General features: G+C 39.2%; 2 protein-coding genes across 6 annotated transcripts in view; one reads left to right on the top strand and one right to left on the bottom strand.

Annotated features, from left to right (window-relative positions):
- LOC129770374 (protein SERAC1) overlaps positions 1 to 2,465 on the top strand; it is an 8,516-nt gene extending 6,051 nt beyond the window's left edge. For all 4 annotated transcript variants that reach the window (XM_055773163.1, XM_055773164.1, XM_055773161.1 and 1 more), the window contains one exon: positions 1,222 to 2,465. In XM_055773163.1, the coding sequence (XP_055629138.1) occupies positions 1,222 to 2,330 (1,109 nt within the window). In that variant the 3' untranslated portion in view covers positions 2,331 to 2,465. The remainder of the gene's footprint in view (positions 1 to 1,221) is intronic.
- Positions 2,466 to 12,489: 10,024 nt separating this feature from the next.
- LOC129767690 (uncharacterized) lies at positions 12,490 to 71,191 on the bottom strand. Of its 2 annotated transcripts, none has more exons than XM_055768822.1 (7): positions 70,891 to 71,191; positions 43,483 to 44,210; positions 42,988 to 43,196; positions 21,011 to 21,794; positions 20,503 to 20,783; positions 13,120 to 13,266; positions 12,490 to 13,049 (listed from the first exon to the last, which is right to left on the bottom strand). In XM_055768822.1, the coding sequence occupies exons 2-7, from the start codon at positions 43,797 to 43,799 to the stop codon at positions 12,931 to 12,933; spliced, it is 1,857 nt and encodes a 618-aa protein (XP_055624797.1). In that variant the 5' UTR covers positions 43,800 to 44,210; positions 70,891 to 71,191; the 3' UTR covers positions 12,490 to 12,930. The 2 variants fall into 2 exon arrangements, with proteins under 2 accessions (XP_055624797.1, XP_055624796.1); XM_055768821.1 differs by lacking the exon at positions 70,891 to 71,191 and adding an exon at positions 60,436 to 60,747.
- Between the last annotated feature and the right edge of the window lie 898 nt (positions 71,192 to 72,089).

Below are 72,089 nucleotides of genomic sequence, written 5' to 3'. Positions count from 1 at the left end.
TCGAGTTAAATATGGCACCATTGAACAAGTACACCAGAATTGTTAGAATAATTCGTAAAATATACGAAGGCCGCGGATATCGCTCAGCGCTCTGTCTTTATGTCGCATGTTCGGTACAACTGTTTCATTAGAGCGAGAAATTAATGCTGGTGATCCAGGAAAGTAGCCTTGGTCCGCTTATCCTCACAGCTGATTTCTCGACTGTGTAAAACCGACGATTGCTCCACGAGATCTCCAGGAACATACAACGGCAGTGGAAAAATGAGTATAAAAATGGAGAATTAAAGTAAACGAAACAAAATGTGCTCATGTCCAAACTTAATAAGAACACATGTTCACAAACCAAGTCCAAGGGATTTGCAGTGTCCTAATCGAATAAAATTGCACCTTTATCGTCGTCAAACCTGGAAGAGGTATATAAAAGACAAAAAATAGTGCAACTGAAGATGCAAGCAAATCAAATATATGGGGTTGAAACGAAAGCTAGAATTTGACCTACTTCTATACAAATGAATGCTAAAGTCTGTTTAGTATTACGGCTGTCAATTAAGGCATACAGCAAAAGTAACATCGAAATTATCGAAAGAGTACAGAGTAAGCCGCTATGACAAATTACTGGCTCACCTTGGTACATCCGCAATAGTGTCATACATCGAGATGATGGAATGGCGATGGTTAACGAAGAACTGTATAGAACGAGGAGAAAATATGCGGAAATACAGAATAATCATCCAAAACCTCTAGCGAGGCGACCCAGACAAAGCCATCAAATATTATTTTTCATGTCTTTGGAAAGTAATGTAATTTCACCAATGTTTTGCGCCAAATAAACAATTTATTAGCTATCACCATCAAGATCATTAAATTTGGTATGACTTTATTGGGTAATAAATTGGGGTTTGTTGAACGCCATAAACAAAATTATACTGATGGATTTCGTCCGAAAAATACTTTTCACAGCTTGGTCGTTAATGGTTAATTTCACATCACGGAAGATTCAATAGATAACTGTATTGAAAAAACAAAAGCAAGAGTTGGCTCGATCAGTCCGTAGGAGTAAAACGACAGAAAGATTTCCACCTCATCAAAACAGATTAATAACGCTTGGGAATCTCATCGTATCGCCCAGACAACATGCATTACATTAAGACATTCTCTTACCTCAATTAGTATACTTATCAACAAACATGTCTAATGGATGCCCCCATTCTTTCTTTCCAGAGGGTATCACGTCGTACAAGGATGAGCTGCTCCCACTGCAACAGAGCCCGAAAAAGATTCGCCCCTCTATCAGTGACACCGCTACCAAAGAACTCATCCAGGCCCTGCGTGAAGAGGAACCACTCAGTTCGGAGTGGTCCGTTGTGTTCCCCGACTTGCCAATTTTGGCCGAAGAAAAATACACCAGCCCTGCCGTTCGTAACACCGAGGGTCGCTACAGCGTGTCCGGCGAGCAATGGCTCCAGGAACCGCTGGGAGACGAATCCGTTGGGCGGTCATTCTGTTGGCCGATGGAATGGCTGCCGAAAGACTTTCCCAACATTCGCGTAATCGGTTTGAACTACGATTCCTCCCTGTCGCAGTGGTCGGCCAGTGGATGTCCTTGCGAGAAGTACGATGGAAAGTTGGAAAAACGCGCAGCAGAATTTCTGCAGAAACTGGCAAACTCCGAGATTGGCCAAGATCGGCCCGTTGTTTGGGTCGGTCACTCGATGGGAGGATTACTGATCAAAAGTATTATTGTCCAAGCGTCAACCAGTGAAAATCCGGCTGTTCGCCGGATAGCGGAGAATTCACGTGCTATTATGTTCCTTGGAACGCCACATCGCGGCAGTGCCGTAGCGAAGCTGAAACAGCACACTTCCGCGCTGATTTGGCCTTCGGTAGAGGTTCGTGAGCTCGAGGAAAACTCCAAACAATTGCTGCATCTCAATAAAACGTTCCTGAAAACGATCGGTTCACTCAAGAGGAAACCGGAAATCGTTAGCATCTGTGAAGGAGTCCCCACGGCACTTACATCATTCAAGTTTCCCATCCATATAGTCCCGGAAGTGTCCGCTCGTATCGATGAGGGTGATTTCTATATGACTAAAGAGGACCATCTGAACCTAAGCAAACCCATGTGTCGGCAAACATTCCTCTACCAGAGGCTAATAAGCACAATTTTTTGTGCGATGCAATCGGCCAAACACACTGACGAGGGACAGGAAGCGCACGAGAAAGTGTCCAGTGCCAAGGGAACCGATGTTGGGAAGATGCATAGTTCCGTTTTCAGCGACGTTTATCGGCAGTTGCGGCAGTTGGACAGGCTATTCAATATATTTCTCTAAATGAAATTTCCATGCGCTTTCCCACTGTTTGGAGGTGAGAATATATTGTTAAGTTTTATGATCTGAAAAAAACGAAGAAGTATTTTTATTTATTTATTTTATGGAATGTTACCATGAAATGGTACTAAATACATAGAGGAATGTGTTTTTTTTAGATTTTGGATACGTGCCACTGGCTAAAACATTCCGAAATTTCCAGGTTTCATATTAGGAGTCGTGCACAAATTACGTAACACTAAAAATGTCATTTTTAGGCCCCCTCCCCCTTATGTAACAAGAGGTGACGCAAGACAAATCCCCTTCCCCTTATGTCACGTAACGCAAATATTTACACAAGGTCAAAGTCGTTTGAAAATGTTTATGCTTCTTTAAGTAATGAGAATATCAAATTTAAAAAAATAGATATCTGCTCAGGTCGGAATCGAATGTTCTTACGGAAGTTCCTTATATGCAAATAGTGACATCGGAAAAACTTTCGCCAAGTCTATAGAAATTTGAACAAAAAGAGACGGAAAATTAATGCTGACATCAGTTGGGATTGGTGCTTTCAACCCATCTGACGTTTAGCTGAGATGTTGATTTATACTAACTACTCCTCGTTCCAATGCAGCAGTTTCTGTAGTTACATTTCACTACTTGCAAAAGGTCCTGGGATGTCGAGCAAACCACTCGGTTTAATATCGTACTAATTTCGTTTCCAGTTAAGATTCCTCATGATCATGATGAAGTATTAAACCTACTAACTCCCGGGGAAGAGGAGTCATTCGACATTCAACAATTGAAAGCACTGCGTCGTGGAGCATTTGTAGTAACGCTTATTGGACCAAAGTCAATTGATTAAAATGATAAATCGAAAATATCTTTGACCTTTGTAAAACGGGGGTTCTCGTCTGGTCCTTCATCCACAATGATTATGATTATGTACTGGCTTGATTATTCATTAAAGCTGAATAATCTCCCTACTAAAATCGAACCCATGAGAAAATACGTCCGAAGAACAGTGCCTTCCTGAACTGCAACATACATTGGACCACTGTATTAAACTGTTCAGCATGACCAAGGTGCCCAAACATCCTGCGATAACAGACGGAATAAGCTTATGTTTAGCGGCCATAACAAAATCAAGATCTATGTTTTTGGTCTGAATTTTTTTTATCTTAGCTTTTTCTCAAAAAACTGTATTGAAATCTGTATTAGGTTTATAAGTTCATTTTCTAAGTATAATTTTTGCTTTAGTATCATTGCTTGGTATAGAATTGATTAATGGTATCCACGTAATGCCAGGAAACATATACATGGTAGTAAAAAATACATTGCTTCCTTGCGGTGCAATGGTAATTTTGTTCAGTTACCAGGGGATACTTGTTCACATTGGACAACGTAAATATCTTCATTAACATATATTTCAGGCACGCAATTAAAAGTAGCATAATGGGACTGAACTGGAGAAATGCCAATACTTGAGAAAGGCACATAACGTTCTTATATTGCTAATGCTTAGGATATGGACAAGGCAGGAATTTTTCATTCTAAAATTTCTATTGTTTATTCAAACTTTAGTCGTTCAACCATTTGATGGTTCAACAGATGGTACTTAAAACTATTGTTTTGTTCTCGCCCATTTAAGTAGCTTCTATTTCTACATCTTCAACACCTACGTAGATATCTACAGATGATTTTATAAATCTCCAAAATCTATTTTCTAAATTCTCAAAATCTTGGCTTAAAAAAACCTGAAATAACCCTGTTCGGGATGCATCTATCGGTGCTTGCTTACTGGCTGCTGTTAAATCCATTAAAACACGCGCTTTATCATCCTGGCTCAGGACACCTCATTCGGTCCCAGAATCGAAGTTAGCCGATCAAACATATAGGGGCCTGCGAATTTATTTAGGAATAAAAATGGAATTTTGTTTAGTAACGATCACGGCTATCCGCCTATCCTCCCTACTCGCGTTACGTAATTTGTGCACGACGCCTTAGGATGATAGACGCATCCGTTTGGAACATGAAACTTACTGCTGCATAGTTTGGAGCACGCACATCCAACCTTGGCCCATCTTTTAGGCAATACATGGATTTCGCGCTAGTTGTTTTGAAGCGATCCCGTTATCAAGCCAATTTTTTATTTTTTCAGAAATTCCTCATTTTTTGTTTGCATTATAGAGGCTTTAAACCTTGCAGTTCATTCGTCTCTAATAGTTCATAAATCGGAGCTTCTCTTCAGCCGGGCCGACGCAACTGTTCCGATGAAGTATGGGAAGTATGAACTGTTCCGATGAAGTATGAATTATGGGAAGTACATAGCACTACGAAATTATTGTCAGCGAGAACAAACATTAGAGGAATTTAATAATAAAACTCTTTGCTACATTTATTTGATAGCAATGACAAGGGTCGATAAATGAATGCTTTCACTGAGTGATTAGCACTGAAATTGAAATATTGAACTTCTTGAATATATAATATAAGAAGTTTTTCAGTATCTCTTAGCAAAATTACATCTCCAACGCAGAACGAATCATCTCAGAAGACGTAGAACGGCAACAGAAAATCCGATCCGAATCTATTGTGTTGTAGTGGCATTGGAGGCGAAAGCAACAACATCAAAGCAAATTTTCAGCTTCAGTTTATCACCGGAGAGCACAACTCTCAACGCTGAATAATACCATGCGTCGAAAGCAAAAACCTCTACAATCCAAAACAACGTCATTACACCAATAAATCCAAACACACTGCTGAATTCACAGAAGGAAGCTCCCTTCATCAAAAATAAATATAAAATAGATTTTTAGAATGCATCGAAATTTCAAAAATAACTTATTAGTTGTAAGTTTTAGTGGCCCTGAAAAGGACCGATGAGTTTGCGCTGTTTTGTAGACGCAGCTGAAGATAGTTGATCTATGCTTCATTCTTGTTCTCGCGAAAAGAATACACGTGCTCAGAATAATGCACGTAACGCACTCAGTATGCAACGCGACATTCTTCTCGTACTGCACACAATGCGGCTCCAGGCGATAATATATGTGTTACCCCACTACCGCCACTTATCTATTTGAAAACGCAGAAAATCAACAATACTTACAATCTCCATGGTATTTAACCCTTGCGGTCGTTTTAATTTTCGAAATGGTATCGATCTGGTCGGAATTATTTTTCCTTGAAAAACCAGTGATACATGCAAGATTTTGAAAAATATTCTTTTTATGTTTTTTTGTGAACATATACATAGTTGCGCATAAGTCACGCAACCGATTTGCACAAAAAAAAAATCGTATAAAAAAAAGTTTCACGATACAAAATCTTTATTCTCGAATAAAAAACGATACAAAGTCGACAACTGAACCGCTTAGGAACCAACACGCTCGATAGTTGCATCGCAATCGTTATTTTTTTCCTTCACAGAGCGTTGCGTGACTTATGTGCCACCCTGTATATGTATCAACATAACAATGTATTTTAATGTAATGTTTTCATATAAAAAAGATTTTGTCGCTTGAGACGCTTTTGCGATTATGCAAATAACATTAGACATTTATGCAACCAGTAGTTCTGATACTTATGAACAATCTTTTCCATCACACCAAAGTGTTACAATGGCTAAATTCAGCTGTTATGATTTTTGTACCACGTTCCTACGCATTCAACGCACTACTCTTGTGCGGGTGACTACTTTGTTTGACACTGAGTACCGTTATCTATTACTGATAGGAGCACCGTATTGATTCGTGAACAGGTTCACTAGACATCAAGCTTCGTTTAGGAAAAATATAAACTGATACTTTGTTGAGTAAAATATAAAATTAGCATGGTTTTTTGCTGTGGTGGCTGAGAGCAGACCAACGACCAGAACGGTAAAAAAGGTATGGTGGCTGAGAGTAGACAAACGACCACAAAGAGTTAATATTTCTCTTCTGCTCTACACTATGTTTGCTTCTTGCATATTCTGAAGATGCATTCTGTACCGAAAAATATTGTTCAACACAGTATCAAAATAAAACACAATATTTAGAAAATTTTCACTGAAAATCATCGACAAATCTTGACTAGGATGGGCTTTCAAGCAGGTAGTCATGTTTATAGATGTTTGTGATTTCAATAGTTTGTTTTCGAAGCAGTGTTGAGCTTTTGAAACAAGTTTTTGGGTCAATAAAAAGCCAGTATTACTCATACATCTTTTAACTTTCGAATGAAGTGATTGACAGACCACTTTGCACAACTGACTAGAGGTGTGCAAATCAGCTCATCATGATGAACAGCTCTGATCATATCAGCTCATCTAAATGAGCTGTTCTTTATGAACAGCTCTTCAGCTCAGCTCAACCGACCTGGTGGACAATATTTTAAATGCTTTAAATATAAATGACCCTCTTAAAAGCATAGTATTATGTTTGCTCCCGATTGTGAGAACATTTTTGAAAGAAAAATGTGGTTTTTTAGCAGCGTTCATTTCCCTCGATGCCTGATTCAGTGCAAGAGGTCAAGGATTTGACCACTGTAATACAGTGGAATTGCAGAAGCATCATCCCTAAACTAGATCAATTTAAATTTTTAATTCATAGTTCTAACTGTGATGTATTTTCCCTCTGTGAAACATGGCTTTCTTCAGCCGACGAACTGAATTTCCACGATTTCAACATTATTCGCCTCGATCGAAATGACTCGTTTGGTGGCGTACTATTGGGGATCAAAAAATGTCACTCCTTCTATAGAGTCACTCTCCCATCGATGACAGGCATTGAAGTTGTCGCTTGCCAGACACAAATCAATGGCAAAGATATTCCTCCAAGAACTATGGTTGGCCGCCATCAGTTTTTTGATATCATCAAGGCACTGCCGGAGCCGCGGCTAATCTTAGGTGACCTCAACTCCCATGGAACAGCATGGGGTTCACTCTACGATGACAACCGTGCCACTTTGATTTATGATCTGTGCGACAACTTCAAATTGACTGTTTTGAATACTGGGGAAGCAACTAGAATAGCCAACCCTCCTGCACGGGCAAGTATGCTAGACATATCACTTTGCTCTTCTTCGTTATCCCTGGATTGCACGTGGAAGGTAATCCAAGATCCCCACGGTAGTGATCACCTGCCAATAATTTTATCGATCGCCAATGAATCAGGTTCTCGTGAGTCAGTCGATATTGCGTATGACCTCACGAAAAATATTGACTGGAGAAAATTTGCAGAAATAATATCTGAAGCACTTATTTTAATGCATGAACTTCCTCCACTCGAAGAGTATAATTTTATATCGAGTTTGATTTACGAAGGCGCACTTCAAGCTCAAAAGAAACGTGTACCTGCCACCACTTTCCGACGTCGTCCTCCATCACTTTGGTGGGACAAGGAGTGTTCAAAGGTCTACCTTGAAAAATCATCCGCTTTAAAAAAATTCCGGAAAACTGGACTAGTGGAATTGTTTCGAAAGTACCAAGCTCTAGAAGCCAAACTAAAAGGTCTGATTAAAGCAAAAAAGCGTGGATATTGGCGGAAGTTCGTCAATGGTTTGTCAAGGGAGACCGCTATGAGCACTCTTTGGAATACGGCTAGGAAAATGCGTGGCTGGAACCATACAAACGAAAGTGAGGAATACTCTGACCGGATTTGGATTTTTAACTTTGCAAGGAAGGTTTGCCCCGACACCGCTCCTGCACAATACGTCGTACGCGACATTCCACTTCAAAGCGATTATGAGAATTTTTCGATAGTGGAATTCTCAATTGCTCTTCTCTCATGTAACAATTCAGCTCCGGGGTCGGACAAGATTAAATTCAACTTGTTGAAGAATCTTCCCGACTTGGCAAAACAGCGTTTGCTGAACTTGTTCAACAAGTTTCTGGAGCTGAATATTGTCCCGCATGACTGGAGACAAGTGAGAGTGATAGCCATACGGAAACCCAACAAGCCGACTTGCGATCACAACTCGTATAGGCCGATTGCAATGTTATCCTGTATTCGTAAATTGTTAGAGAAAATGATTCTACTTCGTTTGGACAAGTGGGTCGAAACGAACAATTTGCTGTCAAATACGCAGTTTGGCTTCCGCCGAGGTAAAGGGACGAATGATTGTCTCGCGCTGCTATCTTCTGAAATCAAAATCGCATTTGCTCGCAAAGAACAAATGGCTTCCGTTTTTCTCGATATCAAAGGGGCATTTGTGGCATAATCGTGGACTTTCACCAATTCTCAATAATTTCCTGTACAATTTACTGTCAGAAAAGCACATGATTTTCTCTCATGGCAGCTCAAAATCTTCACGTTATAGTTTTATGGGCCTACCACAAGGCTCCTGCCTAAGCCCCCTCTTGTACAGTTTTTACGTCAATGATATGGATGATTGTCTAACTAGAGACTGCACGCTGAGACAACTTGCAGACGATGGAGTTATTTCCATCACGAGTACTAATCCCGTCGTTCTGCAAAAGTCGTTGCAAGATACCCTGAACAATCTGTTCACGTGGCCCCTCAAGCTGGGTATCGAATTCTCTACGGAGAAAACTGAAATGGTCGTTTTTTCTAGGAAGCACGAACCCGCCCAATTCCAGCTTCACCTATCCGGCAAAACGATCCAACACTCTATGTTTTTCAAATACCTGGGTGTATATTTTGATTCTAAGTGTACCTGGGGGAGACACATTGCGTATTTGAAACAGAAATGCCAGCAAAGAATCAATTTTCTCCAAACAATTACCGGAACATGGTGGGGTGCCCATCCAGGAGACCTCATTCAGTTATACAAAACAACGATATTTTTTTTTTTTATTTAAATCGTTTATTTTTACAGGCTTAGTTACATAGGTTTAAAGGAGCCGAACTCCTTACTGTATTGTTACTAGTATATATACATTTTTCCTTAAATCTAATGTTAATAATATAGGAAACCGATTACTCGCGGTCAACTCGAGTTTAGAAGGGTGACATATTTTCTTCAGGAAAAGGAGGGGATATGAGGATATGTTGACAATGATCACACTCACACTCTAAACAACGATATTATCAGTGTTAGAATATGGCAGTTTTTGCTTCCGATCAGCTGCCAGGATTCATATTCTCAAGCTGGAGAGAATACAATATCGTTGCCTGCGTATAGCCATGGGGTGTTTGCATTCGACACATACGATGAGTCTCGAAGTCTTGGCAGGAGTACCCCCGCTTACTCTTCGGTTCACAGAATTATCCTACAGATTTCTCATCCGTTGCACGATCATGAATCCATTGGTGATTGATAACTTCGAAAATCTACTCCAACTGATTCCTCAGTCAGGTTTTATGTCTTTATACCATGAGTACCTTACCCACGACGTGCACCCTTCACCAGGCATCTCCAACCAAGTTTGCTTCCCATACTTTTGCAATTCCTCTGTAATTTTTGATCTGTCCATGCGACAAAAAATCCATGGAATCCCAGATCATCTACGCTCCGATTATATTCCGCCGATATTTTCGGCAGAATATGGGAAAGTTAGATCTGATAAAATGTTCTTTACTGACGGTTCATACATAAACGGGTCCACTGACTTCGGCATCTTCAATGAAAATTCCAGTGCCTCTTTCAAACTCAAAGATCCTTGTTCCGTGTATGTCGCTGAACTGGGTGCGATATATTACGCATTAGGGATCATTGAAACATTGCCCATCGACCACTATTTTATTTTTTCAGACAGTCTCAGCTCAATAGAGGCAATCCGCTCAATGAAGGTTGATAAACGCTCATCTTATTTCCTAACAAGAATAAGACAACTATTGAGTGTTTTGGTCGAAACATTATTCAAGATTACCTTAGCATGGGTTCCCTCTCATTGTTCGATTCCGGGGAATGAGAAAGCGGACTCGCTAGCTAAGGTGGGCGCTTTAGAAGGCACACTTTTTGAAAGGCAAATTGCTTATAATGAATTTTTCCACATTCCTCGTCAGTACACGCTCGTAAGTTGGCAGCGCATGTGGAGTGGAGATGAGTTCGGTCGTTGGTTACACACGATTATCCCTAAGGTCTCGACGAGTGCATGGTTCAAGGGATTGAATGTAGGTCGTGATTTCATTCGCGTGATATCTCGGCTTATGTCCAATCACTACAACCTAAACGCGCATCTCTATCGCATTGGGCTCGCAGCAAACAATCTTTGTGATTGTGGCGATGGCTACCACATCGAGCATGTTGTCTGGTCGTGTATCCGGTTCCATGCTGCTCGCTCTCAGCTCTCTAGAGCACTGAGAGCACAAGGCAGACAATCGGAGATCCCTGTCCGGGATATCTTAGGTAGCCGTGATCCTGATCTTCTGCTTCATCTATACCTGTTCCTCAGGAACGCCGATGTCAACGTTTAATGATGTTTCCTTCGTTGTGTCCCCGTTTCATATCCCTCCTATCCAAACGATAAACTTTTACTTAGTCGCGGCAATACATACACACACTCTTTACAGATACACGGGCCAAAGGTTGTGCAGTCCACTGATCATTCAACAAGAGCCAAAGGTTGAACCGCTCATGACAACTCTACACGAACTGATGATTGCGCCGGTTAGTGACCATTCTATCCTCGATTCCTCGAGTCGAGAAAGACGCACCACGCTAGATATGGGGTACAGACTAGGGGGGCGTTGCTGATTAAGGGTCAGCTGCATCCCAATAGGAAGTATCCCGTGTCGGGCACACGTACGGAGCATTGGAGACAGCAACATCCGAATTACGAAAACACTTGTAATACTAACCTCGAGCCAACCGCGAGTAATCGGTTACATATTACTAACATAGATAATAAGAAAAATTGTCAAAGTATTGAACTCCCGGGCCCGTGAGGCTAACGCCATATGAGCCTTGATAAAAATATATATTTTGGAAAAAAAAACTGACAAAGGTATTAACGCTCGAAACTTTGCACCTCAAACCTGACGCTCCCGTTTCAAAAAATTTAAGCTCACACCCCAGTACAGATTTAAATATGATGTGATGCAAAAATAGAAAGACACACTTCATCAGAATTGATTTGGTGTCCCCCACCGAATAAAATACTGTGCGATATATATCTTTCATTCTTTTTTAAAATCGGGCAAAACCATAGTGTGTTTGTGACCTCAGCATTGAAAAGGACTGCTGTCTGATAATTGGAGCAGGATGATTTAAATTATGATGGTGATGATATTTTGAATGATTGAGGCTTAAAAATTAATCAGTTCATTCGTCTCTACCTCTCTACGGCGGAGCTAAGATTGCAATATTTTCTCTATCCACATTGTCCATAGAACGAAGGCTGCATTTGCATTTCAAGCGACCGATTTACGCTCGTCTGATTAGCATTGATACTTAAATATTGTACCTCGCAGATACATTTCGGCCACTATTTCATATAAAAACGCCTGTTTTCTGATTTGGTTTCATTACTGAAAGACGTAGACATATGTCAAAAAATAGGTAATTCATATTTTTATATCCATATTTTCATTTTTATTCACTAACGTCAACTGGATTAGCCCTGATGATCGGATTAAATGTGTTTAATAGATATTTAATCTAATAATATTACTTAACTAGCAAGTAACTAATTTTTTTTTCCAAAATATATATTTTTATAAAGGCTCATATGGCGTTAGCCTCACGGGGCCGGGAGCAAGTAACTAATGTGTAAACTGGTAATATGAAATAACGTGTAATGTGTCAAACTCCATTATTCTCATCTCATGTTTCCCAAGATGATTTCTTAGTTTTCGTGATTGTTACACATATAAAATGGTAACAGGCCAGACGGGCCAACTGAAAGAGTCCGGTGGACCGCAGGTTGAGTCTTGCTGTTCTAGATCAACCTTGACAGATTCTTGATCATATGGTCTGGCGTTGTCATGCTGTTAAATTATCTTGTCATGTCCATTCTCCCGTTCCGGTCGTTTTCCCTTTAGAGCTCTGTTCGAATGTATTACTTGAAGTCGATACCGTTCATCAGTGATAGTTTCAAATGGTAGATGGTTCCAATTATGTGTCTTGACTTTGGTATCGATTGCTTTCCAGGTTTTTTTTATCACCAAATCAAAATCATTGTCTCTGAACCGTTCAAGCGTTATGTTGAAATCACATCTTATAAATCCAAATCATATTCGTACACTTCATATTTTTGCATTTTTTTTTTCAAAGGATGTGATATAATACAGATAGAAGCACTTGGTTCCGTCTCTACGTTTGATATATTCATTCGAAATACTAATCTCTATGTATCACATTGCTTACGTTTATAGAAAAGTTTATCGCAAAACTATTCCTGCATTCCAGCGGTTGGTTTTCGTAAAATCGACAGTAGATAAAATTTCAAACAGGTTCAACAATGTCCAAGTACTGATCAGGTAGCGATGTTTTTGGTCTTACCACCACTTGTTCTATCTCCTGTTCTTTCCGGTGGTAGCTCGTATATAATAATATTTAAAAACAAAAGTTAATCTGGTTACTGGTATAACGGTAGATTGCAAACAAAACAGTTTAACTGAAAACATCTAAAATTTCCCTCCAGCTAACACAAAGTGTACAATACTAGTAGAAAATATTCTAAAACAAATACATCCATACAAGCTTGCTCTTGCGGTGGTTCTTCGCGATTCTTAGCTTCTCCTCTTTAGCTAACCTTGTTGATCATTTTCACCAGTTCCGTGTAGAGGATGCAGTTACGGCTGCGGGGTTTGCAAATTTCCCTGTGATCAAGTCGAACACCACACACTTCTCCGATGCCGGGATCTGTCGTATCAAATAAAAAAAAATGTTGAAAAGTGGAGATTGCTGGTATGCGGTACGGCGCAAAACCTACCGGCCGAATCGATTCCAACGATGCGCAAGTATAGAACCGACATCAGCGTCAGCGCCGTTTCGACGAAGCTGAAGACGTCGATCTTGAGATGACCCCCTCGGTAGAGTGCCACAAAGCGTCGGTGCAACTCCAGGATGCTGGCACAGTCTGAAAGTATGTTTCAAGGAGACTTTTTAGAATAAACGGATGTATTCAAAAGTGGAGTCTTAATAGATGGAATTTTATACATTCACTCGTCGTCGAAAACTGCGACAAAATCGCTGAATTAGCCGAGAAAGACCGGCATAGTAGCAGCCGTAGCATCGGCCAAGAGCTGGGGATAAGTCATCAAACCGTTATTAACCATTTGAAGAAGCTTGGATTCACAAAGAAGCTCGATGTATGGGTGCCACACATGTTGACGCAAAAAAACATCTTTGACCGTATCGACGCATGTGAATCGCTGATGAATCGCAACAAAATCGACCCGTTTTTGAAGCGGATGGTGACTGGCGATGAAAAGTGGGTCACTTACGACAACGTGAAGCGCAAACGGTCGTGGTCGAAGCCCGCTGAAGCGGCTCAGACGGTGGCCAAGCCCTCATTAACGGCCAGGAAGGTTCTGCTGTGTGTTTGGTGGGATTGTCAAGGAATAATCTATTATGAGCTGCTTCCCTGTGGCTAAACGCTCAATTCGGACCTGTACTGCCAACAACTGGACCGCTTGAAGGTAGCACTCATGAAGAAGAGGCCATTTTTGATAAACAGAGGCCGCATTGCCTTCCATCAGGACAACGGCAGGCCACAATCTTCTTTGGTGACGCGCCAGAAGCTCCGGGAGCTCGAATGGGAGGTTCTTTTGCATCCGCCGTATAGTCCGGACCTTGCACCAAGTGACTACCACCTGTTTTTGTCCATGGCGAACGAGCTAGGTAGTCAGAAGTTAGCCACAAAAGAGGCCTGTGAAAATTGGCTATCCGAGTTTTATGCCAACAAAGGAAGCGAGCTTCTATAACAGGGGTATTATGAAGTTGGCATCTCGTTGGGAACAAGTAATCGAACAAAACGGCGCATATTTGACTTAAAACAGATGATTGTAACTAATTTTATGAAAAATGAAAATTCAAAAAAAATACCGCAGGACTTTTTTGACAGCCTAATATTATGAGCTGCTTCCCTATGGCCAAACGCTCAATTCGGACCTGTACTGCCAATAACTGGACCGCTTGAAGGTAGCACTCATGAAGAAGAGGCCATCTTTGATAAACAGAGGCCGCATTGTCTTCCATCAGGACAACGCCAGGCCACACACTTCTTTGGTGACGCGCCAGAAGCTCCGGGAACTCGGATGGGAGGTTCTTTTGCATCCGCCGTATAGTCTGGACCTTGCACAAAGTGACTACCACCTGTTTTTGTCCTTGGCGAACGAGCTAGGTAGTCAGAAGTTAGCCACAAAAGAGGCCTGTGAAAATTGGCTATCCGAGTTTTTTGCCAATAAGAAAGCGAGCTTCTATAACAGGGGTATTATGAAGTTGGCATCTCGTTGGGAACAAGTAATCGAACAAAACGGCGCATATTTGACTTAAAATAGATGATAGTAACTAATTTTATGAACAAATGAAAATTCAAAAAAAAATACCGCAGGACTTGTTTGACAGCCTAATATATCGATTCAAGACATCTCCTTCATTTTTCCTTCGGAGAGGAAGTAAAAGAAGTTGGCCCGGCTCATGAGTTGTTGAGTCTGATAGGTAGGAACAGGTGGAGTCGCCTCCCTGATGTCGGTGATTGGCACTAAAGTGACGGAAATAGGCCGACGAAAAATAAGCGAAGATAAAAAAAAAAAAATCTCCTTCATTTATTAATTTTCGGGGATATGGGGCAGGATGGTCAACGGAGTTAATTCCTTATTGAAATGTTAGAGGAGGGGTACCCAAAAGCACATTGGTTCCATTGCTGTCAATCAACTAGCTCTTATTTGGAAAACGGTGATTTCACAGCAATAAAAACTGATCCGAATTTTGATACCTTAAATCTCGAGAACTTGATGTTCGAATAAAATATTCTCAACTTCAATAATCTTTCTCTTCGGCATTTTACGTGTTCGTCATTGTCATTCAAAATCTTTAGTACATAATTGAAAATTTTATTATTTGTTTTTTTTTTATCAACGTTATTGCTTCGCTGTATGTCCAAAAACCAGTTATCTACTATATCTAAACCATCATTTGCAGAGGATAGACAAAAACAATAAGCCGAGGCATTGTTTTTTTTTCAATTTCCAAAAATACCTTTTGCATCACTTGTACTTCTTCCTAGTTAGGGGATTTTACTTATCTCTATTGCTTCCCGAAACTGGAAATTGTTACTAGTTTAATGCTATTCGGAGACTCAAGAACCGTTAAGGAACAATCGTGATGACGGCATTTCTATTCTCATACAATGGATACACAAGTGTCCACACAAATTTTCTGAAACTGGTTTCAACCCTTTGCGGTTTTTTTAAATTGGTATATGGACCCGGTGCACTTGATTCCCCTTGAGAGATGTTGATAGTTAAATAAGATAATACAGATGTTAATTTAAAAATTCCGAACAATCCGGAAACAAGCTAAATAAAATAAACAATTGTCTGTCTGATTCTTATGGACTTTTGGGGTCGGTGAAGGTTCTTATGATAGTTCGAGACCCCTCCCCCTCTCTAAGGGATGGTTTTAGGATGTAATGAATATTTCTATGGTAGTTAGACACTCATCCCCCCTCTCTGAGGATGGGGGGGGGGGTGTCCTACCATACAAATCAAACACAAATTTCTGCATTACGTGGGAATCAATCAAGCAAACAAAACCAAAGTTGGCATGTGAAGGTTTTAGGGTGCATAAAATGTTTCTATGGTGGTTAGACACTTCTCCCCCCTCTCTGCCATACAAATGAAACACAAATTTCTGTATAACTTGAAAACTATCAAGTAAATGGAGCCAAATTTGGCATGTGAATGTTTTAAAGGGCACGAAATGTTTCTATGGTGAATAGACACTCCTTCCCTCTCTCTAAGGGGTGGCTACCATACAAATAAAACACAAACTTCTGCATAACTCGAGAAATAATCAAGCAAATTGAGCCAAATTTGGAATATGAGGGTTTTTGGGTACGAGAAATGTTTCTATGATGGTATGACACCCCTCCCTTCTCTGGAATGGAGAGGGTGCCCCATAAAAATAATACACATATTTCAACCAAACATGAAAATTGAAAATTTTCGGAAAACTCCGAAAAAAATGGCAAAGTTCGAAAAGTTCAATTCGCATATGTTCTACTATTACATATTGACAAGCGTTATTAGTAACGAAATTGATCTTCGTTCGAAAGTGTAAAGAAAACGTGGATGTGATAACGAAAAATAATTTTTGGGTAAGACGAAGTTTGCCGGGTCATCTAGTATTGTAATAGAAATGATTTGGTGTCCGTTCCTCACGATTGAACTCGAGAACAGAGCAACTGATTTTAACAGTCAGTATCAGGATAGATGTGTCTCATTCTGCTTCAGGTTTATTTGTAAAAAAAAAATATATATATAAAAAAAAAAAAAAAAAATATATATATATATATATATATATATATATATATATATATATATATATATATAATATATAATTAAAAAAATTGAAATAATAGAAGCGTTGGGATAAAACTGGCACTGGAATACTGTGATGTGTATCTCTTCAAAGCTATGACATTATTCAACTTTTCTGTTATTTCATTGCATTCTAATGCGTCTTCAAAATAAACCGTCAATTACATCATTGTTCATCTGTTCATAAATTATTCGTGGTTATTTCAGAACGATTCATATTTCATATCGAATCGATTATAGCTGCTTTCGGTACACTCGTGGACCATTGGTTTGTTGCTTCCTGAATTGGAAACCTCACTTGTTCCTATCAGTTCGCTAGACCCTTCTCACCAGCTGTTCAATTGAGGTGCACCAATCGATCAATCCCGTACCTATTCGTAAATCGCTTCAGCAATCATGAGCGCTAATTTAACCGGTGACCTGTTCTATTAACCACACGCATTAGAATAATGTATTCTTCACTGTTGATTGAGAAAATAAAGGGTGTGTCACATCAAATTGCATCACGGAAAAAACACTGTAGAAATTTAATTTTTAGGAATTATATTTTCAGCTTTCGCTTATAATCAGATAAAAGTGTATAGATCACGCTGGCCATGCTTCACTGTCAATTTTTCGTAAATTTGGAAAAATGACGTCGAACGAAAAAGAGCGTCGTGAATTAATCCTGTGCACTCATTTCGAGAATCCGGAGTTGTCACATCGGGACATCGGTAAGATGTTGGGAATCGTCCAATCCACGGTCAGCAGAGTACTAAAACGATACTTCGAGAACCTAACCATCGACCGGAAGGTGAAGAACGGCAAAAATGGATGCTCCATCAGTGAAAAAGATCACAAGCGCGTAGTTAAGCAGTTTAGACGTGATCCGAGAAGTTCGGTCCGGGATGTCGCCAATAAGCTGAATTTGTCAAGTTCATTCGTCCAGCGGACCAAGCAGCGGGAGGGCTTGCGTACATACAAGGTTCAGAAGGCTCCTAACCGCGACGAAAGGCAAAACATGGTGGGGAAGACGCGAGTCCGGAAGCTGTACACCGGAATGCTGACGAAGCCGCATTGCCTGGTAATGGACGACGAAACCTACGTCAAAGCGGACTTTCGTCAGCTGCCGGGCCTGTTGTTCTTCTCCGCAGAGGACAAATCCAGCGTTCCGGAGGAGATTCGCAAGCAGAAACTATCCAAGTTTGCCAAAAAGTACATGGTGTGGCAAGCGATCTGCTCTTGCGGAAAGCGGAGCGCCCCCTTCGTGATGACCGGCACGGTAAACGGGCAGGTTTACCTTAAGGAGTGCCTACAGAAGCGCTTACTACCACTATTGAAGCAGCACGAGGGCCCGACCATCTTCTGGCCGGATCTCGCTTCGTGCCACTGTTCAAAGGACGTGTTGGAGTGGTACGAAGCCAACGGGGTCACCTTTGTGCCAAAGGAAATGAACCCGCCCAACGCGCCGGAGCTTCGCCCAATAGAGAAATAGTGGGTGATTATGAAGCAGGCCCTCCGGAAGAACCCAAAAGTTGTCAAATCGGAGGCGGACTTCAAGAGAAAATGGATTTTTGTTCAAAAAAAAACTACAACCTGACGTTGTACAGAACCTTATGGACGGGGTAAAGAGGAAGGTGCGAGCATACGGGCTTGGGCTCGAAGTATGAATAAAAAGAAAATGCCAAAAGTTGTTTAATAGTTTTTATTTTACTGTCTAAAATTTTCAAAAGGATCGGTCTACTGGGCGAATTTCTACAGCGTTTTCTCCGTGATGCAATTTGATGTGACACACCCTTTAATGTAATCGACAATCAAAGTCACATTCAATCTACAATCTACAGGGTCTAATCCAAAAATCACTTCATTTAGAACGATTTCATTTGGAAAATGAGAAAAATGGCACTGAATACAGTTGTCAAACGTTTAATTTAGTGGGAATAAGTAAAGAAAGCTGTTAGTTAATGTTTTTACATACAGTTTAATTTAGTGGGAATAAGTAAAGAAAGCTGTTAGTTAATGTTTTTCAGAAGTTTTTATTAGTTTTCTCCCAAGAATGAATAATGCACTTGATTGTTTCTATCAATCAATCAGATTCTAGCTTTTTTTGACGTGGGACTACGTCTAACCGGAGTATATGGGGGTGAAATGAAAACCTAAACACAGAACATTTAGGACAAAATGAAAGATTCCGAATGCTTATAACTCGAACATTTCTTAATAGATCGGAAAGATGTTTGCTTCAATTGATAGGAAATATTTCTACGCGTCTATCACAATTGATAGAATGTTATTTTTCCATGAGATAAACAGTTGAATAACTGTAAAATGTCAAGCGTTATCTAATCATCCTAACTGCCAAGTTTTGATTGGCCCGATTTACGATTTCCCTAACACAGACTTCAAAATCAATGTACCTGTAGGAATCCTCTTTGCAAATATACATGCAAGTCGGGGGTATTTTTGTTTCCACCGAGCTGTGTTTCCCTAACACTGACTTCTAAATCAATGTGTCTGGGGGAATCCGCTTTGGAAATACAAGCAAGTTGGGGGTATTTTTGTTCCCATTGAGGTGTGTTCCCCTAACACGGACTTCTGAATCAATGTGCCTGGGAAATAGAAACAGAATATGTTGCATCGACAGTAATAGATGTATACATTGTTCGTTCTATGGTTTAAATTTTTAGTATCAATTACAATTCGACAGTTAGTCAGCTAGCGACCAGTTTGCCGGCGGCGGCGATGGAGTCCATTATCAGCATCGAGATATTTCCGCCGAATGAAAAGTAGAGGAAGGAAGTGAGAAGGTCCCACGTCTCTCCGGTTATGTCCACGACATTACCCACCCGTCTTTTATATTTCGCTGTAGTATCATTTTCAATACTTCCTGATGAGTAATTAAAAATCACGATTTTTACACCATTGCATAAGCTGGGCGACTTGGAACGTGGTAAGAAAACCGAACCACTATCGGGACGGAAGTTTATTCCACGGAAGAATCTGTCTCTATCGGTAGACTTATTTATCTCGCCACCAATTCTTCGATACGTGTGTGAGGTTTTCCGATCGTTACCTACGTCTATGTATATGGACGTATTCAGCTACATTCAATTCAAAAGGGGGATAACCAAAATGATGATAAGTTATTGCGAGTTCGATGCTAGAACGACTTTTCACTCGATCCTTTGGGTCATTTTCTGTTGTGTGACATTCAACCGGATCCTCAAAGAGTATGATTGGCGGAAACAAATCATCCATCGGGTGCTTTTTTTAGATTTTCTACCGAACACCTTGAAACAATCGCTGGGTTATTCCAATGTCAAATAGTCGTAGGAAAATCTCGAGACCATCAAGTGAAATAGTAGTCGAAGCACAGTTCTGTTTTCTAAGTTATGTTTTGTTCCCCAGAATTGCATAATGTGCGAATTGATAAGCTCCGTGGATGCTTGACACAAGGTAATTCGATTTACGTAATTATGTTGACCGTTTTAGTTACGCAAGACGCAAAATCCTATCACCATTTTCCCCTCGTTACGTAGGTGCCGAACACTGATATAATGGAATTGAACTCATCGGAGTAGGAATTCCAAACGGTGATGGTCATCTAGATCGAAGATTTCATATTTCACCAATTTAATATCTCAGATCTAAGATTATCGATATCAGAAACAAAATTACAAAATTACTATCATTGCATACTCAAGTTCCTCAAATACTAAGCGGGTGGAAATGTTTTTACCAGGTTTTTCGGCGTTTTCAGGGCACATACCAACATTCAATTCAATACTCACTCTTCTGAATCTCGGTCAGTTCGATGGACTGACGTAGCAGGGGTAGATTGAAATCCGCCAGCGGAGAGCCCCTGTGTGGCACCGAGTAGAAGAATGTTCCGCGCGATGATCGCCACAGCTGTTCGGCGGCGGGTCGTCCGCTTTCCCATGCATCCACAATGATTTGCTTGATGAAGAGACCACCCTTCGAATGGCCAACCCAAACGATCGGCTGTCCCTTGCCGACGCCCTTAGCAATGAGCATATCGGCCATCTCCCTGGCGCGATCCACTAAATTGGAGCTGAAAAAAGATACAATATATTGTTCACCATCGCTATGGAATTGTACACAACAAGCGAAACACTAGTCGACCGCGAGTAATCGGTTTCCTATTTTATTAACCATAGAATTAAGGAAACATGTCAATATATGCTAATAGAAATATAGTTAAGAGTATGGCTCCTTTAGCTTATGTAACTGAGCTTGTAAAAATAAACGGATTAATAAAAAAAAAAGCGAAACACTCACCGATTTCTCTTGGTAATCCACAGCGGCCTCCAGAGATACGGATCGGTAGTGTAGTTGAGAGCAAGTACTCGCACTCCGGGGCAGTCCACCGGTAGCCAGTCACCTGGCCAGCAGGGTGACCACGACTCGTCTTTCTTCACTTTTAGTTTTCGCTTACCGTGGTGTCGCTTTTCCGTGTATCCCTGGGCGATTCGATTATTGTTTTCGTCCTCGATTCTTAACCTAAACGTTGGGAAGCTGTATTCCATCTCATCGGCAAAGTGAACCTCATCTGGTTCACCACATTCGTAGGTAAACTTTCGTTTCGACAATTCGTAGGACGTCGTTTGAACCGCATCGAACTGCTGCTCATCGTCGTCGCTTAATTCGATGGTGTCCTGTTCAAACTTTGGTTTCTTCGATACGTGGGGAGGAGCGAAAAGGTTGGCCCGGGAATGTCTTTGTCGTTTCGGTGGTCTTACCGGGGGTTTCGGCGGTCGCTCGAAGTGCTCCAGTTTTCCTTCACTATTCCATAGACCTTGCTTCCAAGTATTCACCAGCGATCCATGCAAGCCATGAATAAGCACAACATCAGCTCGGATCGGCTCGCCTGCAGGTGGTTCCGCCAGCACTACCAGTTCGACACACTTATCTGGCGCATCTCGTACATTCGATGCTGTAGACTGTTTGGTACAAGTATCCGACTCTTCCCGTTGTTTGCTTGCCTCGATCGCGTTTCCATTTGGGGTTGAGGAGTTATTACGGAACTTGATCACCCGCAGCAGTGGGTCAATTCGATGGACCACTAGAAGAAGAAACAGAATCCACGTTAGACAGGATATTTGAGGATACAGCTCTTCACTGCTGACCTCCGACAGAAGTCGGAGGAAAGGTATATTCTGCGCCGAAAGTGACTCAGAAGAATACGTCTGTATCATTCCGCTTGTTGATCCAAAATAAAAAACCTAGGAAGTATCTGAAACGCTATCGCTTCCATCGGTTTGGAACTTCCAACCGTGAGCCTAATTAGATTTTGCACCCAATGCTCGTGTGCAAGTATTTTTATCATTGGGTATTGATTTTTCGAACAATAACAGCGACTGTAGCTGATAGAGCTGAGCCGTCAACTTCTAATAATATCGTATTGATTCGCTTTTTTTTCCTTGGGAACTGTTTTTTAACTTATGCAATACGATATGTGCTACAGGTGTGATTATTGTGACGCCTTTATTTTCGCAATTCTAACATGCGCCAGGATAATCCGAGAATGGGGATGAATTCAACGACTCATGGCGAGGAAGAATATTGAAAGCGATTCCTTCATAAGAGGTAACTGAGCAAGAGGTATAACAAGCAAGGTTACCTACATGTTTAAAGTTCAAAATGCTGTATCGATTCCCTAATTTAAGGAAGCTTAGTTCACGAAAAAAAAGTACACCCGTGGCCGAGTGGTTAGCGTCTCACATTATCATGCCGGGTGTTCGGGTTCGATTACCGTTTTGGCCGGAGGATTTTTCGTCAGAGAAATTTCCTTCGACTTGCACTGAGGTCACGCGTATTCTAGAGCTTGCCCCTCGGAATACATTCAAAACGTGTTATTTGGCTTAAGAAATCTCAACTAAGTATTAATAAATGACGCTAGTTAATGCATATGTTGAGACGGCAAAAGTACCACAGGGAACGTTAACGCCATTCAAGAAGAAGTTCACGAAACCCATGTTTTTTTATATTTCTTTAACGTTATTATTCCCATGTCAACTGGTCTTACGTATTCAACCGCCATGGAATGCAAAAAGTCGACAAACACGACATTTACGTCATCGTTTACGTCAGGGATGATAAACGAAGAAAAGCAAGGCAAAACCACAAAAGTGAGATGGAAACGTGACTTTGACAGGGTGCTCTCTGAATTCATAACTATTCGCATTTCCCTTAACACTCCTATACTCGCGCATTGGTCTGTCAGACCGAGAAATCAATAATTCGTTCATTTCTCAGAAGATATCAACACTACGACTTTGCGTTTCTCTCTAGCTTCGTTATTCGTCGTTCGTCATCGTTTAGCGTATCGCATGTGTTGGTACAAAGGGGACGTGTGTCACTTTTTTAACACTTTCGGTCTGACACACCGACGCGAGTATAGGAGTAACTTTTCTGGACAAGTGCCTTTTTTCACATTCTAGAATATTGTTGAATGAAATGTATAAATTGATGTTAATGGCGTGGAATATTTATTGAATATAATGCATAAGATCATTACCGGACTATTCTTATTTGATTTCAGCCCCTTTTTGTAACAGCATTGAACGGATCCATATATTAACTACTCGTCGATATATTCGTCGTTAGATTCATACGCTCAAAAGCAAAATATAAATGTTTGACTTTCGTATAGTTATTCGCTAAATATAATGGTCATACATATACACACTTTTGAAAGAATTTCACTTGTGGAAGAATTGTAAACAGTAAACTATAAACTAATCGGTGGCTTATGGTAATTTTTAACAGTTACAGTTTCGGGGATATTTTTTATAATGAAAAATATCAACAAAAAAACAAGAGGAAGAAAAGGAAGTTCCTAGAAATCCTTTTATATCATCTTTTTATGCCCTATCTATAAAAAGGCATTAATCCTTAGTTTACCAAGAATACAGAGACAAAGAATATTAGAAATATGCTAACTTTATATTCCAGAACCTTTATCATCTGGTGATTATATAGAAGGTCGGTATACATTCTTCGATAAAAGACCCGAAAACGCGCAACAACTGCATGAAATGAAAAAAATATGTTTGCTTCGAGCATGCAGTTATGCTATGTTCTGATTCTTACTCCAATGAAACCACAATCGATTAATACGATTTCATATTGTTTTATAGCTCTTTATACTTCCATGAATTATATTCAGTTGCTTACTTTCAATTAATAACAGTGAAAAATTCAATATTCAGTATTTGTGTTGGAGTATCAAAAATTACTCTGTTTTGAGGAGGCTGAATTAGATGACTATTAAAACATAAAAAAGACGAAGAAAACATATTTTTTGGAGTTTTTTCATTTAATCATACCCTCTTCTTCAAATAAACGCCAATAAAGCCTGAAAAATACACAATGACAACATTACAGAGAACGCGAGTATACGTGTTATGATTTTGCACGCGAGTACAGGAGGGTTAAACTATTAGACTCTTTTTGATTGAAGCTTGAAACATCGTACGAAAGAAATGATTAATAAGTAGATTCAAATAATCATAAACAAATTACTTACGCGTAAAGTAACAGATCGACGTCTAGACCATTTATATTTGATCAGGTCATCAACAGATACCCGATTTTTTCTTTATTTAACATATGGTAGTGAACAAGTTCTCTGTAGATCTATTCAGCTACGAGAAAAAATCCTACAAAACTCACAAAAGGGGACATATAATCTAAAACTAAAGAAAGAATATATTACAAGGAAATTTTAAACTTTGTACTCAATTCTGTAGGTTATTATTTCAAGGCTTCCGTGGCCGATTAGTTAGTGCCCTACATATCATGGCGAAATCACTCAGAATCTACTTTTTCCGAAAAAGTAGATATAAAAATATGTTCATTTTCATCTGTATGATATACAACAATATTATTAACATCCAGTTATAGCTTAAACTTATTTTAAAAATTTGTAACTTCTGTATGAACCTCAAAAATCTGTGTTCTGTAACTAGAGATTCTTGGCCTCAAAAATTGGTAGAAATAAAGATTGTCCGCAGATATGATAACCCTGACAGCGATTCCCATCCTATCTCGGTAACATTTGGCTTTTTCGGCATCAGTGTTAGACAGTTGTTTCAGTTCCAATGAATGCTTACGGAATTGGCGCTTATATTGCGTGGACATATATTCAGCCGTTCCAATCCAAACTGATATAGTAGTTCTCAGATTTTCGTGAAAAAATGGAGTTTTGTTCTCTGTTGCAAAATATTAGACCCGTATTTTTCATTTTTTCAGGGTACCCATTTTCATTTTAGGGTGGTTCGAAAAATCAACTATTTCCCCTTTTTTCCAAAAATGACTTTTTTCAAAAATTCATAACTTTTGAACTACTGGACCGATTCAGATGTTCAACATATCAAATTAAAGCGAATCAGCTGGTCTTTTATGAAATAAATACTACGGTTTCAGGAATTTTGATTTTTTGTTTTCATTGTTATTGATTGCATTTGTCTTTTATGATGGTGGACAATGAAGATCTCGGGACCAATGGCGTTATATTTTTTTATATTTTTTCTTGAAAACTGAGGATTTTTTTACATAACATATCCAAAAACCTGAGAGACGTTATTTTTTGTTCTTGAGTTATGATTTTTCATAATTAACCGATGGTCTGTAAAATCATTTTTCCAATTAACTTGACTGAAAAATGACTTTTCAAAAAATTTATAACAATCAAACTACTGGGCCGATTCCGATGATAGATATACCAATTGGAACCAATGAGTTGGTCTTCTTCCACATTTGTCTTCTTACCACAAAATACCACATTTTCTATAACGACAACCTTTATAGCGACAAATCTCGCGTAACTTTTGAAAAGGTCCAATGTAACATTTTCGTCAACTCGAGAAAAATGAAGTTGAAGACCCGAACATTATTCCGCGAATTGTCTTAAAAGGGTATCGATCTTTATCACTACTTTTACCACTAGCAGTCAATAAAAACTCTGAAAAACCAATCGTAACAGTTGTTCCGTGATTTGAGCTTAAATTTGAAGCCTCGGAGCGAAAAATGTTACATTGGACGTTTTGACTGCCCTCGTTTGCACATTGGACATATTACGTTTCACGATAAGATTTTGAAACTAACTACTGAAGAACAATCGAAACATCAGCATTTCATTCTAAAGACAGATTATTACTGTCATCACTCGTTGAATTGCACTGACATATATAACAACACCTGAAAGAAACAAAAACTCAAAACGACCGAAGTACGACTTCGTGTTGTTTTGATTGCTTTGTTACTTTGGACGTTTCGAGCGTCGGAGGAAAGAGGCGTCTGAAGTATCAGCCGAGTGCTTAAAATCCGAATCTGTACATTGGATATTTTTTGCATCGGCGATTAAAAGATGAAGAAGATAGATACGTCAACGATTGTTTTTGTAATGCATTCAATGATTGAAAACTAATAGCGTGCATCCATTAACTCGATTTGTTTATATTTGTTACATAGGACCTTTTCAAAAGTTACGCGAGAAATCTCTCTATAATGACATGTCTAAAGGTCCCTTCAAAATCGCATAGAAACTCTTTTCTTTATTGCGACATTTCTCTATAACGACCTTTCCCTATAACGACACATTATCGCTTCTATTTACTAAAACATAACATTCTCTATTGTGACAATTTTCAATTTCACTCCACTCATAGTGTGTGTGTGTGTGTGTTAATGTCAGTGCCTACGAACGTAAATAGCAGAGATCGAAATGCTCGCCGATTTGAGACGAAAAACATCCGTTTTCAGTCACAGGCAGTGTTTGGATTTCGATCAAAATCAAATGATACACAATGTGTCATGCAAGTAAACTCTCACGAACATATAACCAAATATGAGAGGATCATTCAGATACTTGTATGAATGTCAGCAATCACTTTTGTAACATTTAGTGATTAAACTAAGAGAGGAACGAAGACTGTTGTTTGCATATTCGAGTTGTATCAAACATGGCACACTATTTTCGAAGCCTGCATACAAGTTTGAACCGCATATATCGTCTCATTTTACTATAGCGAAACCCACTGCACAGACAAGTGTAAAGCAATAAATGATACAAGAAAAATTACCATTACGTCACAATTTGCGGAGAGCAGCGAATGGGAAAAAAAAACGCGAGAGTTTTTGCTTCTCACTGGAGCGGTGTTGCTAGTAAAACTATGCGGTCTATATGAATATACACATTTCAAGGGATAGCGGCGTTAAAAATGGAAAATATAATCTGACTACTCTTCCCTTAGCCTCTATCGAGCTAAATAATCATATAGTTTGCACTCTCTGAGACTTAAAAATCAGGATCTGCTACATTAGCTGAATATGAATCTTTCGCTTTGCGTTGTCCGTATGATCCTGCTGTTTCATGATGCATGGAGAGGTCGGTATGCATATGTTAGAGGCAGAGAAGAAAATAAGCTTTCTGCACTGAAAGCGTATATGATAGCTTTGCTTGCATGCTGGTGTGCAATGAAGTGCGAGCCGATGCAGAGTTGTCTCGTTCTCTTTTGTGTCGTGATTTGCAGCACATAACAATAATAGAATACCGCTAGGGGAAATGTTTCCTAAAAGATCATATGTGAACGAACGAAAGCGATTTTTTCAATGGGTGGATCATTTGGCAAACACTGGTCACAGGGAAAAATAGCTGAGAATATATGAGACGAGAGAATGTTATACGCTCACTTCGACTCTCGCGAGAAATCCAATGCCGATTTTTATTTTTCGTCGAGTCACGATTGCCGAAAAATGGTTTCGTTTTCAGTGATTCCTCGATGCCGATAATGGTTTTTCACTTCTTCAGTACAGCTGAAAATATTGCATGAAAATATGCGGCAATATTGGGTTTCATCGTGAAGTGAACATGAGATGGATTAATATTTGTACAATTTAGACGCTATCCAAATGCAGATCGTTTGGACGCTGTCCAAATAGGCTAACGTTGGTAAAGTTAGCTATGATTTTTCGCTCCATATTTCCAGTATCAAATGAGAGACGAAAAAGCATTCTCGTTGAACTTCCGAGATAGAGATTTTCCACATCTCTTTCTCTCTGAAAAAGAATTTTCGGTGAAAAGGAAGAGACGAAAATATCAACAATACACGGTTCATCGAAAACTAGATTGATTGACTGAATATTTATCGCGCAGCCGAGCGAGAATTTCGATCTCTGGTAAATAGTCTATGTTGTGTATTATAAGGTTTAATCAACTTTGAACATCTGTTCACGCCCAATTGATTTTGAAACAAATTAATCGAAGAATTGTTCTTCAAGTGTCCCGTCCTAGAATGAAATTGCATCAAAGGGCCTGGCCGGGTAAGGGAGTAAAAAGTCCCCCAAACCAAATCACCAGCTGTATGGAAAATATTGTATAGGATACTAAATAAAACATTTTGGCAGTAGTACCATATATTTGAGTCCTTATATGGTACACCATAGGATCTATGGTGAAAAATGCACCTTTTCGTTTTTTTCACGCCATTCTCAATAGCTTTGAGACAAAAATATGAAAATTGAAAGTACATCAATTTTTTCATTAGAAAATCAAACACTTATAAAAAATTTTAAATTTATTTTTATTTTTATTTTGAATTAAATTTTATTTTTTTTTATTTTGAGATTCAATACTACAGGGTAACTTCGATATAACGTACATTTTACTTTCAAAATTGTACGTTGTATCGAATTGTACGTTATATCGAAGCATGATAAAGAACTCTGAAACGTAGCTTATATTACTTTATTGTGTTGCTGTTTGAGTAAGGTTGATGAATAAAATCAATTAGAAGACGAAGTCAACTTTTCTCATGATGTTTCTCTCCGTTTTGTTGATTGAAGTTTGACTCATTTAGAATCCGGAATCACAAAACAGTTGTATTTCGGTATTGGTTAAAGTTACAACACAAACTTTAGTATCAAAATACAGATAATGTATTGTTCTTTCAGAAAAGAAATATTCAAATAAAAATTTTGTTTTGGACTTTGGTGTACGTTATATCGAGGTAAAATGTACGTTATATCGAGTGACGTTATATCGAGGGTACGTTATATCGAAGTTTCCCTGTACTCTAGTTTGTATTCAAATTTCTCCCTTCGTCTATCTAAGGTATATGTGATTTTTTTCAGACTTTTTAGAGTGTGTATTAAAAACTCTGAGACCCAATTTTACTCTTATTTTTATTTTAAGAGGATTGCGCGAAAAAAAAAGTTTTTTTTGGCCTTTGGACATTTTTAATTTATTTTGAATTTAGAGACCCATTACTGCTCTAATATTTTAAAAATTTTGTTTTTCATGTGTCTAAATTTTGTCGGTATATTTAGAGTATTGCGCTGTACAATTGTTTCTCTCGTATCTTATAAAATTATATTGTACTGCGTATTTAATTTTTTTTATTATTAGATTTTTTGATGAAAAAATAGTTTGAAGATATTTATCGATACGCCTCAGTAAGATGTACTTTCAGTATTTTTTCATATTTTTGTCTCAAAGCTATCGAGAATGGCGTGAAAAAAACGAAAAGGTGCATTTTTCATCATAGATCCTATGGTGTACCATATAAAGACCCAAACATATGATACTACTGCCAAAATGTTTTATTTAGTATCCTATACAATATTTTCCATACAGCTGGTGATTTGGTTTGGGGTTTTTTTACTCCCTTGCCCAGCCAGACTCTTTGGAAATATAAAAAAAAATTTTTTTGAGCCGCGCAACACTGAAAAAAAATCTGAACACATTTAGGAACACATTTAAATATGAATTAGAGTAGTACTGAATCTCTAAGCCACAAATTTTTTGACGTGGGACTACGTCTAACCGGAGTATATGGGGGTGAAATGAAAACCTAAACACAGAACATTTAGGACAAAATGAAAGATTCCGAATGCTTATAACTCGAACATTTCTTAATAGATCGGAAAGATGTTTGGATCAATTGATAGGAAATATTTCTACGCGTCTATCACAATTGATAGAATGTTATTTTCCATGAGATAAATAGTTGAATAACTGTAAAATGTCAAGCGTTATCTAATCACCCTAACTGCCAAGTTTTGATTGGCCCGATTTACGATTTCCCTAACACAGACTTCAAAATCAATGTACCTGTAGGAATCCTCTTTGCAAATATACATGCAAGTCGGGGGTATTTTTGTTTCCACTGAGCTCTGTTTCCCTAACACTGACTTCTAAATCAATGTGTCTGGGGGAATCCGCTTTGGAAATACAAGCAAGTTGGGGGTATTTTTGTTCCCATTGAGGTGTGTTCCTTTAACACGGACTTCTGAATCAATGTGCCTGGGAAATAGAAACAAAATATGTTGCATCGACAGTAATAGATATATACATTGTTCGTTCTATGGTTTAAATTTTTAGTATCAATTACAATTCGACAGTTAGTCAGCTAGCGACCAGTTGCCGGCGGCGGCGATGGTGTCCATTATCAGCATCGAGATATTTCCGCCGAATGAAAAGTAGAGGAAGGAAGTGAGAAGGTCCCACGTCTCTCCGGTTATGTCCACGACATTACCCGCCCGTCTTTTTTTTCAAAATTTCAATATTTTCTTTAGTACTAAAATTTTTGATGAATTTTTTTTTGATAATTTTTCTTGATACACCGTAGTAAGATGCACATTCAGTGTATTTTCAAATTTTTATTACGAAGCTTTTGAGGATGGCGTAAAATAAACGAAAAAGTAAGTTTATAGATCCCATGTTAAACCACATAGGGGTTCAAATAAACCGCAAAAATTTCTTATTTAATATCCTATACAATATTTGCCATACACCTGGTGATTTGGTTTGGGGGCACTTTTTACTCCCTTACCCGGCCAGGCCCTTTGCAATAAATTTGAAAAAGATTGTGTTGTTTGCGCAATTGTTATATGGATAAGGCTTTTGATGCCAAATTCAGGCAAGAACTTGAAGTATCGTTTGTTTCACTTCGAAAACATTCATTGCTCAAAATGGATTAAACTATACGAAAATCTTTAACGCTAAAAAAATTGGACATAGTTCAAAGGTTCGAAAAGGATACTAAAAAGACAACATTATCTAATACATTCAATGTGCCGCACAATGCGAATACATGCGTTATCAAAAATATGGACTAGAGTCGTGAAAAGGGTAAGAATATTGGTTTCAATGATGTTCTATTAATATATTTTGTCCGATAAAATCAATCATTTATTAAATCAGAACCTAACGGAGCATTCAACAAGGAAATTAAAAGCCCATCCAGCGAGCAGATGCTTTTCAGAATATTTATGCTGGTTTATTAACAAAAAAAAATCAAAAAAATTGTTTACTGTTTTTTTCTATCTAGAAAAAAATTTGTATCGAACGAATGAGCTGAGTTCATTGTTTAATGTTTTTTGTTTCAAGATCGCTAGACATCATTCGCTTTTGTTTCTAATATAAAATGATTGTTTTGCGTGAGCTTGGGCGTTTCTCTCCTTATAGCGAAATTTGAGCTCTCTATAGCGACAAACTTTTATAGCGACAATTCTCTATAACTACGGTCCCTTGCGATGTCGCAATAGAAAGCTTTCACTGTAACTTAAAAACGAAAAAAGAAACGCCTCGCTTATATTTCGATATACAGGGTGGGCCATTTAAAGTGGAAGCATCTGGCAACCCCATAACTTTTGACAGAGATGTCAGATTAACAAATGTCATACCGCGTTGGAAGCGTCATTTCAGTACAATTTTAACCATGGAACAATACACACCTAAACAACGCGCTGAAATTGTTCAGCTGTACATTCAAAATAACTTCTCAATTGTGTTAACTAAACGTGCGTGGAAAAATAAAAATAAAGTTAAAACATCGCCTGGAGACAACACTATACGTCGATTATATGCCAAATTTATATCGTCTGGTAGTGTTGGTAATGCCAGTCATCTGTCCAGACAACGACCAAGACGTTTCGACGAGAATATTGATGCCGTTCGAGCCAGTGTTGCAGAGACTCCATCGACATCAGGTCGCCATCGTTCGCAAGAGTTAGGCATCTTTTTATTGCCATTTGTTCGTGAAAATGAATTGGACAATTACTGGTCCCAACAGGACGGCGCTACATGCCATACAGCGGCTGCCACGACCAAATTATTGCGCGAAATGTTCCCCGGAAGATTAATATCGAAAAACGGCGATTATGACTGGCCCCCGAGATCACCTGATTTGACGCCTCCTGACTTTTTTTTATGGGGATATTTAAAATCCAAGGTATACACTGGTAAACCAAGGACCCTGGCTGCGCTGAAAGACAATATCCGACAAGAAATTGCTGCCATATCGGCCGAAACATTGGGCAAAGTGATGGAAAATGCCGAAAAAAGGGCACATTTTGCGGTCAAGGCCAGAGGCGGTCATTTACGAGATATCATAATCAAAAAGTAGTTAGAACAAATCTCCTTGGACCAAAATAAATGAATTTCAAAAAAAATAATTTAAAATTCCACTTCTTTACTTTGCTATTGCAAAAACAAATCCTTCCACTTTAAATGGCCCACCCTGTATTGTGTGAAAAAACCTCAGCTTTCATGAAAAAATATAAAAATATGGCAGCCTTGATCTCAAAACCATGTAAACTATGAAAAGCAATTACAATCAATTATTACAAAACCAAGATCAAGGTTTGATATTTTTTAGAACAAGACAAGCTCATTGGATTTAATACCATATATCGATCATCTGAATCGGTCTAGTAGTTCAAAAGTTATGAATTTTTGTGGTGAAAAAAATGAGTAGAATTGACTTTTCGGACCATCGGTAAATTTTGAAAAATTATAACTCAAGGACAAAAAATAACGCCTCTCTGATTTTTGGATATGTTATGTGGAAAACCCCAGCTTCTATGAAAAAATATAGAAAATATAGCGTCTTGGTCCCGAGACAATGAAAACCATAAAATACCAACACAATCAAAAACAACGAAAACAAAATTCAAACTTTCGGAAATAAAAGAAAGTTTTTTCTAAAAAAAGACCAGCTTCTTGAATGGCGTTAACGTTCCCTGTGGAACTTTTGTCATCTCAACATATGCATTAACCAGCATCATTTATTAATACCTAGTTGAGATTTCTTAAGCCAAATAAGCCAAATTTTGACGTGGGACTACGTCTAACCGGAGTATATGGGGGTGAAATGAAAACCTAAACACAGAACATTTAGGACAAAATGAAAGATTCCGAATGCTTAAAACTCGAACATTTCTTAATTGATCGGAAAGATGTTTGCATCAAGTGATAGGAAATATTTGTACGCGTCTATCACAATTGATAGAATGTTATTTTCCATGAGATAAATAGTTGAATAACTGTAAAATGTCAAGCGTTTTCTAATCACCCTAACTGCCAAGTTTTGATTGGCCCGATTTACGATTTCCCCAACACAAACTTCAAAATCAATGTACTTGTAGGAATCCTCTTTGCAAATATACATGCAAGCCAGGGGTATTTTTGTTTCCACCGAGCTGCGTTTCCCTAACACTGACTTCTAAATCAATGTGTCTGGGAGAATCCGCTTTGGAAATACAAGCAAGTTGGGGGTATTTTTGCTCCCATTGAGGTGTGTTCCCCTAGACTTCTGAATCAATGTGCCTGGGAAATAGAAACAGAATATGTTGCATCGACAGTAATAGATGTATACATTGTTCGTTCTATGGTTTAAATTTTTAGTATCAATTACAATTCGACAGTTAGTCAGCTAGCGACCAGTTGCCGGCGGCGGCGATGGTGTCCATTATCAGCATCGAGATATTTCCGCCGAATGAAAAGTAGAGGAAGGAAGTGAGAAGGTCCCACATCTCTCCGGTTATGTCCACGACATTACCCACCCGTCTTTTTTGGACTACCCTGAAATGGCAATGGGAATCCTGATAAAAAAATTAAAGAATACGGGTCTCATATTTTATGATAAGGAACAAAACTACCACTTTTCACGAAAATCTGTGAACCACTATATCGGTTCGGCATGGAATGGCTGTATGGTGACATACGCACTCGCGTAAATTTTTTTTAGTTGGGTTTTCAAGAGAAATAATTTGTCCTTAATTGATGCAGTTTTTGAACAATACCTCTGTATTCGGGAATCACCTTGTGGTATGAACAAATGGATGCTCCCACAGCCAGCTTGTATCTTCTGTATCGATTCCATTTCGTTGTCAGATTTTCATGGTCGTTTCAGGGAACACATGGCGGGATGCACATTTGTACGACAAATCATATTTTTCACTCGATTCCTAAGATTTCTTTATTTTATTTTATTATTGTTAGCGGAGACTCCAGTGAAGGATGTGAGAGCAAAGATTGCTTTTGCGAATTGACCAATCAGAACGCGGGGTTTTCGTTTAGATAATGCTTGATATTTTTCATTTTTTATAGGTGGATTCAAAAAAAAAAAAATTCTTTCCAATTCTTTAATGTAATAAGCTATTATGGAGTGCTCAATTTAATCGACGCAAAAATCTCATAAGCCCCTCATGAAATTACTGAGATAAGTTTGAAATTGGAAAAAAATATCACGCTTTGATCGATATTTGTTTTTCAATTTGTACTCACAATATATTCCCGAAAAATGAATCCTAGTGAAGCCTATGTAATTTGTTTTGAGAACTGAAAAGGATATTTTCAATTGTCAGGAAAATCCATCTTGTTTCATAGTAGGCAGTTCGGCTAATACAGTAATCAGTGGGTAGATACCACAGTTTGTAGAATCGAATGGAATTCTACAAACATTTGAACAGAAGGAAAAAAATTATAGGAGGTTGTGTCCAAGATACGACCGCATTGTTGACGTAGAACTACGCTGTTATTTTATATAAGTCGCTTATTTATACCTTCGGATATTGTTCTGTAATGCTGTGAAATTTCAAAAACAACTGCTTAGTAGAATAATCTCTGAAATGATTTTTTCATTGTAGAATCAGTTGACGATAATTGATTGATGATTCATTCTTGCCCTCGCAAAACAATACACTTGCTGATCGTATGTCGTAATTTATTTCATTTCAATGCATTGAAAATTTACCTCGAACGCTATTCCGGTGGCCTTTTCGCAATTGACATAAACTCGGCTACAGTAGATTATATACATGTTGCACCAGCACCATTATTCCACATCTCATAACTACATCAATATATCTTTGGCACCCCATGGAAACAACAACAATGACAACACTTGCAAGTATCAAATATCAATGCTACATGTTATCTAGTATTGCCTCAAAGGAATCGCACCTCTAGGCATTGTTCATACAATGTAAACCAAGCGCCAAACATGCGTTCGCCATAGCATGCATACAGAGCCATACATTGGTGGCTTGAAACTACTAGGAATATAAACACTTCGCATCATTTTGCGCTATTCTCAAAAGATACGCTCCTTTCAATATTACTGGCCTCGAAAAAAAGCATTACTTTCTCATGCTCGAGAGAAGCGCAGCTGTCACCCTTAGTGGAGGAAGTTTTGCTACTGGCAAGCGAAACCTAATCACATACAAAATTCCAGAACGACATTTGCTTTCTTGGTGACTAAACAAGCGAAATAAACTCTTTTTGTTAATAACAACCTCGAAAACAGTAGCAATACTTCATTATGATCAATATTAGTGCAAACCCAGCAAACATTAAATCGTATAACTTTGCACATGATAAGTTACATATAATTTCGTATCAAATCACAATCGCATAAAATATCAATCAAAATATCGATCATATATATCTAAAATCGCATAAATTGCAAAAACACGATTTTCCATGTCATCGATGGATTGAGTGGTAACGTTGTCGTATCAAATCGCATATCATTCCAAAAAGCATCGCATATCGTTATATACGGCTTTATATGCGTACAAAATACGGCATATGTATATCGCCTCCACTTTTGTGTGTATATGCTAGTTATCTGCATCATATATCATACAAATGTGTCTTGATTGTATGTATATCGCCTCCAATTATAGCTATTCATACGACTTAATGTTTGCTGGGAATGCAATCCTAGTTGAAGGCAGTTTTGCGACTGGCACGCCAACCCAAATAACTTATAACATTCCAGTAAGACATTCAATATATTTGGTATTCCCCAAATAATTTTTTGGTGCACAACCTTAACGCCTGCTTCGCCATAACGTCAGTTTAATGCATTGATGCATTGTAAAAGGCACCAACGAAGCCCTTATGAAGACGGAAAACAAACAATGTTAACTGCTTGGAAAAAGACTGAAATATGCCACACAGCTTGTACTCTGCTGTAACACCGATCAATGCGAATTCGCTGATGAGTTTGTCAAGAACGACCGCCTTCACTATCAGCGGGGGGAGCTTAATTTTGGTTGCTGCCTGGGTAACGACGTATACATTTTCTACCGACGCGCAAAAATCGCCTACTTCGCTGTTGTTCGATGCGGTCTCACACTCGCAAAGGCTCGGTTCAGTGCGAGCGCTTTTCACTGCACCAATATCGCGTGCATCATTAGATGACGCTTACCTCGAAATTTTATTGCACCTGGCAATGCGTTCGTTTTTTGTAGGGCTCGAGCTTGCCTTCCTCTTCTTCTTGCTCATCACACACTACGCGAAGCGTCCAATTTAAGACGCGGAAAGAAAAACACACGATACGAATAACGCGAAAAACGAACAGAAAAACCAAACGACGATATCCAAGTTGGATTACCACTGGTGGGGTCCAATCTTAGATCGAAGCGCAGCGAAAGCAAAGTGAACTGGATTGCTCAACAGTCCGATGCCGAATGAAAGTTTGCCTCAGCGAGATTCACTGTTTATACTCTAGGCAAGTGTTCCCCTTCATTCTTCTACTTTTCCTTTGTTCACGGAGACTTTAAATCCTACGATTTCCCCTCCGTTGGTCGTCGATAAGTTGCTCGTTATTGACAGCTCTGTTCGGGAAAGCACATAAATGGACAGAACAAATGTATGGGAAATTGGAAACGCTTAAAGTTTTCATGAATTTCAACCATTTACAAACCAGGGGATTCTAATGTATAGCATATTAAACAAATCTTACGGAATTTCCGATTCGTTTAGTATGTAAATCGCCAAAATCCGTTCGCAGCAAAAATAGTTATTGACATTAACTTTATTTCATAAAAACGTGACCTGTTTTCTGATTTGGCACCCTTAATGAAAGACGTAGTTCTACGTCAAAACGTCAACGGCCATCAAACCATGATCACTCAAAAAGCAATTGAGGCTCAGCAGCTACTTCGTAACGAAAACAATAATAACAATCGTCCTGAAAATGCAACCGCTATGAATTTCCATCCAAGAGATTTTTTTTTTGGGCGTGTCTTGTTGCTATTTATTGGTTCAACCAGGGAAGCTATACTCTTGATGCACAAAAATAAATGCAGCCATGGTGTAGCACTTCGAGTTCCAAAATCAATAACAAACAATGGAAAGTAGTTCCATCGGTTCATGTTGGTAGCTTTTGATACAAATATGCATGCACTTAGCGATGGCTGCGAGAGTCAATATCATGTTTGCTTTACCTTTTGTTACATTATCGTTTTGAAGTGCCCCGCGATGCTTTGCAGTTCAGTACACAGGAGCTTAAAATAATGTGGAATTATATTGAGCTATTGAAAGATCGCTTAGATAATGATTATTGGTTTTTGAAGGCCGGATAGTGCCATCTTTACGTTTCACAACATCATCTCCAGACATTTTTTCACACTCTACTGAGTTATTTACTGAGTTAAGATTTGCAAATCCAGTTCAATGTTATGTTAATCGTGAACATAATTGATAAGTTTAAATTCCAATTCTACAACTTCATCATTTTTCGACCAGTATGATCAGTTTGACCGTTCAGGCCATCAGTTTGATGCCAAATAATGTTCTTCCTACTCGTCTGCTCAAACTTGCTTCTCCGAATAAAATCAAGGCGTGTTATTTTGCTTAGAAAATCTTAATTATAGGTACAATATAAAAATGTAGCACTACTATAGTACGTTTATGAGGCGAAATTCTTCCGTGCCATCATAGAAGATAAAAAATATACACACTCGTCCCCACGCCAAAGAAACTATCCTTTTGGAAGCAAATCATTCATCGTGCCATTCTTCCTAGTGAGCCTAGTGAGTTCGCCTCATCTCAAACAAACGCCTAAATTGTTTTCTGGCAAGTTTTTGTAGAGTTAGATTAAGCATTAACATAAAGCTATATTACTTTTTGATGCTCGGTCGTTTCGTTCCAGTATTTGTGATGCCATTTACAACAGATGTACACCACAACTTCTCGTTAGCCCTCATACGACTCCTTACCATGTTGTTTCATTTTAACATCATGATAATCGGGATATCACAATTCACACTCATTTACAAATCGTCACTTAATAATAAATCTACTGCATTCAACGTGCCCCGCATTTTCTTGCTGCTACAGTGATAGACAATCGTTTAGCCGCACTTGAAACACTTACAAAACAACTAGGAATGTTCTTTTTATCGGGATACTTTTTTGCTGTAGTGATAGTATATTTAAGTCAACTTTATTGAAAGGACGTGCGTCACAATCACACACACACAAGGCGGCATCGGTGGATTCAAACATTCAAACGTCGTTTTTTCCCGAGACATTTAGCCGCAGGGCATAAAAATCAAGTTTTCGCATAATCACCAAGTCTTTATCTGTGTTTTTTGAAAAAATACATTGAGATGTTCAATTTACAAAATAAATATTAGATTTGCAACTTAAGAAGTTGGTCAGATTAGCGATTTATGTAGAATTTAAAGGAATGGCGAAAGGTATTCTATTGACGGAAGAGGGGCAGAATAATAAAGATATTCAGTGAACAAAAGTTTTCTTTTTTAGAGGCGAATGAACTGAAAAGTTTAAACCCTCTTAAAGCCAAAAAGAAGAAGAAGAAGAAAAGTTTTCTAATCGCTCGATCGTAACGAAAATTGGTCTATCTGAGAAAGTGGTACGGAATTTCTTTAAATAGTGTAAATATGGGATATAACGACTAACAAATGGGAACACCAATGTTACTTTGCGTTTCAAAGGTCGAATAAGACACGAAGCAACCAGGAAACGACGTCCTGCTCATATATTAAGGCAGAATCGTTCGTTCCAGTAACGAAGAGGCATATTGCGCGCATCTTGAATGAATCACCAAACATCATGTGGAAGAAACCTCAAGCGAAGCCGAAACTGACCGCCACCCATAAGCAGACCCATCTCATTTTCGCCCGGCAATACATGGAATGGAAACTTGAATGGAGAAATGTTGTATTTTCCGGCGGAAAAAGTTCAATTTGGATGGTCCGGACTGTTACAGTTACTATTGGTACAATTTAAGTCAACGGCATGTCGTGAGATCGAAGCGAAACTTTGGGGGCGGAAGTTTGACAGTGTGGGGAGCCGTTTCCTATCACAGCAAGCTTCTCATTTGTTTCATTTTCACCCGAATGAACTCCGAAAAGTATCTTCAATATGGCCAATCAGAACGTCCTCCAGTATCTGATTGGCCATATTGACATTCCGCTTCTAGAATGACCTGCTGGCAGTCGATTGCAATCCCATAGAGAACCTATGGAGAATCTTGGCCGAGATGGTCTATGCAAACGGATGACAATTTGACAACATTTTCATTCTCAAGGCAGTAATTCAGGAATGTTGGACTATAATCAATATGGCAACACTTCAAAAGCTGTCTGACTCGATGCCAAATCGAGTTTTCAAAGTGATCCGAAATGGAGGTGGACATACTAAATATTAGCTACCGATTGGACTCGAAATTTGCCGCACAAAATTTGTTTTATTGAAATTTTACGATGCGGCTAAACGAATGTCCACCCTGATTCCACATATTTGAATTACTTAGAAAACAAAAATTGAATTTATACTTTTTTTAGAATGAATTCGATGAAAATAAACAATAATCGTCTTTTATGAGCAAAACTGTACAAAGAATTGACTTATTTCTAAAAATATTGAGGAAAAATAGGGTGCGGCTAAACGAATGTCTACCACTGTATTTCCACTCAGTCCGCATCAAGAGAATTTGTACAATATCAGTGTCGGTCTCTGCTCCCAAAGATATTATATAAAAATCGGATAGTCAGAAATTCGACTAGAAAATATTCACATTCCGTAACACAGCCATATATTTTTTTTATTCTCTTACTTTGCAATTGTCAGTCCCAGTGATCAACGCACTCCTAACACAAAACTCAGTGTTGGTCGTTGGAGACCGACGTGGGGCTCAACGTGTTAAAATCGTAGCCCACTCATGAACTGATATCCCGTTGCATGCAACTTCGCACTAAATTCGCGCTGTATAAGACGTTGATCCTCCCGTTGGTGACTTACGGCTACGAATCGTGGACGCTGAACGAAGCCAATGACGTCCGATCTGCGGATTTTAGGATTCAAACGGCATAAAGCCATGAATGTAAAGTAGGCAACACGGGAGACCAACAGAAAAATGTTTCATCAGAGATGAAATGACATACTAGTGGAATTCCGGATACGGCAAAGACTTCGTACTGTAAGTAAAATGCGGTTGGTAATCATGTTATTTTTTTCTGTGCCCTCGAAATCGCCCAGCAATCTTTCTTTACGATCTTCCGTGCCGTAAAGTCGTTGAAAACGATGTCAAAATTGCATGAATTGGGCTCGAATTGCTTTCGCATCCACCGTATTCTCCAGATATGGCCCCCAGCGACAGTTTTCTGTTCGCAGACCTAAAGAGAATGCTCGTTGGCAAGAAATTTAAGACCGATAATGAAATGATTACCGAAACTGAGGCCTATTTCAGAAAAAAAAGAAATAGTACTAAAAAATGGTATTGAAATGTTGCAACATCGCTATAACCGCTGTATCGCCCTCGAAGGCAATTATGTTGAATAATAAAATTGAATTTTGCAAAAAAAATAGTTCTACTGTGCTACCTTATAAACCGAACTGTTACATGAAACATAGCTCATACCGTTTGCGTGATAATGTTTGCACTATCGTACAAATAAGGTTCCCGTTTCACCTGTGCATACAATGCTTTGGTTTTATTTTCATGAACGTAAGGTATAACTCATGTCATAAGAAGCTTCGAGTAAAAAAAAGCCGATTTCCTTAGTTTGACAGTTGCACCATGACGATATGACAGCGACTTTACGGCACGGAAGATCGTAAATGAAGATTGTGAGGCGATGTCGAAGGCAGAAAAAATTTTACATGATTACCAACCGCATCCGGGAGCTACGAGTCGAGCGATGTAAGAAAATCTCGAGCTTCCTCAACCTCTTTACCGAAACAAATCCGGTAATCCTGTTCACCGAGGAGAGTATGTCTATCGATCCAGAACCGATCGCTATATTAGTACTCTTCCAGTAAAAGACGTCGCCGACGAACATAAAAACGTGTATCTGGCCAAGAGTCCTGCTAGCGTTATGGTGTTTGGATTGGCGGCTTCCGATGGCAAAAAAAATATGGGTGGTTTATACCTAAGACATTCGCAAGGTTAAGGTAGCACAATCGTTGGCTTAGTAATCATTTGAGTGTATTGATTAAATTATTAAATAAACTCAATCACTTTTCGAGATTTCCGGGAGATTTGTTGCAAGTCTGACGTAGGGCATGATGCTTTGTTAATTTCATTTATCGTGGACATCCAAAATATGTGAACTGAAGAATGGCTAAGCGATCAATGTATTTTACATTTTCCTCCGAAGTTATTGCATCTCCCAAGTGTGCGTACTTCTCGAACCGCAAATTTGATTGATTTTATGAACTTCAGGCACTCAGTTTTGATTTTGACATGCAAGTTGAACGCATAATGTTCAATCGACGTTATCGCAGCAATACGGTATACGTAGAAGTTCAGTGAGCTGAAGACATGAAGGGGTATTTTCCAATGCAGTGTTGAATAACCAAGCTAAAGCGTTGTGTTCATAACGCTTTTGAAGTTAGCACATATTCCGGAGTGCAAAAATGCATGCGGGTACAAAAGGGAAACTCATTCCGGTCTGCAGAAATGCATGCGAGTACAAGAATACCCGGCCTTGCATCTATTTTGCAACGCCGATTTTCCCAGGCTCATTGGTTTTGAAATCTGTACATCAACCGCTGCGTAATCATAATTGAGTGGATTTTCGAGCGGGTATTCGTTTATATACAGATTTGTGGAATTTCAATAGTCTGTTTCCTAAGTAATTTTGAGGCTATTGAAACAAGTTTTCGGGTCAATATTTGACAATCATATAACTCTTGGACATTTTGTCTTTCGAATGAAATGACAAAGAGGTATTAACGTTCAATAACTTGCCCTTCAAGCGTCACGCTCTCGTTTTTGAAACTTTGAACTTACACCCCGGTACAGAAATGATAGACGTAGTCCTACGTCAAAAATGAACCCGGTGTTTATTCCATAAGGTGACTAAGATACGATTAAAAAGCAGCACGGCCCGAAGCCATTTCAACAAGATTGACTCCGTGCCACACCTCGAACTTTACTCAGAAATGGTCGCGGGAACATCTGCTGTTCTGGACGAAGGATATATGGCCGCCATCCAGCCCCGATCTTAATCCGCTGGATTACTCAGTATGGCGCGTCATGAAGGCCAAGGCCTGTTCTGAACGCCACCCGAGTACAGCAAGCCTCAGATAAATATTGACCCGTACCTGGAGAGAGATGGATCCAGGCTACATTCTTAGGGCCTGCCGTGCGTTCCGAAAGTGTGTGGAGGCCGTAATTGCAGCAAGTGGAAACTCGGTCGATAATGACCATATAGTTTAAGATTCTCTTTTGAATAAATAATAAAATTGAAACCGAAAGTTTTGGGATTTTTTTTTTTAAATTTTGACATTGCTTAACCCTTTCGCTATGAGTGTCGTCTATAGACGACATCCGCGCTATGAGCTGTGTGTACGAGCGTCGTCTTTAGACGACATGAGAGTGATACTGCACATCGATCAGACCAGCGCGATATGCATACTTTTCGGCGCAGTGCCTGGTACAGCGGTAGCACTGCGGTGGAGCACACTGCCGTATTGAAAGGGTTCATGGTGTAAACATTATCAGGCATACGGTATTTGTGAAAAATATCGCCTTTCCTAGAAAAATAAAACGACTAATCCAATAGCGTCGTCATACAACAACATTTATTGAAGTGCCCGCGAAATAGCCCAAACATTTTGATCAGTAGTGTGTGGCGGTAGGCTGCTTTTTTCTCGACCATTCCGGCACCATTTAATGCATCGCGCAAGGAACAATTAGACTCACCTTGAACCGAAGACAAACTCATCGAAACGGTGTTGGCGGCGAAGGCGAAAAGCGTAGTCAGTAGGCCACGACTTTCGCGAATCTTTCGAAACAGCTGCAACATCCGAATGCCTCGCAATCCGTTCCATCCTCGGGCCAATCCGTGAGTAAGTGGCAGCAGCAGACGAATCAAGACGCTCAAAGCCACGCGTATTCGATTGTTGGGCGATCTGTGGAGAGCGGAACAGTTTGGAACTTTTTTTTAGATGAATTCAATTATCTAGATTCACGCTTCGTCACTTTTGGATAACGACTTCATGCCGGTGTGGAAACATGAGACCAAACTGAGCGCTATGTATTTACGGAAGCACGTGCCACGCTCGGGTGACACTTTGTTAGCGTCTGCTTTATGATAACTAGTGAATGACTACGTAATGTGAGAAACCATGTTTTATTCATCTATGGAACAGCTTGTTTTCATTATTTTGTTTACTGATATTGGTCTGAATTACTCACTCCACAACAACAGCGAATCTGTCCGGCTTGCCGGTGAGATTTATCTCGCAGTCGGCATTCTTCATGATGAGCTGATTTTGCACGTCCACATTGCTTCCGCTCGATGCTGATCCTGTCGAGGCCGCAATACAGTGTCTAACAACTGTATCATTCTGCTGGATGACACTGCTGGCGGTTATGGCAAACTGTATGGTACTTTTGGTCATTTCATCCTTTCGCGGCATATCACGGTAACAACGCGAACCCGTTCCGTCACCGGTCGCACATTCTAAACAGAATCCACATGACTGAACACTGCCGGAGTGTGTCACTTCCATTCCACAGGACTGGTAACGGCTGTCCAACCCACTCAACCACAAACACTTCTTTTTATTTTCCAAATTGAATTCAAGTATTCTTGATGGTAATTTATACCAGCCGCTCGAATGGGGGGTGTTTGATTAAGCGCTGTTTCATTCTTCACCGTCACTTGTATTTTTTAGCGCTAGTAATTTATACACATAAACAAATATATACACACAACTTACGAAGGAACTAAAACCGTGTCGCGTTTCCAGGGAACATATAGGTTTTTTTCGCGCTCGATACTCAAACACTTCTACCACAATCGACTGCTATCGTGATCACAGCCGCTTCCATTATCATTAGTTTCATTCTTGGCGAATCCAGGGGGAGTGGTCCACAATTTTCAGCGCAGGAAACATTTGTGTTGATTAGACTTGATTGATCTATAATGGGAGAAAATTGAATTGTTTATTTCCACTGCCATACGTGTGATTTGTTGCTAACTACTCCAATTGAGGTGATTCTTTAATAACCCATTGATAAATCCTGCAAATGTGAACCAAATCTTGCAATATTGAACTCTACTCTCGATCAATCTATGAGATCAACAAAGTTTCTCTGGCGTGCAATCGAGGTTCATTCAAACACTTTTATTTATCTCGTCCTCGCTGTATGTTCCATTTGGCAATATACGGAACACATTGGTGGACAGAAACAAGCGAATAATTCACGTGCAACCGTCACGATGATAGGCATCGAGTTGGATTGTCAGAACGCGAGAGCGCGCAATTAATGCGACGAGAAATGGCGGCAACAAACCGGCCTTGTTTCGCCGGTCCTAATAACCACTTGTCCCACTTGGTGAACGCCACAACCAACGGTGTGCCGCTCTTGCTCTAGCCCGGCGGCGAATTTTGCTACATTTTTTCTTGCTTTATGATTTGATTTTGCCGAAAAATTCCATGACTGAAACTTGGCCATAGAGATGATGGATAATGGATGGGACGCATACCGAGAGGGACGATGATCTTATCGCGCTCATTTTGGTCAAATAGAACTACACACTTAACAATACCGGAGCGATAAACTTTGAGCTTGGTTCGTTGTGACGGACCGTTTGTTGGTGATAAGCAGGAGTCCATTGCGATTGAGATTTTCAGACGAGATCTGTGCCTCATATTCAGGAACCTAGAGTTCTCATGATAATAGTGCTTATATTTACAAAATGGCAAAATAAATTCTTAAAATAATGACTGTGTTCGTGTGTTCCATTCTGACACGCGAGACAACAACGAACGAAAAAGATCTTCGCTGAGGTCATCGTTCTCGCGTTGATGGCTCTTAGAATCGTACCATCTGTTTCAACATTTTTTTTTGTGAATGCTGTGGTGGTATTTCTCTAGCTTCTGTTCCCTTGGACCCGTTTCGTTCGCTAATGTGTTGATAATGAAATGTGATTTCACAGTTGTAAGCTTTTGTTTGCTCCAATTCGCTGTTCAAACAGGGAAAGTGTGTTTTTAGCAGATACAATTTTAACAATAATAAAGAAACGGGTGACTACGGGAATACGATACGGTCTGCGAAACCCATTAACAGGAAGTTAATTCAGAATACAGTGACGGTCAAAATTTTTTTCTCGCTAAGAATATGTTCATGCGAACGAGTTCCAACCTAACTACTGTCAAAACGTTTTTACGCACTCAGTTTCAACCTAGTTTCGCACTAGGTTCAACCTAGTTTCGCACTAGGTTCAACCGGAAAGCTGTTGGGTTCGCACCCAATCCAACTATACTGAACTATCAAGTTCCGAGTATTGTTTTGGAAAATCTAACAATAAAGACTATAAAAATGGAAAATCTGCTGCTTTTGCTTTTGTATTATTGCAATCGGAATCCAATTCGGATTTTGATTTTGAAGAGTGTATTCGCGTAGACGGCATTAAGCTTCGTGTGCTTTCATTGGGAGGCGAAAAAGATAAGACGTATAAGGAAATTTATAGACGAATGGTTCAATAAGTGTCAGGACTACGTGTTTTAGGTAATCAAACAACATGAAGTAGAAATTTTCATTCGAATTTTCATAATCTTACAGTGCACTCGATCCTTCTGATCCGATAGAGAATAATTTACCTCCCAACAAAAATTTGAAACAGCATTTGTTTGAGAAATATGCTTGTTCCTTGCTGTTATTTGAAAAATTGTTCAGGAAAATTATGGTGCGTGCAAATCCTGCCGAGGACAAAAACGTTTAAACTTACTGGAACTGCGCCCAATTTAAAAATATTAAGCCATACGGAACCTCAAGAAAACTCAGAAAACGGTTCGAAATAGGAAACAGTTAACCTGGGGTTCGGCGTCAAATAATGATCTACTGTTTTAACAGTAGAAACAAAATCTGAAAGGAAGCGCGAAACGTAAAGCCCCACAGATCGCGTTTGAAGAAACGGAATTAAATACTCTTTCTGTATTTTGTTGTTATTGAACATGAAAAAAAAAATAAGTTTGATCGTTTATATAATAACACTAGCTGAGACCCGGAAAACTTCATCCCGCCCAGAATGGATGTTTTGTTATGAATATTTAAAATTGATATTTTTTTTAATTTATGATTTTCTAATAAAATTAAGGCAGCTCAAATCGGACGATTCCTTTCTCGAGTTTTGCGCTTACCATCATATTTGGAGTTCCATTTATATTTATATGCAGACATTCCATGGATAACCGATATAGTGGTTCTCAGATTTGACGAATTCCATGCCAACTCGACTGGCCGTTGGCAGCACCATCTCAGATAGCAAAGAAACGTTGTGGGTGCAAAGACATGGGTCATTTAAGCAACTTTGCATACTTTATTATTAAATCGTTTATTTTTACAGGCTCAGTTACATAAGTTTAAAGGAGCCAAACTGTATTGTATTGTCTGTATTGTAACAAGTATATATAAACATTTTTCATTATTTCTAATGTTAATGAAGTAGAGAACCGATTACTCGCGGTTTGCTCGAGTTTAGAAGGGTGACTTTTTTTTCAGGAAAAGGAAGGGATATAAGGATATGTTGTCAATGTTCACACTCACATTCACACTCACATTCATCATACTCGATTCTTAAGCCTATATTATATCTAATATGTATTTACATTTCACCACATTCTATTTTTAGTAAGAAGGGATTTGATTTCTCGCGTAGGAAAAGGAGAATATAAGGATATAAGGGCAATCACACACGAAGATCGATAGCTTTTAGGAAGACATATATTTGAGACATATAATCAAGGTCTAACCGAGTCAACACATCTCTCACCGGCACATTGGGCTGGCTTCCTCTAGCCCGAAGAGAGTACTCTAAATTCGATCTGGCAACAAGATACTCCTCGCACGACCAAACAACGTGTTCGATGTCGGGGTAACCTTGGCCACAAGCACAGATATTGCCATCGGCAAGATTAAAACGAAAGAGTAGCGCGTCTAACGAACAGTGATTGGACATGAGTCGAGAGAAGGTGCGAATAAAGTCCCGACTCAAGTCCAGACTTTTGAACCATGGATTGAGGCTAACCTTAGGGATAATCGAGTGAAACCACCGGCCCAATTCATCTTCGCTCCACTTACGTTGCCAGTTAGCGATGGTATTTTTGCGAACTAAAGAATAAAATTCATTGAAGGCGATTTGACGCAGATAAATATCGCCTTCAATTGCACCTACCTTTGCTAATGAGTCTGCCCTCTCATTACCCGGAATTGAGCAATGTGAAGGGACCCAGACAAAGGTAATGATATAACAGCGTCTGGTTAAAGCACTCAAAATTTCTCGTATTCTCTCAAGGAAGTACGGCGAGTGCTTTTCCGGCCTCACTGAACGGATAGCTTCGACAGAGCTAAGACTATCCGTTACAATGTAATAGTGTTCAACAGGTCGTGAGGCGACGCTGTCCAGCGCCCAATGTATTGCTGCCAATTCAGCAATATACACTGAGCAAGGATTCTGAAGACTGTGGGAGGTGCTAGAAAATTGGTTGAACACTCCAAATCCTGTGGACTCATTCATAGAGGACCCATCAGTAAAGTACATATTATCACAATTGACACGCCCATACTTTGCATTGAAGATCGTAGGAACGATCCCCGATCGATGATAATCTGGAATTCCATGGATTTTCTCCTTCATGAACAGATCAAAATGTACAGAGGAATTGATGTAGTCAGGAAAACAAACACGGTTGGGAGTATACGAAGAAGGATCAACCTGCATGGAGATGAATTCATGATATGAGCTCATGAATCCTGAATGAAAATTTAGCTCGATAAGCTGCTCAAAATTTCCGATCACCAATGGGTTCATAACCTTACACCGTATGAGGAACCGAAGAGATAATAAATTGAAGCGATCTTTTAGTGGGAGTACGCCTGCCAAAACCTCGAGACTCATGGTATGCGTTGAGGGCATACATCCCAACGCAATACGGAGACAAAGATACTGAATTCGCTCGAGTTTAATGAGGTGTGTTTTGGCAGCTGATTGAAAACAGAATCTGCCATACTCCATCACTGAGAGAATAGTTGTTCGATACAACATTATAAGATCTTCTGGATGGGCTCCCCACCAGGTGCCGGTAATTGTACGGAGAAAGTTTATTCTTTGTTGACATTTTTTACTCAGATACCTAATATGGGCCCCCCAAGTACATTTGGAGTCGAACCAGACCCCAAGATACTTGAATGACATAGCATGAGTGATCGGTTTACCCAAAAGTTGAAGCTTTGGTTTTGCTGGTCTATGCTTCCTAGAAAAAACCACCATCTCTGTTTTCTCCGTGGAGAATTTGATCCCTAGCCCAATGGCCCAGGTTGAAAAATTGTTCAAAGTATCTTGTAAGGGTCCTTGCAGGTCGGATTCGTTTGATCCTACGACAGACACCACTCCATCATCTGCAAGTTGTCTTAGGTTGCAATTTTGTGTAAGGCAATTGTCAATATCGCTTACATAGAAGTTGTACAAAAGGGGGCTTAAACATGAGCCCTGGGGGGTCCCATGTAGGAGATCCGACTTACTGTCGAATCTCCGTGAGAAAAGTTCAAATGTTTCTCACAAAGCAAGTTATATAACATATTATTCAATAGAGGCGGCAGACCCCGAGAGTGTAATTTGTCCGACAAAACCTCTATTGAAACAGAATCAAAGGCCCCCTTTATGTCCAAGAATACTGAAGCCATTTGTTTTTTTTCGGCGTAAGCCATTTGAATTTCTGAAGAAAGCAACGCAAGACAATCATTCGTCCCCTTGCCCCTGCGGAACCCATATTGTGTATCTGAGAGTAGGCCATTCGTTTCATCCCATCGATCAAGGCGAAACAAGATCATTTTCTCCAACAATTTCCGTATACAAGACAGCATTGCTATTGGGCGGTACGAATTGAAGTCGGACGCGGGTTTTTTAATAGCTATAACTCGTACTTGTCTCCAATCATCTGGAACAATATTATGCTCCAGAAACCGATTGAATAAGTTCAACAAGCGATGTTTCGCCACATCAGGGAGATTTTTCAGCAAGTTGAACTTAATTCTATCCGATCCCGGAGCAGAATTGTTACATGAAAGGAGAGCAAGAGAGAATTCTACCATCGAAAACTCGGAATCAAGATCGCACCTATCTGGTGGTATATCTCGAACAATTTTTTGCACAGGAGCGGAATCAGGACAAACCTTCCGTGCAAAATTCAAAATCCATCGATGTGAATATTCTTCGCTTTCATTCGTTGAAGAGCGATTTCTCATGTTTCGAGCCACTTTCCATAATTTTTTCATTGACGTTTCTCGTGACAAACCTCCCACGAAATTTCGCCAATAAGCAAGTTTTTTTCCTCTTATCAAATTTTTAAATTGATTTTCAAGGTCCAAATACGACTGAAAATTTTCAATGGTTCCACGTTTCCGAAAAGCTTTGAATGCGTTCGATTTATCCTGATAAAGCTTGGAACATTGGCTATCCCACCATGGATTGGGAGGCCTTCGACGAATAGTGGAGCCTGAGATGGGTTTCGTTTGAGCGCGAACCGCGCTGTCATAGATCAAACGAGAAAGGAAGTAATACTCCTCCAATGGAGGTAAACCATCTCTGGAATTGATGGCTAGAGCAATCGCGTCCGCATATTTTTTCCAGTCAATGTGTCTTGTGAGATCATATGCCATGTTTATAGATTCAGAAGAATTCGACCCAATGGAGATGGAAATTTTGATTGGCAAGTGATCACTACCGTTGGGGTTCTGGATTACATTCCACTTGCAATCTAACGATAGTGAATTCGAGCAAAGCGAGAGGTCAAGCACTTGGGTTAGCAGGAGGTTTAGGTACACGTGTTGTTTCCCCAGTGTTCAAAACGGTCATATTGAAGCTGTTACAAAGGTCATATATCAACGATGAACGATTGTCGTCGTACTGTTCCCCCCAGGCAGTTCCGTGAGAGTTGAAGTTTCCCAAGATCAATCGTGGCTCAGGAAGGAGTGAGCACATGTCAACAAGTTGCTTGCGGCTAACCGCAGCTCTCGGAGGCCAATACAAGCTGACAATACAAAGGTCTTTGCCTCTGATGTTTGCATGACAAGCAACAGCTTCGATCCCCCCAATAGGTGGAAGGTCAATTCTAAAAAATGAGTGGCACTTATTGATCCCCAATAGCACCCCTCCGTATCTGTCAACACGGTCCAAGCGTATAATATTGAAATCGTGGAAAGAGATATCATCTCGCGAAGAAAGCCAAGTTTCGGACAGAGCAAAAACGTCACAATTGAAGTTATGAATTAAAAATTTGAATGTATCCAATTTTGGGATAAGACTACGACAATTCCACTGTAAAACAGTGATATCTCCGACCTCTCTATTTAAATTAGACATCAAGAGAGATAATCATTGCTAGGAGGGGCCATGTTTGCATCAATTGTTGCAAAATTGTCTTTAATACTGGAAGCATTGAAATGACAATGGTTCTGATGGAGTCGGAAACATTAAAGCATGTGAAGATTTGAGCCAGAAGGTCAGTCAACTTTATAAATCCCGATTGGGAAGTTGAGCTGGACGCAAAAAAAGGGACAGTTGGGGTTTTTGATGTCCCCTCGAGTGCTGGGTCGTTCGAAGGTGAACTATTCCCACGGAAGCCAGGAGGAACCTGATTTTGCTTGTCCGCTGCACTCGATTTTTTAGGCATGCTAATAGGAGGTATAACCGGAGGGGCTTGTCCTTGAACTTTGGGAGTGGTCACATTTTTGCGCCGGGGATTCCCTTGGAAAATGAACGGTGTGCCCCCGTTAGCTGTGTCCGCTTCCATTTCGTCAACGGGCAACGTGGCGAAGACATTTTGTGTGATGATTGGTTGTTGCTGTTGGGCCAGTGGAGAAGCGCCCTTGAAAATATCAGCAAAAGTGCGTTTCGAGCGTTCCTTCAAAGAGCGCTTCTGTTTCTCCCAGCGACTCTTGTAAGTTTCACAAGCTGAGAGTTCGTGTGGGGATCCCCCGCAATATGGACATTTATGCTCAGTCGCACTGCAGGATTTCCCCTCATGTTGCTCTCCGCAAGTGGCACAGCGCTCCTTGTTGGCACAATAATCTGAAGTGTGACCAACTGACTTGCATTTTTGGCAAGTAATGGGAGTCGCACAGGCAGTCTTAATTTGCCCACCATGACGTAGTCAGGGAGAGCGGAACCAGCAAAAGTTACTCAAAACGAGTCTGACGGCGTGAATTTAGTTTTTCCCTTTTCTTGGGATACTTACCCTAGTTGGCGGCTGTCCAAAATTTTAACGCCCACCAACGGGAGTCTTTTAAATTTACCAACTCCTTCCTTTATCATTTCACACGTCAGACCCGTTTCAGTTATCACCCCCGAGATTTCTACGTCATGGGACGGCACGTAGACACGATACTCTAGGGAGAATCTCTCGTCGATCACAATTGCATTTGCGTGTTTCCGAACACTCACGACAACACGCAGTTTGTTCGGTCTAACCTTAGAGATTTCGACCACGGAGGAATAATATCTTGCCAGATCTTTCGAAACCTGAATGACATTGATGGATTTTCCTTTCGGTTTGGGCCGGAAATAAACAACCCATGGGCCAGCTCCAGGTGAATCTTCTGGATAGACCTTGACACGAGGAGAGGAAGCAACTGAGGGGGAGGTCGAGGTCGATTGTTGAGCGGGAGCGGGATCAGTAGGGCTGGGAGGCAAGTTCGGGAGTTGAGCGGAAACGGGAGCGGGAGAATGAGGGGGTGAAGAGGAAAGGTTTGCAAATTTTCTTGAGGGAGGCTTGTTGAGGTGAGTTAACTCTTCCTGTGAAGAGACATCTTCTGAGGGGGGAACGCGTTTAAGCGACTTCCCAGCACCCGTAGCTGGGGAGGGGGAGACAGTGGATTCGATATCCATGTCAACGCTTTCTTCCCCTTCTGCCATTTAAAATGGCAGATGTACACTTTCTTATAATTTTTGCAATTTTTTTTTTTATAATTAACCTTAACCTAATAACCTTAACCTATTAATTTCAGTATACTTATTATGCACACCAGTGCGGATTATTTATAACGGTGCTGCGTGTTGATCGTTCGGTACAGCTGAACCCGTGTATCGCACCACGCGGTGATGATGTCGAAGATGGTGCTACGGCGATAACACACCAGCACACAGCGCTCGCGTGCAGGGTTTCTTCCTCTCGCTTGTTGTGTCTGCTTCAATGAATTCACAGGGAATCCCGTTAGTGTCCAACACTCACTTCACCAGCCACGAAAATAACGGTATCACTTCAACGATGGACGATAACGATATAAAACCGTCCGGCGGCTTCGAGCTTAGGAAGACGAATGGACTTTGCATACTTCAAATATTCGAAAAATAATTAGACTACTTTTTGGAAAAAGACAATTTTTTTTCTTAATTTTTACAAAAAATTATAATTTAAAAACTATGATACCTACAAAATTCTTGTCAAAGGATGAAATGTAGGAAATTATTGAAATTTTCACGAAAAAATACCAAACATTTTTTGGAAAAAAATTTCGCTGACAAAAAAGTTATTTTAAAAATTTAAATTCATTTTTCTCAAAAACGTTTTTTTTAAATTCTCAAATATATATATATATATATATATATATATATATATATATATATATATATATATATATATATATATATATATATATATTTATGTGAATAGCCCTTACAATTTCCAACAAGTCGTCCATACATCGAAAGGAGGGCACTTCTACAGGGAAAAGGTTTTTCGAACAACAACTTTTTCATGTATTCTTTGAAAAAAATATAACTTATCCTAATTTTGTTTAAAGTCAAGATATACTGTATTCGACAAAGTTTTAGATCTTGTTAAAATATAAACTTTTGTCTAAGACATCAACTTTCCATCTTTCATAGTTTTTGGAATATAAGTCATTTTTGTATGAAGACTCCTGAAAAAAATTATGTTTTGCTCTCAACATTTTTGTGTATAAATTCTCACGTTTGACATGTTCTTGATATGTTTATAAATAGAGAAAAGTTAGCAGAGCATGTAAATTGCGATAATTTATACATAAAAATGTTACGAATTAAATATTAATACTATTTTTTCAAAGAGCAAAAAATTAAAACAATAACTCTTTCCATGTAAATGTGCCCATCGTCCGATGTATGGAAAACTTGTTGGAAATTTTAAGGGCTATTTATATCTTTTTCGTCAGAATTCTAGAAACATATGTTTTCGAGAAAAATGAATTTTAATTTCCAAAATTTTTTTTTAATGAAATTTTTTTCCAAAAATTTTTTTGATAATTTTTAATGAAAACCTAAATAATTTCCTACATTTCATTCTCTGACCAACTTTTGTAGATCTTATAGTTTTTAAGTTAAGATTTACCGAAAAAAAGTTGAAAAAGCTCAAAATAAAAAAAAAAACAACAAAAAAGTCTATCAGACCTACAAAATATTAGTCAAAGAATGGAATGTAGGAAATTATTTTGGTTTTCATTAAAAATTATCAAAGAATTTTTTGGAAGAAATCCATTGAAAAAAAAAAGTTTTTGAAAATTTAAATTCATTTTTCTCGTAAACATATGCTTTTAAAATTCTGAAAAAAATAGATATAAATTGCCCTTAAAATTTCCAATAAATTTTCCATACATCGAACGATGGGCACATTTACATGAAAAAGGTTTTTCGAACAACAACTTTTTCATTTTTTTTCTTTGATAAAATACTATCAATGTTTAATTCGTAACATTTTTATGTACAAATTATCGCAATTTTCATGCTCTGCTAACTTTTCTCTATTTAGAAACATGTCAAACGTGAGAATTTACATTCATTACCTCTCAGGCTAAGTTCAAAAAGGTCGATTTTCGCGCATTTTTAAGTCATTTTGCATCGAAAATAAATCGATTTTCTAGTCGGCTTGTCGGCGAGAAATTCTAGAATAACCAAGAACCCAATAGGTGATCATTTTTTGCTGGGAAGTATGCGTTTGTCGCATGGTTCAGTTTATATTGGGCCGGTTTCGGGCATGCCACGTTGCAAACTTTTAAGTTTGAAGCCTCTTTAAAATAAACAAAGGTAGAACGCATGTAACATTGCATCAGGCGAGAGGTATGAATTATTTGGAGAAGTGACTTTTTTTTAGTTTCTTCCTAGACAGCGACCGGCCAACGTCGTTCGCTGAGGCTGAGACTTAATATACTCGTCGGTTGTTTGGACTTGGTCCAAGGTTCTTTATAACCAAAACCCTAAGTGGATCTTAGCAGCTACGATTCTATTGTGGAGTTCCTTAATTTTTTGATACACAAATAACTGTAGTTTCCGGTACCCCTATGAAAGAACGGTGCAAGGCCCGTATGTTTTCACCGGAAAATCTATGAGGGTGAATCAGCTGAAGATCCGCTCCACGAAGCCGAATCCACAAGGCGCAAAGGAGTTACAGAAACTGCTGTAAAAAATTGGCCACCCTTCGGGATCAGCCGAGAAGCCTAGCAGTCAACTGTTCTGCTGAATTGCTCCTAAGATTAAGCATTTCTGGATAAGTTGGTACTGTGTAGCAAAACAGTTTCCGGGAAGGCTACATATGTTACCACGCAAGTTGACAATAGCGAGAAATGTACATTAAGTTGACAATTCAACCGAAGCCTAAAACAACAAACTGTGGCCAGAATTCGGATGTAAGCTATAGGACCAGGTTCTGATGAAATGGATGGATTTGTCTTATCGAAAATAAAATTTATGGGACAATTTTTACAAAACTCCTGCAAGCCTTTCTGCCAGCCTTTCTGTGACGAAAAAAAAACTATGATTCCGGAAGTATACTGAAAAAGGTGCGTCGTTTTGTGAAACTTCTGAAAAACGTTTTTGACGATTTTATTTCCCTTGTTAGATTTGTGCCACTGCGTCCATTAGTTTGAACTTCCCCTCTCTACTACGCTTCAAGCTTATCTACTGCTTATTGGTGAAGAAATAGATTGGAAGCTATAGCAAGATAGGTTCCAATCAGGAAGAATCTGTTTGATGCAAGGATTAATTGGCAACATAAACCTAAACTTCCTTGGGCTCCAGAATAGCCTTATTAAGATGTTGACGTCTGCCTCTTGTTAGAGCTCCAAAATTGCAGAGCAAATGTTCCGAGCTTTCTCTTTCGGCATTACAAAAGTGACAAATATAATTTCGTACTAAACTTATGTTTTTAAGGTGGAATTAGCTAGGACAGTGTTCTGTTAAAAGGTCAGTGAATGTTCTGAGGTCTTTCTTATCAAGACCTTAGTTGCTGATTGATTTTGATACTCGGCGTGATAATTTTTTTCTTGAGTGGTTAAGTTGTACAGCCATCCAATTGGCCATTACTTCCCAGTGTTATTGGTATGGTCAAAATTTTATATACAGTAGAATCCGTTTAAATTGATCAACCGCTTATTATGGCGTAATTATACAACGAAGTTTGGTTTCATTTAGTATTCTTTGTAAAAATGTCGGATATAATAACTTCCTTTATAGCGGCACGTTGCCTATTATGATCCATTTTTAATAAATTATGTCCGGTTATAATATCCGACATTTTTTGCACAAAACGCTTTGTATGACGTTCGCTTATTATGACTCGTTTGTCAATTCCCTTCGATGTCATTATAAACGGCAGTGGAAACCGTTTCAAAATCATAGAGATACAATTGGGACGATTTGAGAAAATCACTTTTAAAATGACACTTGTGACTAGAGATGAAACGGATATCCGGTATCCGGCCTATCCGGCCAATATTTCCTATCCGGCCGGATACCGGATATTTGAAAAAAATCAATAATTGATCGTTAACACAAGATATATTTTTTTCAAAATTTAATGAATATTAACTCGTAACATTAATTATTTAACACTATTACTTTTTTTATTTTTTTAACCGACCGATTACGCTTTGCTTGGTACACCAGGCCAGTTTCAGAGAACAGTCTCTCTTTGTAAACACTACTGTAATAAGCGGAAAGGTAAACTTTAGCATACTTTGCCAATTGGGGTACTACTTAGAGTTTAATGACTACCAAACGAAAGGAATGTTATTGCGGTCCATTCGAAATGTTTTCCCATAACAGTCGATTTCGTTAGCAATGATTTTTTTTTTCCTTTTCGAGACGATAACTATCATATTCATTTACCACTTAGCTGAAACAGTCTCAAAAGGTGTCGTGAAATTCGCGTATCAGATTTAATTCAGTTTTGTCTTTTTTGCTTCGTTTAATTTGATTTGTGTTGAAGTCAGTCTCTCAGATTGTCATGCCTGAAGACAGTTCCATGTTTTTTTAATCTTTAAGGAATTAATTGATTGTTGTTCTTTGCTTATTTAACACATTAAGAACCGCACGTTTTGGGGCAAACTTAAACGCTTCATTTGTTCGGATTCCACGAATGAGATCGTTTCCTTCGATGTGGATGAGACGAAGACGAGCCATCGGTAGACCTTGTTAGATTCTTGGGAAACCAAGGATTTAACCTTCAAGTGTAGAAGAAACGGGTTATTTCGTGATCCATCCGTAACAGACGTAACGTGAAACACGAGAAATCTCGTGAGCGGTCCGCAATGTGTTAAAATCGTAGTACTTACTCTAACTCGACTAGTATTAAAATTATTTCAATGTATCCACCAAAATTTCATCAAATTTTCATTAAGGATTTTCAAATTCTTGACAGAAGAAATGTGTTCAATACTCCTTGCAGAAAACTTGATACTCTATTAACCCTTTGCGGTCGTAAAGGCTGTGTCACATCAAATTGCATCACGGAAAAAACGCTGTAGAAATTCGCCCAGTAGACCGATCCTTTTGAAAATTTTAGACAGTAAAATAAAAACTATTGAACAACTTTTGGCATTTTCTTTTTATTCATACTTCGAGCCCAAGCCCGTATGCTCGCACCTTCCTCTTTACCCCGTCCATAAGGTTCTGTACAACGTCAGGTTGTAGTTTTTTTTGAGCAGAAATCCATTTTCTCTTGAAGTCCGCCTCCGATTTGACAACTTTTGGGTTCTTCCGGAGGGCCTGCTTCATAATCGACCAATATTTCTCTATTGGGCGAAGCTCCGGCGCGTTGGGCGGGTTCATTTCCTTTGGCACGAAGGTGACCCCGTTGGCTTCGTACCACTCCAGCACGTCCTTTGAATAATGGCACGAAGCGAGATCCGGCCAGAAGATGGTCGGGCCCTCGTGCTGCTTCAATAGTGGTTATAAGCGCTTCTGTAGGCACTCCTTAAGGTAAACCTGCCCGTTTACCGTGCCGGTCATCACGAAGGGGGCGCTCCGCTTTCCGCAAGAGCAAATCGCTTGCCACACCATGTACTTTTTTGGCAAACTTGGATAGTTTCTGCTTGCGAATCTCCTCCGGAACGCTGAATTTGTCCTCTGCGGAGAAGAACAACAGGCCCGGTAGCTGACGAAAGTCCGCTTTGACGTAGGTTTCGTCGTCCATTACCAGGCAATGCGGCTTTGTCAGCATTTCGGTGTACAGCTTCCGGGCTCGCGTCTTCCCCACCATGTTTTGCCTTTCGTCGCAGTTAGGAGCCTTCTGAACCTTGTATGTACGCAGGCCCTCCCGCTGCTCGGTCCGCTGGACGAATGAACTTGACAAATTCAGCTTATTAGCGACATCCAGGACCGAACTTCTCGGATCACGTCTAAACTGCTTAACTACGCGCTTGTGATCTTTTTCACTGACGGAGCATCCATTTTTGCCGTTCTTCACCTTCCGGTCGATGGTTAGGTTCTCGAAGTATCGTTTTAGTACTCTGCTGACCGTGGATTGGATGATTCCCAGCATCTTACCGATGTCCCGATGTGACAACTCCGGATTCTCGAAATGAGTGCACAGAATTAATTCACGACGCTCTTTTTCGTTCGACGACATTTTTCCAAATTTACGAAAAATTGACAGTGAAGCATGGCCAACGTGATCTATACACTCTTATCTGATTATAAGCGAAAGCTGAAGATATAATTCCTAAAAATTAAATTTCTACAGCGTTTTTTCCGTGATGCAATTTGATGTGACACACCCTTTATTAAATTTTTCTCTGGGTGTCGTACTGATCGGAATTAATTTCCCCTGGAAGAGCATATATCACTGCATGTATTTTGTAAGATTATGAAAGCTGAATAAGATCTGTTTATTTATTGTGATTTTTAAATATGCATTCACTAAAGAATGTTGTTTTTATATAACAAATATATTTTATAATTATCCTTCGTGTATATCACACGAAAATAAACTCAAGTATTACGAACGTCTGAAAGTCTCTCGAATAAGGGCAATTAACTTGCAAGACATTCCACCAACTTTCGTACACATTACGCACACTCCTCCCCTATTCATATAGTATTTTATAATAAAATTTTGATTACTAACGTAGACGGTGCCGCCTCGTTTCATCCCTTTTTACTATAATTGTTGCATCCGATGTATCGTAGCTATTCAGCATCGTGCCTATCATCTTATGTTTCCTCGCTAATTATACTGAGTATCCATTATTCATGGAAGCACCATATTAACTCGTGAACAGGTTCACCAGACATTAAGATTCGTTCAGAAAAAGTCTAAATTGATACATAGTTGAATAAAGTATAAGATTAGTATGATTCCTTGCTGTGGTGGCTGAGAGCAGTCAAACGATCGCAAAGAGTTAAGGGATGTTCATTCTATACAGAATGCAAATATGTGTTTATTTCTCCCTAAAATCTTTTATTAGCTTCATGCAAACATGTAGTTTCTCCCAGTTTCGTCTTCGCAAAAATCCGGTATCCGGCTAAACTACTATTCGTTTCATCACCACTTGTGACCTTTTGGCTGTTATGATAAGCAGCCATCGAATTAGAAGAATCTTCTTTTGTTCAATTCAGCTCTGAATAGCAATGTTGACCTCACTCTGCAAATGATAATCGTTGTTGTCTCCCTGCAAAAGAAAACATTGAGTTCAAGCCTCACATGTTTGTCCGTTGCCAACTGATACCTTGAATATATTATCGTTGTTATTTCTCTGAATTACAAAATTTCAGAAAAATCGGAAGAAACATGTCACTGAAAGTATTGTTCAGAGTTTGCCACTACTTCTCTCCATCTTTCTGACTGTGTTAGATATTCACGTCAGTAAACGACTTCCTTTTTCCCATCAAAATCGTAATTGTGGAAGTTCCAAATCAGTTTCTGCATGTTGTTTCCGAAAGACCATGGGCTCCCTATGTCTGACGAAGAAATCTGTGTAATCCTTCAAATTTCCTTCGAACCAAGCAGCGCAAAAAAGTTCCCATCAAATGATCTTCTTTTGGCACAACACTCGTCATGTTAAACACTACAGGAGTCATGAAATTCTTATAACATCCTTTGCTGGGAAACAACGACCATCTATTCGAGGTACAAAAATGAAAATTTACAGTTCACCTCTGGAATACAATGAATGTTCATCATTTAACTCAATGTTATTTCCATTCCAACAGCACCTTTGAATTGGTATCTTTATGTGATCTAAACAATATTGCAACTGAATTCGCTAAACTTCATTTCAACTATTTTTCACTAAACACATAGGAAACGTTTGTGTGTCTTGGCGGGTTCATTTTCTACGAAGCTGGATGAATCTTTATTTCTTTATTTTTATTCCAGTTGGTGTTGTGTCTAGGATGCGTTGTACTCCCCATCAATTGATAATCGGTTAAATAACTGAATGATTGCGGAACCCTGAGAAGGGCCTTCCCTTCGTATGTTATTCCGCAATCTGCATTGCAAAAAGCAACTCGTTCAATTCATTTACAGAAGGTGTATAACTAAAACAACAAACTAGATAACACACCACACAAAACTGCACCTCACAGAGCGACGTTGAGTGCATTAAAATGCCACCCTTTGTTGATCACATCACAGATTCTTCCGTTATTGACACTTTATACACGAACGAAACGATTTAAACTCGAAAAGGTATTTATTATCGCTTTATTGGACAGCCAGTGAACGACCCTCACCCTTCAGGCTGATGGTATTAATCGAAAACGAAAACGAAATGCGTATTGCGCGGCGAATTGGTTTCGCCATTTGAATGAATTAGTAACAGCAGAATTTCGGTTGTCCATCCTAGATTTTGGCAACCGTTCCGCTTTTCCTTTATAGGGGATCTATTTACCTTAAGTTCGTTCAACTCGCACCACCTTAACCTATCTTCCACGAGACCGACCTGTGTCACTTACGGTCTAAAAAGCTGACACTATTTTTATTTCCTTGGCATCCAAGTTTACTTGGCGATTCGTGTCTCGACTTTTGTTTTCCTATCTCGCTCGCCGCGATGAGCTATGAGTTAGTAGTGTATCATTATTGTGATTTTTTTTTCCACTTTACACACTGTCCGACCGACTGTTGATACTCGCGATTACTAACCGCCCGCGCTTTCAAATACCCCTTCGAAGAACGAGAACCATCGCGCCGAGTGCTCGTTTGTGATTGACCAACGAGGCGAACGTGCGCAGCTAGTTTACACGATGTGGTCCCGAACGGTACGGCCCGTAGATCCTTCGGCCGGTCAGAAGTGGTGAAGCGTAGGGCGGTAGGTCGGAGGTTCGGCACCCCGTCAGGACTGGGCTGGTAACGATTCGATTAGCACCACCCTCACTGACTCGGTGACACATTCACACGCTCAGCTGTTTCTCCAACAGACAAACACCAATGCACGCCTGCTGATAAGGGGGCAATGATTCACCTAAGTCACTTACGATAAGAGAAATAAATTTAAACTCGTCGATAAAATAAAATAAATTATGTCAGATCAACAACGAGCTCTATGTTTCCGAAACTGTCGCCACGTGCCCAGCAGCAACTGCTTGGTTAAAGTTGCACCTCATAGAACGCTTGCTTTGAACGTTGAGTCGGTTGCTGATTGACAGTTCGAGAGATAGGAGAGGGACCGAATCGGTGAACCGCGACGTTAGAAATATATTACGCACTCGCGGCAAACCTGTTATGGTAATCGATTTAGCGAAAAGAGTATCAGGGAGAAGAAGGAAGTGAAATATTGTAAATCACACACGTGAATGTTTCCTCAAGGTTTCCCAGCCTCGATACTATGGATTGTTATGTAATATTTAGCCACAGGTACCTAGTGACACACATAAGAGCTCCGTTCTATTATGCTGCTTCCTTAGAGACCGGAAATTGGCAGCCGAGAGAGCACTTACTAAAATCAACTGGCGCCTCGAGAGTTGCGGGTTGAAAATACAACAATGTAACTAAAATCCAGTCTATTTTTCTATTTTTTATTTACATATATTGCCCTTGAAGGTCGCTTGTCGCCCTCCGGTTGGTGCAAAGTTCGTGATAGATTGTCTCAGCTGAAAACTGGTTCTCCAAGCTCAGTCCAGCTTGTCGACCCTTGAATCTTGAAATGTAAATCAGCAGTAACGTATTACAACTCGTTTCACGGGGAAAAAAGTCTTGCGATCATAGGAAAAATTGGCACGTTCAGTTTAATCTCGTTTACTACTCGTTAATCGCAATTCGATTTGTGTTTTTGCAATTGTGATTTGATAGTGATAAGTTGAAATATACCTGCGATGTGACCAATCGCAGTATAATAATTGATGGTGTGAATAATCCTCCCCCCCTTTGAATAATTTCGCAATTATCCCTGAAAAACAAATGAAACATAAACTAAATGCAATATTATCGTATTAAAATGATTTTTTTTTTGCACAAAAATTTTTTTCTTTGAGATGACACTAGATCTCGACGTTTGATGCTATTTTAAGACATTTGGCATCAAAAAAAAAAAAATTACAGTGCAAGTCGGACTACACACACATCAATATTGTTGATGTTTATTTGGCTTTACAAGGCCATTAAGTTGGCTTATAAATAGTATCAAATTATGTAAATCTTCATTCAGAATTACTTGATAGAACAAATTGTTGTCAGATAATACAATAGAGATCGTTCCTGAGAATTTCCTGCTATTTTTAATGAACGAAGCTAAGTTTATTCTATTTGTCTGATTGGAAAGACATCCTTTTCCTTAGAACAAATTTTAAAAATATAAATTGCCAACCAGGACGCCATTCCGAATGCATTTCTTATGTACAAGTTTTAATTGCTATATAATTATATTACAAATAGCCGTGCGAGATAGCTGCTGCTTGATAACGCATATAACCGGAGTTCGAATCCCATTGAAGTAAATTTTCTTAACCATCACCGCAACTCAAATATTTATACTCCCTCCCACAAAAAGACAATTGCATAATTCCTATTTTTAGAAACATAAATGTTGTCATATATACAAATGTATAAAAATAATTACAACCTCACGAACATTTTCCGCCATTGGTGTTTTTGTTTGCCTGTAGTATATCGTATATACGTGTGGCAATAGTCGTACTAGATGCATGTATAAGTCGTTTACTCATCCAAACTATTTCGCAAACAATTTAATGTATATATTTCACCTCCACTTTTGCTTATATATACCCGTTAGGCACCTCATATACCACCCAAAAATATGGGATATATGATGCTGTATTGTGTACAAGCGATTCACCTTACTTATCTACTTATTCAGGACTGCGAAGTCTCTGTCACATTGCAGGAAAGAATGTCCTCTAATCGAGAAACATTGGTCAATGGATCAACAAATGCCCAGGCAGACCAAGGCCTGAATATATATTGTATCAAAAACGAGCACACTTCATTTGGAACCATGTAGCTGACCCCTATCGTGTATCGTGTTTGAGTCGCAAACTGATTCAGAATACATTCCGATTGAGTTGAGTTGCGCATTCATCGTACGGTGTCGGATGTAAACAATCACCCTTATTCCGGAACACGATCGGGTTTGAAATTAGCACGAAGTTGCATTCTGTAACCCGAACGAGATCGAGTTGTAAAACCCATCCGATATTCAAACATTCTAGAATTCATCCGAGATATAAACCTAATCACCATATGTAAAAGTGAATCCATTAGTGGTTTCATATTATTGATAAAATTTTAGCGGAAATACTTGAAAAATTATAAAAAAGTGTCCAAAGTATTTGAATAACACCAAGTAATAATTTTCATTCATATTCCAACAATTTAAAACTGCATTGAGGCATGTTAATGTGATAGAGAGTAAATAGCTGCACAAATACGAACGAATTATTTTGACATTTATTTGGATCAAGACAATACTACCACTTTTGCATATCTCGAATGGGTTTGAATCTCGGACGGATTTTAGAAGTCGCAGAAGTCGATCTCGTTCGGGTTGCAGATGAAAAGTCGATCTCGATCGGATTGCGAAATCTCCAAACTCGTTCCGGAATAGAGGTGGATTGATGAAATTTTATACCTATTGCAGTGCTGTCCGTGGTGATGATTGGAAACATGGACTTATGGGATTTCTCAAACAAACGAATATTTGCCACCTTAATTCAAGGGATTTGTATAATAAACTTATTCTGAAATTTTGATAGTAGATGTAGGTAGCCACAAGGACTCAAAAACAGCAAAAAAAATTTTTTTATAAAAGAAGCCTTTTTTCACAAACGATTCAATTGTGCTTTGGTGCTACTTTACTTGTTCCCTTCATTGAAGAGACTTGAGAAACAAAAATTGTACCTATCAAATCATATAAGTCAACTCTCCCTAACTCGATATCCAAGGGACCAGAGAGTTAGGAAGGTATTGAGTTATGGAGAGAAGAATGCTTGTAGAATCAATCAAAGGTATCATGAAATTAATCGAGTTAGGGAAAATATCGAGATACCGGACACCGAGTAAGGGAGAGTTGGCTGTATTCCTGTTAGACGTAGTCCTATGTCAAAATGCTTTCCCTATGTCTCAGTGTGGGCCCGGCTAGCGATGGATAGTAGGGGGAAGAAACAGTCTTCCTGCATATTGTGGTATTGTTTAAAGGCTTGTGTGAAAAGAGGGAACTATCTACCACTGTCTACCACTACCGTTACTGTCTCTTTTCGTAATCTACGAGGTGATGGTATGGGCAATTGACCGCGTACCGACCTGTGGTATCACACCGAAGCGCCCTAATGATTTCGAGGCAGCTTATGATGTTGTACTATTAGCACAACTGCACATTGTTATAAAAAGTAAACCTAATGGAAATTTTGCCACGCATCAAATGCTGAATTTCCAATACTTATATGAGGTGTGTAAATTGAAATTAGCCGGTTTTTTGATAGAGAAAACACATAATTTTCAGGAGAACCCCAAAATATTCCCAGTTTGATTCTACACATCCACCTTTGCCGAATTGTGGATTCCTTCCAATATTTTTTCTGTTTCCACGGAAACTATTCGCCGACCCATTTTACACATCTTTATATTCGGCAAAGTGCTGCTCTGCAATAGGGTGATAATCTGAAGAGGACAAGTCTGGAGAATACGGCGAGCGCGAATACGTTTCACAGTTGAGGATTTATTGCGATGCCGATGTTAATGGAAATCACAGAACGTGAGTGATGGTCACAGCAGAACCTTACAGCCGAGGCAATATCAGGGGCCCTCGATGGTGAAATCTCAACAACGGTATAAATGAAGTCGATAGAAATCCGAACTGGATCCAAATCAAGGCTGGGAAGGGCCACCCCATTCATCATACTCCCCAAGCATAGCTTCTTCAGATTACGAATTATCGCGTACGATGCAGTCAGATCTTATGAGGGATTTCATCAGACATAAAATGCCTAAATGATGAGTTGTAGCTGCATATTTATAGTCACAAAAAAGGTGAACCCATACTCATACAGCGCCCAAGATCGAAGTCGATACGTATTATCAAGCAAAAGTTGCTGAAAATATTTTATCTTCCTTTGCACCAGAATCAAAAATCCATATATACGAAGATTTCAATCAACGAAATGCGGACTTTATCACTGATTTTGACAATGAATTTATCTTGCTTCCAGTTGCTGGTGATAATCAAGGCGCCTAGAAGTATATCCTAAGGTGAGGCCGTTTCGTCACTAAGTTGGTTAGGGGAGCGGTATATGAAAACAGTACGGAAGAAAGCAGAAGGGGAATTATTTGCCTGTAATGTGAAAGAGATAGACTTGTGTTTATAAACAAAACACAGTACACTTCCAAGATGGCTGAAGAGTGCTTTTAACAAGTTAGCCCACTTTAGGATATACTTCTAGGCGCCTTGGGTGATAATAAGACTCTGCAATTCATTTTTGATAAAATAGCCGGTCTTGGGTTGAATCAAATAAATAATGTTCATAATCGACAGAAATGCTTCTTGAATTTCTTGTTGACAAATATGACCGAAGATTTTTGTGTGACTGAATCATTAACTCCGCTTTGAAGCGGAGTTAATGATTCAATGAAGCAATGATGCTTTCCACAAAGCCACACCCAAAAACCATTCGATTATGAATTCGAGGAAGTCTCTGATTACACTAAAGCAAATTACCAATCAATTAGGTGTAAGCTTAATTATATCAATTGGCAGGATTTTTTTAGAAGTGTGGAAAACATTGAAGTAGCAGTGATGACTTTTTACTCGATGATCAATGAAATTATAGAGGAGGAGATACCAAAAAAACGGAAAAGGAGAAATATAAACACAAAAAAACCAAAAAAACAAAATATCCGATTTGGTTCAATCAAAACATCTTCTTCTTCTTCTTCAATGGCACTAACGTTCCTAGAGGAACTTCGCCGTCTCAACGTAGTATTACTTGCGTCATTTTTATTAGTACTTAGTTGAGATTTCTATGCCAAATAACACACCTTGAATGCATTCTGAGTGGCAAGCTCTAGAATACGCGTGATCACAGTGCAAGTCGGAGGAAATTTCTTTGACGAAAAATTCCCCCGACCAGAACGGGAATTGAACCCGAACCCCCGGCATGTTAGTTATGACGCTAACCACTCGGCCACGGGAGCACATAAACATAAAGAATCTGAAAAATAAAAAACAGAAGGCACATAAAATTTAAAACAAATACAAATCTGACGCTAATCTCGAAAAATATTTGAACATTTGCGAACAGCTCAAATCAATTGTTAAAAGCGCTTTCGAAGATTACAACTTAAATACAGAGTCGGACATAAGGTCTAACCCGAAAAGTTTATTTAATTACATAAAAAGCAATGGTTTTCCATCACGTATGCACCTTGACGATACCGTGGGGAATGACCAAGAAAAAAATTCCAACCTATTTACTTGCAACATTTTTTTAAGAAGTTTATATTGTAACAGTTGAGGAGGATCGAGATCGTGACTTCTTTGCATTTCTTTCAGAATTTCCATGTGATGTTGGAGTCAGAAAACTAACTTACATTGAAACTTTTAACGCATTAAATAAGCTTGATGTCTCGAAAGGGCCAGGTCCTGACGGAATTCCACATGCATCTGAATTAACTTATCCACTGTTATGGCTTTTCAATAAGTCATTGGAATCAGAAAGATTCCCAAAAATATTAAAAAAAACTCTTTTCTTGTACCAATATTCAAATCCGGTAATAGATCCGATGTAAGAAATTATCGTGGAGTAGCAATTATTTCTTGCATTCCAAAACTCTTTGAAGCCATAATAAACCAAAAACTTTTTCAACAACTAAAGACACGAATTACGAATAAGCAACACGGTTTCTTCAAAGGACGATCAATTTGCGAAACTAACCTTCGTTGATCATTATAATACAATCATCCATAGAGCAAATAATATGTTGAGCTTCATCAAACGCTTTAGTTACCATTTCCACGATCCGTACACAATAAAGACTTTGTATATTACATATGTCAGATCAATTCTCGAATACTGTAGTATTGTATGGTCCCCCTATATAACTTCACACGAAGACAGAATTGAATCTGTACAAAAACAATTTTTATTATTTGCACTTCGTAAACTAGGCTGGTCTTCATATCATTTCCCTTCATATGAAGCACGCTGTAAAGGGTGTGTCACATCAAATTGCATCACGGAAAAAACGCTGTAGAAATTTAATTTTTAGGAATTATATCTTCAGCTTTCGCTTATAATCAGATAAGAGTGTATAGATCACGTTGGCCATGCTTCACTGTCAATTTTTCGTAAATTTGGAAAAATGTCGTCGAACGAAAAAGAGCGTCGTGAATTAATCCTGCGCACTCATTTCGAGAATCCGGAGTTGTCACATCGGGACATCGGTAAGATGCTGGGAATCGTCCAATCCACGGTCAGCAGAGTACTAAAACGATACTTCGAGAACCTAACCATCGACCGGAAGGTGAAGAACGGCAAAAATGGATGCTCCGTCAGTGAAAAAGATCACAAGCGCGTAGTTAAGCAGTTTAGACGTGATCCGAGAAGTTCGGTCCGGGATGTCGCCAATAAGCTGAATTTGTCAAGTTCATTCGTCCAGCGGACCAAGCAGCGGGAGGGCCTGCGTACATACAAGGTTCAGAAGGCTCCTAACCGCGACGAAAGGCAAAACATGGTGGGGAAGACGCTAGCCTCGAAGCTGTACACCGAAATGCTGACGAAGCCGCATTGCCTGGTAATGGACGGCGAAACCTACGTCAAAGCGGACTTTCGTCAGCTGTTCTTCTCCGCAGAGGACAAATTCAGCGTTCCGGAGGAGATTCTCATACAGAAACTATCCAAGTTTGCCAAAAAGTACATGGTGTGGCAAGCGATCTGCTCTTGCGGAAAGCGGAGCGCCCCCTTCGTGATGACCGGCACGGTAAACGGGCAGGTTTACCTTAAGGAGTGCCTACAGAAGCGCTTACTACCACTATTGAAGCAGCACGAGGGCCCGACCATCTTCTGGCCGGATCTCGCTTCGTGCCACTATTCAAAGGACGTGTTGGAGTGGTACGAAGCCAACGGGGTCACCTTCGTGCCAAAGGATATGAACCCGCCCAACGCGCCGGAGCTTCGCCCAATAGAGAAATATTGGGCGATTATGAAGCAGGTCCTCCGGAAGAACCCAAAAGTTGTCAAATCGGCGGCGGACTTCAAGAGAAAATGGATTTCTGTTCAAAAAAAACTACAACCTGACGTTGTACAGAACCTTATGGACGGGGTAAAGAGGAAGGTGCGAGCATACGGGCTTGGGCTCGAAGTATGAATAAAAAGAAAATGCCAAAAGTTGTTTGATAGTTTTTATTTTACTGTCTAAAATTTTCAAAAGGATCGGTCTACTGGGCGAATTTCTACAGCGTTTTTTCCGTGATGCAATTTGATGTGACACACCCTTTATGCTAATCAATATTGAAAGCCTAAAAGAACGTCGGAACTCTGCCATGATTCTATTTATCATTGATAAACGAGTGGACTCAGAAGAAATATTAGGAAACCTAAATTTTTACGCACCGATTAGACACCTGAGAAACCCTAACATTTTCTACATAGATTACCGAAGAATGAATTATGCCAGATATAGTCCTATTAATCGTATGATGAGTTTCTGTAACGAACACACTGAAATAATTGATGTAACCATGTCAAGGTCAATGCTTAAAGACTATCTGAATAGAATAATATTTAGTTAAATTTCACTGTAATATTTGGGCAGCATATTTAGTCTACGCTGGTTTGACGAAATATATATATTTTTTTTGATTATGTCACTTGTTATAATCTTGTTAAATTATAATAATAATTATATAAAATTAAACGGATAAATTATCCAGCAGGCTCTCTTTATTTTTTTTCAGTTTTAGGTAAGTAGTTTTAATTAGTATTAAGAATGTATCGGTCTACAATTCTGATTGACGACAATAAATAAAAAGTTTTCCTGGAACTAAGTCGGGCTTATCAGCTGAACCGACCGAACCATACGCAGGAGCGATTGTCAGACCGTTTAAAATCAGGAATAAGGCGGTGGGTACCACCTAGCCATTGACATAATGATGTGTGGTTTACACCAAGGCAAACATGGAGAACATCCCAATGTTATCAACATGTTTGTGTTCGAATTTCCATGGGCAATGCAGAAAACTGACCGGATGTAATCCAAGATAATACAAGTACAAAAGTACATACCAAAAACTCCGAAGGTTAAGTTATCAGACAACCCCTGTTTGAGTGCTTTTCTGATCTGTCCAAATGCTTCGAAACACGTTTGATGGCTCTTAGAAAGACAGGTTAGGATTCTTCGTGCAGTTCCATTTTTGGGGAAGTAAAAGCGCAAAATATTGAAAAATTGATTCTTTTTTGACATGTTTCCTCATTCTTCTGTCGATAGCGACAATTATCGCTCAAAACGAATATCATGCCAATTAGAGATCAATTGTTTCCCGGTGCAGAAATAGGTAGCAATTTAGCCCCTGTAATTGTTTCTGACTGGCAAAGTTATAACACGCGATTCTTGCCAATTGTATAACACATTGAAAAAATTAAAAGGCAGAGATGAAAGCATACGTCAACACGGCGGAGACAAAGAAGTCGGTGGATAATTACTGCTTCTGCTGTTGTTGCGCTATGCATATATAGTTATCGATTTCAAACTTATAATTATATTTTCGCCATCCCGCGCTGGCTAGGTCCTCAAAAAATCAGGTTTGGGCCGGACATGCATTGCGCAGGAGCCGATTACACTTTTTCCTACCGCCCGGTCTGTTTCGAAGGACGTCAAACATTACGAAATGAAAGAACGCAAAAAATGCTACAAAAGTTTACATCAGTTTAGTTCAGTAGAAAAAATGTGTAAAAACAAACCCAGACACGTGCGGCGTTTTTGATGACGGCGGCCGCTAGTGGTTGGACTCACGCAGTACGCACGTGGTTTCACACGTTCACTTAGCGTAGCTCAGTTTACAGTGAGTGACGCGTATTTGCTGTGCACTACTGAGAGGGTATAGTGTCACATACATACGTGATGGTTAGTATGTTACTTCTCATTACCACCAGAGTAGGCTAAGCGCCAAAAGGTCCCATAGCTAGCTTAGCGATGGGTATTAGACTTCGGTCGGACATAGAGATGCGCAAAATAACTCAGAATGGGATTGTGTCTGAGTTATTTCATTTTCAAAATATTCCATAGCTGAAAATCTACTCATTTTTCTAATTTCAAGGTTTCTCTTAAAATTTTGTATGTAGTTAGGATATTACGTTTATCCTATTGTGTAAAATTAGCATTATGACCTATTTTTTTTCAGGCGGGAAATATTCAAACAACCAAAATACCGTTGTTTTATAGTTATAGAACCAGGAAAACTATCACTCCCTACCCAAATAAACATTAATTTCACATGAATTAACAGTTTTTTTTTAATTGCGGTGAATCCTGCATCTTGTAAATTGTAAATTATATTTCAGTTGAAATATCATTTATGGAAATCGTGATCGGAATAGTTTTTCATCATAACCATAACTATTATTACGTATTCGAGCATCCCTAAAACACGCAAACCTATGTTCACGCGCAATCCACACTAGAGACCGAACGAAACGAGAAGTGGCATAAAACAAGAATAGAGGATTATTAAAAATAGCATACACTATCTCGCGCGCCGCCCGTTTTTCGTGTACCAATCCCAACAAAAGCGTCAAACTTCGAACGACAGAAACAGCCGAAACACAATACCAGTTTGGCATAGGGGAAGGTTCACAAGCGTTCAGAGCTGACCACTATATGCATGTGTTTCAAAACTATTTACCTCAAGTTTAAACATTCGTATTTCACTTTTGTTTTTTCTCTACCTCCGGTAGGCAACAACCAATTTGCACGCTTTTCCTGACAAAAATGTCCAAAAAGTGACAATTGGTCACGGCACGACAGTATTCACATACGCGACTACCACGCGTATAAGCGAAACACGTGCGCCACTTTACCCGCGCGAATTTTATCCGATGCACCACACCGTCCAATTGGATTATGTACATAAGCTCACGCGAAAATTTGCGCCACTGCGATACGCGCGGTACAAGGCTGCGAAAACTGCAAACACCGAGAGATGGACCAATCGCGACGGACAAAACAGCGCCACAGAGGGTGTGAGCATCCGCGCGAGTCGAATCAGCGGGAGCAACTGATTGTACGATTTTTTGGTCAACAAAAGGAGACACAAATCGAACAATGTGCGTTAGACAATCTATGAACCAGAGCGAACCCCAGAAGAGATTTTTGTGTTTTTTTTTCGTGTGTTGTCATAACAAAGAGCCATCCAGTTGCGCGTTGTGTTTGTTGATTTTCTGTCGTATACCGGTGTATGTGATTAGGGGGTTTCGACCTATTTATGTGAAACACAGCCGTGTGGGTACCATGTGGTAGTAGCTTAAAGTACGACGCTTGTTAACACGGTCAATCAGCTTTTAACAGATTCCGTGCCTATCAAATCAGACAAAAGCTGAATATTGTTCTCAATTATACGATCGTATATTATGAGGCGAATTGAAACAAGTTTATTTAGTTTAACTGTAAATATTCTCACTGAATTAAAAGAAAACTAGAAGTGGGTTATATCTTTGATATAACCGCAAAGTGAACGTAGGACTAAGTAACAAGCATATAAATCTTAGGCATTTCATCTTTCGAATAAAGTGATTATTATACCACTTCGTTTAGCCGGAAAAGAATGATTAACGCTCAAAGAGGGAATCGATTCCTCCTCGGAAATACCCAATAACTCCCGATAACGACGATCAATTGCAGCATTCGTAAACAAACATTGATATGTAATATAATATCCACTTCGATAATATCCACTACACGATATCATATCGTGTTCTTCACTATCAAATCCATCGGCATCGAATTATCATCGATACCTCGGATTTCGCTAAATGCTTCGTTAGGTCCGACTGCAGATAAGAAATGGAATTGAAAACGATAAAAGGGAGAAAGAGATGTTGGAGG

This window comes from Toxorhynchites rutilus, chromosome 2, assembly GCF_029784135.1.
Source record: "Toxorhynchites rutilus septentrionalis strain SRP chromosome 2, ASM2978413v1, whole genome shotgun sequence".
Lineage (NCBI taxonomy): Eukaryota > Metazoa > Arthropoda > Insecta > Diptera > Culicidae > Toxorhynchites > Toxorhynchites rutilus.
This window is presented reverse-complemented; position numbering and strand designations above follow the sequence as displayed.

Excerpts from the sequence above, each read along its gene's own strand:
- LOC129767690 (XM_055768822.1), bottom strand. The coding sequence starts at position 43,799 with ATGGAAGTGACACACTCCGGCAGTGTTCAGTCATGTGGATTCTGTTTA. Across the intron at positions 43,197-43,482 it reads AGATTCGCTGTTGTTGTGGA|ATCGCCCAACAATCGAATAC; the intron begins GTGAGTAATTCA and ends CGCTCTCCACAG. Across the intron at positions 13,267-20,502 it reads ACTGACCGAGATTCAGAAGA|ACTGTGCCAGCATCCTGGAG; the intron begins GTGAGTATTGAA and ends ACATACTTTCAG.